The sequence below is a fragment of the Tenrec ecaudatus genome, chromosome 11, assembly GCF_050624435.1.
Source record: "Tenrec ecaudatus isolate mTenEca1 chromosome 11, mTenEca1.hap1, whole genome shotgun sequence".
Taxonomy (NCBI): domain Eukaryota; kingdom Metazoa; phylum Chordata; class Mammalia; order Afrosoricida; family Tenrecidae; genus Tenrec; species Tenrec ecaudatus.
In genome coordinates this window covers 83095764-83167852 of record NC_134540.1, presented here as the reverse complement: position 1 = coordinate 83167852, position 72089 = coordinate 83095764, and the positions used below count along the sequence as shown (strand labels likewise).

The following is a 72089-nucleotide window of genomic DNA, read 5'->3' as shown; positions in this document are numbered from 1 at the left end:
GAAAGGAAGTGGTGTTAAGAAACCCAGGGACAAGGGAACAACAAGCGATCCAAATCGGTGGTGAGAAGGGTGTGGGAGGCCTGGTTGGGTATGATCAAGGGTAATGCAATTAAGAGGAATTGCTGAAACCCTGGTGGGGACTGAGCATGATAGTGGGACAGGAGAGAAGTCAAAGGAAATAGAGGAAAGAGCTGGGAGGCAGAGGGCATTTATAAAGGTCTAGATAAAGACATGTACATATGGAAATATATTTATACATGAAGATGGGGAAATAGATCTATGTGCATATATTTATAAGGTTAGCATTAAGGTAGTAGAGGGACATTGGGCCTCCACTCAAGTACTCCTTCAATGCAAGAATACTTTCTTCTATTAAATTGGCATCACCTTCCCGACACAACCGCTGAAGACTCAAGTGGGTAAACAACTAAATGTGGTGAAGAAAGCTGATGGTGCCCAGCTATCAAAAGAGATAGCGTCTGGGGTCTTAAAGGCTTAAAGGTAAACAAGCGGCCATCCAGCCCAGAAGCAACAAAGCCCACACGGAAGAAGCACACCAGCCTGTGCGATCACACGATGTCAAGGGATCAGGTATCAGGCATCATCAGAACAAAAAATCTTACCATAGTGAATGAGCGGGGGAGTGTGGAGTGGAGACCCAGTTCCCATTTGTAAGCCACTGGACATCCTCTTACAGAAGGGTCTTGGGGAGGAGACGAGACAGTCAGGGCGTGACATAGCAACTGTCAAACATACAACTTTCCTTTAGTTCCTAAATGCTTCCTTTCCCCCCTCCCACTGTCATGATCTGAATCCTACCTTGCAAGCCTGACTAGACCAGAGGAGGTACACTGGTACAGATGGGAACTGGAAACCAAGGGAAGCCAGGGCGGGTGATCCCCTCAGGACCAGTGGAGTGAGTGACGATACAGGGAGGGCATAGGGAGGGTGGGTTGGAAAGGGGGAACCTATTTCAAGGATCTGCATGTGACCTCCTCCCTGGGGGACATACAACAGAAAAGTGGGGCAAGAGAGATGTGGGACAGAGCAAGATATGACAAAATAATAATTTATAAATTATCAAGGGTTCATGAGGGAGGGGGAAGTGGAGAAGAAGGGCAAAAATGAGGACCTGGTGCCAGGGGCTTGGGTGGAGATCAAATGTTATGATAATGATGAGGGCAATGAATGTACAGATGTGTTTTACACAATTGATGTATGTATGGATTGTGATGAGAAGTGTATGAGCCCCTAATAAAATAATTTTTAAAAAAAGAAACACGGTAGTAGGAATTGTGTAATATTTCTTGATGTGATTGAACTCTGGAACATTATACCTGTAAGAGCTGCCAATAAAATGATTAAAATGAGAAGAAAATAAAGTAACTACCATCCTAGAGTCCTTAACATTACTCATCAGTGTTGGCTATTTTTGAGCCTTTACGAAGTTGAATTAGGTGACATGGCTCAAGTTGAACTATATGAAACTCTATGAAAGATCTTCCAAAAAGCTTATAGCATCATTCGCAGTTGGTGTTCCAGGACAAGCAGTAAATCACCACGTGATGAAGTTCACTCCCAGGTGGAGGCTTAGCTAGAATAACTAACGAAAGTCCAGGTACAAACTGTTTGAATACCCTCAGGTTCAATGGGCGGACAGAAGGCCACTCATCACTGGCCCTGCCCATGCGCTACTTTTGACAATACAGTTATCGTCTCTGAGAACTAACTGGTTTTCTGATATTACTCTATCAGGCTCCAGTGGGCTACACATGGGGCCGCTGACCACACGGCCACCAGTTAGAAACCACCAGCTACTCTGTGGGAGAAAGAGGAGGCTTTCTACTCCCATAAAGAGCTATAGTCTCAGAAAAACACAGGGACAGTTCTACTCTGTCTTATAGGGTCACTATAAATCAGAATTACCTCCATGGAATTGAATTAAAAAAAAAGATTTGGGCAGGAATTGCCGAAGATGAATGGGACTTTCTGTCCCCCCAAATATTCACAGCTTTGGAAACCCAAATGGGGCTATTCTACTCTGTCCTGTAGGATTTCTCCAAGTGGGAATGCAACGGGAGGCAGTGGGTTTGGTAAGGAATCAGGTTCCCTCTGTCCTATGGGAATAAGGACACGGAGAGTGAAATCATTCCTGAGTACGGGAGGAAACTGTTGCAGCGAACACCCGAATACCTTTTCCATTAGACTTGAGCGATGATAGTTGACAGAGTGCTTTATAAGGTTCTAAAAAATTTACGTGTCTTGTGTCTATTTGGGACGCCTATGAGGTTTCATCATCGCTTCCTGTATTATGACCCAGTGAAGGAACCCAGGTGAGGAGGACAGGAGGGAGGGCTAGGAAATTCTACAGACAACTAAAAAGGATCCAAAGAAATCTTTTGAGAAATAAAAGAGAACAAAGTGATTTTGAGATTTCCATAGCAGTGTATTCAATATACACTCATTCACCATTTATTGATCCTTAGGCACTGTGCTAGGCAAGGAGAATATAATGAAGCAGAGTGTGTTTTTAGGAGCGCTGTGTGATTTTTGGAATCTTGATACCTGTGTAGTTTGCTACTTCCCTATTTATTTTCTTAGGACTCCTTATTGAAGCCCTAAGAGGGAAGAGTTTCATGTCCTTAAGCTCAGGGATAGCGGGTAGAGGAGTGTTGTGGCTACGCTGAACTTTATCTAGTCGCGGTGAATGAGAACAAAATCCAGTGCAAACAGGTGGTGTCAAAGGGAGGCAGAATCCTGGTCCCGAGAGAAGGTCTGAATAGTTTACGGAAGACCAGGATGCTCTCTCCATTCACGCTACCCTTCATCTAGCCACTAACGTTCTCTTTATAAAACATTCAGGTGACCTCACCCTGAACACAGGTGTCATCACGCCGTCAACCTTTCGTTCTTGCTATTGGTAAAAGTCAGGCAGTAAGATAGTGTATTTATTTATTTTTGGAATTTTAATATAGTTTCAATTAATAATGAATTCCTCTCCAGACCATTTTAAGTATTACTTATAAGGACATATCAGAGCTTTGTACAAGAAAGTTCAGAAACATTTCTCTGACTGGAATTTAGGAAGTGGAGAACGGAATTATTCTTTACAAATAAAGTACATGGCATGTTGCAAGTTATGAAAGAAGCAGGCACACTTCGCCCCAAGCATTACCTCCTCTGTGCGTAGGCCACTTTCTATCTAGAGAGGTAGTTATGGAGGGCTTGCTGTTTTCAATATGAACCGAAGGCATTTAGTATGGCATTTGGTTCCATGATAAAAACATATTTTCTCTTTAAACAGCCTGGTTCATTTCATAATATCTTTGTTTAGGACTAGGCAGCCCTCTGCACAAATACCGTACGAGGCATTTTCATACGTTTAACGACTCTCATGGTCACGCATTGCTAGGTGCGCAGAGTCAGTTCGGTCTCAGAGTGAGCCTCTGCACACAGACCGAAACATCACCAGGTCCTGCGCCATCCTCACATTGCTTGCTAGGTTTGAGCCCATTGCTGCAGCCACTGTGTCCATCTGTCTTTCGAAGCCCTTCCTCGTTTCTTGCTACTTTACTGAACAGAATGTCCGTCTGCAGGAACTGGTCTCTCCTGACAGGTCCAAAGTACATGACAGGTGTGTTTGTTCTTTTGGTACTCCATGATATTTTCAATATTCTTTGCCAGCACCACCATTCTTCTCTGGCCTTCCTTATTCCAAGTGCAACTTTTACAAGTATATGAGGCAGTTGAAAATAATACCATGCCTTGGGGCAGGAATACCTTAGTCTTCAACAAAGTAGAGCTTACTTTTCAACAGTTTAAAGAGATCTTGTCAGCAGATTTACCCAAAGCAGTGAGCATTTGATCTCTTGACTGCTGCTCCCGGAGCACTGGTGATGGATCCAAGGAACACAAAGCTCATGATAATCCCCACCTTTGACCTTGACCCAGTTGTGAGGAGTTTTGTGTTCTTGACGTTGATGTGTAATCCACACTAAAGGCTGCAGTAATTGATTTTCAGCAGCAAGAGCTTCGAGTCCTTCTCACTTTCAGCAAGCAAGTTTGTGTCATCTGCAATCGCAGGTTGTCGTCTCCTTCAGATCATCCGCTGTCTTTGATGAGCTGCTCTGTAGGCAGCTTGAATAAGTGTGGTGAGAGGACACATAACTTTCCTGATTTTAGATCCCACGGCAAGTTTGTTATGGTCCACACAGTCAAATGTCTTGGTGCAGCCAGTGAAACACCAGTAAGCATCTTTCTGATATTCGCTGGAGCCGGGTTTTGGGCTCATGCTTTCAGTGCCGCTTCCTGCAGCCCCACTGCTTTTTGCTCTTACGCTATCCCCTGAGATGGTGGACTGTCGACTAGTTCTTTTTGGTACGGGGACACTGTGCACTCTTTCCATCCACTTCTGTTTAAAAAATAGTTTTACTGGAAGGAAATTCACACCTCACACACTTCCACAGTTGTGTTAAAAAAGAGTTGTATATACACCACCATAATCTAGTGATGATGCATCTACTGCTCCCCATTCCCTGTCTTCATTATCTGCTCTTCAATCCCCCTCACCCTCCCACCTGTGCCCAATGAACCATGGCCTCTGTTCTTGTCTCTTTGCAGCCACTCCTATTAATCCTAACAGAAGCAATAAAAAACAAACCAATCAGAAAGATATAATATAAAGATAGAAATAAAAATAAAGAGTAAGAAAGAAAAGACCCCCTGCAATATTAAAAAGCCAGAGAAGATATTTCTGTCATGGAATAAGCGAGAAATATTTAAGCCCAGAGCAAATTCAGGTTGAGTCAAGAAGAAGGCCAACTGACCAAGTATCATATTAGACCTTAATGTGATCCACCATAATCAGGTTACAATAATCTCTGTCTGATAGCAAAGCTGCTCACATCCCTCAACTAAGGTTGGAGGGGATCTGTCAGAGGTTTAATCTGACTAGATTACTCTGTAGATGGAATTTGGCCTCCCACTATCCTTCTTAAAACCAAGCCCCTACCCCTATTGTTTATATCTCCACAGAAGTGGGGGAGAGAGACCAGGCTTCAACCCGGCGTGCCAAGACGTGAATACAGCATACCAGCATGTACCAGGGAACCAATAGAGAGGTCTGTGGGGCCGGCCCCAGTCCCAACTATGTGAACAACCACCAGAAGAATGCTCTTCAGAGGACAGCACTGAAGCTACAGCTTGGGGAGAGGGGTGCATTGGATTAGAGCACACGGGAGAAACGCAAAGGGATGGAGAGGGAGGGGAAGGCATCTGGCCCACCAAGCCCTGAGGACGATATTCCTGCTCCGAGCAGACAATGCACAGAGAGGACCATAGGACCGACCCCACCATGAGACACGACATCCCTCACTGACCCATAGCGCTACGGGGACAACACTGGAGACACAGCGTGGGAATTGTGCACAATCTGACCCCATCACACAGGGGCATAACAGGGCTTGCAACAGAGGAGCAAAGTGATGAAATCCTCGGAGAATACAAAAAATAGACTTTGGAGGTAGAGTGTGGCAACCCATCAGACTCTACTGGAAAACACGGTAAAGGCCAACAGACAGACCTTGAACTATTTATAGGCTTTTCCACTTTTGTCAGTGGCTTCCTTTTTGTTGTTGCTATTTTGTTTGTTTGCTGTTACTGTTTTGTTGGTTTTGACTTCCTTTGTTGTTTTGCTTGGCTCTGTCTGTTTTTTTGCACTTATTTATTGCACTTATTAATGTCTCTGCATGTCTATCTAGATAAGATAGGCTGGATAAGAAATACGGAGATGAAAAGAATGGGACCGATAGTTCCAGGGGGATAAGGGAGAAAGGGAGGTGGGAGTAAGGAAGTTGGGGTGGGGAACCAACCCAGGGACAAAGGAACAAGTGAACTAAAATCAGTGGAGAGAAAGGCTTAGGATGCCTAGTGGGGCTTAATCAAGGGCAATGCCACAGCGAGGAATTACTAAGGAATTACGAATGAAAGACGCACATGGTGGTGGGACAAGAGAAAAGTAAAAAGAAATAGAGGAAAGAACCAGTACATTTATAGAGGCCTAACTACAGGCATGTGCATATATGCAGTATACACTCGAGTTTTCCAGCACATTAAAATAATCATCTTCTTGGGGGCTCGTACAACTCTTCTCACAATCCATACATCCATTCATTGTGTCAAGCACATTTGTAATTTGTTGCCCTCCTCATTCTCAAAACATTTTCTTTCTACTTGAGCCCTTGGGATCAGCTCCTCATTTCCCCACCTCCCTCACCCATCCTTCCTCATGAACCCTTGATAATTTATAGATTATTTTTATTTTTTCATGTCTTGTACTGTCCAATATCTCCCTTCACCCACTTTTCTGTTTTCCATCCCCCCAGGGAGTGGGTTAGATCATTGTGATCGGTTTCCCTGTCCTTCCCTACCTTCCCCTTACTCTCCTGGTATTGCTACTCTCATTATTGGTCCCGAGGGGTTTATCTGTCCTGGATTCCCTGTGTTTCCAGTTCTTATCTGTACCAGTGTACATCTTCTGGTCTAGCCGGATTTGTAAGGTAGAATTGGAATCATGAAAGTAGGGGGAGGAAACATTAAAGAACTAGAGGAAAGTTGTATGTTTCATCGTTGCTATACTGCACCCTAACTGGCTCGTCTCCTCCCTTTGACCCTTCTGTAAGGGGATGTCCAATTGTGAGGTAGTTAGTTTATTGTGCCAGCGTGGACAGTAAACACATGTGGGATTAATTGAAGGGTGAAGAAATAAATGGCTAGGTGAGCCTCGCCTTTCTTGTCTCTCGCTCTTTGATCATCGGACCAGTGTGCGGCTGCCTTGCTTGTTCTGTGCCTCAGTTTGCAAGTTACACTACGTGTGGGACACCTAACCTGTGGACTATGTCGCTGTAATTTGAGGTTCCTTCAAGACCTGCTTTGCCACACAATTGGAATTTTCATCTCTTGAGCTGGGGACTGACTGTTGGTGACCTGATTGACTGTTGGTGACATGGCTGACTGTGGGTGACCTGCCTTGCTGTTTGCTGCCTGTGCCCAGATAGCTCGACTTTCTCTACAGAGGACTACCTGGCGACCCTCAAGATTTGAAGGACTGCCAGCCAGTGTCTCACAAGAGTGAGTTGCACTGAGCCATTTGAAGTGCTATATAGTGTAACTGTTTGTTCCTTGTGTTATATATCTATCTGTATAAATATACACACATATATATAATTATTAGCAATCTGGTTTTGTCTCTCTAGAGAATTCTGTCTAACAAGAATTGCCTACAAATGGCCTTTGGGTCTCCACTCTGCTTTGCCTACAGACGGGCTTTGAGTCTCTACTCCGCCCTCCCCCTTATTCACAATGATATGAATTTTTGTTCTTTGATGCCTGATACCTGGTCCTATGGACACCTCGTGATTACACAGGCTGGTGTGCTTCTTCCATGTGGACTTTGTTGCTTCTGAGCTAGATGGCCGCTTGTTTATCTTCTAGACTTTAAGACCCCAGATGATATAGCTTTTGATAGCTGAACACCATCAACTTTCCTCTCCACATTTGCTTATGCACCCATTCTGTCTTCTGCAATTGTGTCAGGAATGTGAGCATCATGAAATGCCAGCTTAATAGAACAAAGTGTTCTTGCATTGAGGGAGCACTTGATTAGAGGCCCAATGTCCATCTTTCAGCACATTTTAAATACAGTTTTTGTGGTAAAATTAGGTGCCATGGCTGATATGTGGGTTGGCATATACTCGAGTATATAGGTAAATATATTTATATATAACGAGAGGGGAATAGATGTATGTACTTATATCTATATGTTAAGAATTAAGGTAGCAGATGGACATTGGGCCTCGACTCAACTACTCCCTCAACAGAAGAACACTTTGTTCTAATAATCCGGCATTTAGGATTGGGGCTAAACTTAAGTGAGAACCCAGAATTCATTTGCTTGTCCACAGGTCATGAAGGACTCTGGTTTACTTTAGCAGTCATATTATCATTTTATGACAAAAGTCCTCTCAAACCAACCAACAAACAAAGAATAAAAAACACACCAGACCAAAATTCAAAGCAAATAAAAAAGAAAAACATTGTCAATCATCACCCTGGGGTATAAGGTGATTGCATCGATAAAATCAATATTTTATACAATGGCATAGCGTTTAAAATACTGTGGAGCTAAGGAGTTTATGTGAGCGTAGCCAGCTTTGACTGCCACCCATGAGTTGTTGCTTTGGACAGATGGAATTCTTAACTGATTGAGCTCTGTTTACATTGAGCATGGAGGTTGGTGCTAGGGAAAAGTTCCTATAACATTCCTTACTAGGGAAGTTCCTTGCCAATCATATTAATGCCCGGGGAGCATTGAGATAGTAAATTTATGGTGGTTTGGGGTCCCCTTTCATTGGACACCCACCAACCCACAGGTGACACCCAAGGTCCAACTACTGCCATCTCCACAGTCTTGGGGTGTCCATGCTTGGCTCCTCTCCCATCAGGGAGTTTCAGTCCTAAGTCCAAGGCGTGCAGGTGGTTTTGAGGTAGGGTCCTGCTCACTCAGTCGGGCTTCCACGTTGTGTCTTTCTCGTGTGGCCCTTGGAGGATGCCATATTCCCTGTAAGGCCAGTAGTTAAGTCATCAGTGCATAGTCCATGGTGTGGTTAACGGAGGGTTGGTTAGAGGCTTATTCAAAGTGCCTCCCCAGGACCACAGAACAGTGTTTACTCTCCTCTCAGGTTTCCTGCAATTATTGTTCAGCATCCCTTCCCCATGTGAGGTTGCTCCTCCCCATTTACCCACCATACTCACCAACAGAAAGGTTAGTGCCTCCTCCGAAAGGCAGGCGCTCTCCTCCCCCGGTCTGAATTTGATTTTCCAGTAAGGTTCTCCTCTTATTCCTGGGGGTGGGGGGGTGGTCTATCTTCTTTTGATGCATCCTGTATCATTCAATATTTTGCCTACAGAATCTTTCAATATTGTAACTCATGGCTTGAATTTTTTTTCTTGAGTTAATTCAGTTTAAGCTATGCTGACCATGTGTTCTTCCTCTTGGGTTTGCTATTTCTAAGGCGGTACACATTGCATTGTAGCTTTTATAAGCTACCCTTTGAAAATTTCTATTAAACTTTTTGACTTCATCATTTCTTCCATGCCTCTTAGCTACTCTATGAGTAAATGCAAGTTTCACACCGGGCATTGAACCCTGGACCTTCAAGATGCACAACACACTCTAAAGGCCACACCAGAAAGATCTGATGTGGAAATTCTACTAGGAAAACCGGACTATTCCTCTAACACATCTGTCACTTGAAGACTTATGACTGAAAGTTCATTGTGCTAGAAGATGCAGAAGACAGCTATAAAGAGTATTTAACTATTGTTAGGTGGCCAATCATGGACTTACTACATCAATGCCTTCTATGCTATATTTAGATGCATATGATTCCCGGCAAACCTGTGACTGACATTCTCAGTGAATATTATTGTAATCTTTCCCTGACAACCAACTTGCATTGTTTTTGTCAATAGCGTCCAGCCACGAAAAGTTTGATTCTGTACAAGTGAATAATTCATCCCTCCTTTGAGAAGGGTGTTTCTTGTTCCAACTTCCCCTCTTTCTCCTAGCTGGGTTCGAGGGTCTGTCCTTGGAATAGCCAAGAGAAAGAATTACTGTGGTGAGACCTAGAGGCAATGCTGGAGAATTTTTTAGGAGGCTCCTAGGAGGGAGACCCATGAGTAGTCCAGTCCAGAGCATTAACTTCTTCCCTAAGTACTCTTTTAAAGCATGCCTTGGGGGAACCTCAAGCTAAGAACCTCAACCTAAGAATTCTGTTTTCACTAGATGCTGTTGAAGGCAAGGGGTTCTGGGGAATGTTGTCCACAAAATGGCCCAGTTCCTGGCTTTCGAGGCAATATCTGAAAACTAGCTGAAAAATTTTGTTAAGAGAGAGAGGCCTGGCCCCGGGAGTTTCTTTGCGTTCTAGTGTCACTCAGTTATACGAGGGTCGCGCTGTGTCTCGGTTATCCGAGGGAAGCTTACGTCTCGGGTCTAGTTGTCTCTGCTTTTCTCCCCTGCCCTGTTTCAGGTACTACCCCTAGTAAAGGCTATAATCTTTGATCTTCATGAGGAAGTCCTTCAAGTCCTCGGTATGTTCACTAAGACATATTGTGTTATTGACGCCAGTGACAAGCTAATATGACTCCATTTTGCAATAATATTACACCCCACTCCCCTCCCCCCATCCATTATTTCCTCTAGAGTAACTGGCTCTTGGAAACTATGACTGAACTGAAGAAAAATAGTCTTATGTCTCTTGTAACCACTGCGTGATTAAAAAACCCAATGCATTCTCTGTAATAACTAGCTGCCTTGCTTGCCGACGCTAACATGGAACATCATGCCTGTCCCTAAGTGAGCGGGGCTAACCATGAAAGGACAGGGTACAAGCAGAGCCACAAAGAAACAAGACAGCTGGAAAGCAACACTACAAACAGGGAGGTGGGGGAGGAAGGGGGAAATGAGCAGCTGATACCAAGGGCTCAAGTAGAAAGAAAATGTTTTGAGAATGATGATGGCAACATATGTACAAAGGTGCTTGACACAATGGATGTATGTATGGATTGTGGTAAGAGCGGTAATAGGCCCCAATAAAATGATTTATTAAAAAGAAAACAACTACAAACAAAAGTCAGACCAAACCAAATTCACTGTCATTGAGTTGATGCTGACACATAGCACGCCTGTAGGGTAGGGTAGAACTGCCCCTGTGGGTTTCTGAGAATGTAACTCTTTACGGGGAATAGAAAATACTTCCTTTCTCCCTAGTAATGACTGGTCTTTCCTAACTGCTGACCTTTCAGATCTTAGCCCAACACATAACCATATGCCCCCAGGACCCCCTGCAAAACTAGAAAGAAGTCCTGAATTACAAAGAAGACGGTTGAAATCCTTACAACAACGCTCCCTTCTCCTTGCCCAAGAAACCCTATAAATTCTCTTTCCCGTTCTCCCTCCCGGACCCCGTGTATTAAACATTCTTGCTCCAACCACATCCTTTTGTCTCATAGGCAGCCCAGACCCACCAGATGCAATCACGAGGGAATTGCAATCCAGGCTAAAATGTGAGCGACATTTAGTAGTGATTTAAAGCATTGGAAAATTTCCTAAAGATGGGGAGCCTGGGCAAGTCTAGTAAGATGTGAGCGACATCTAGTGGCTATATTATGGAGCATTGCTAGATTGCCTAAGGCTGTTGTGAAACGCAGTAGTCTGACTACTACAACCAAACAACCCAACCGACTCACAGCAATAGACTTGATTCCCACACAGGGCCGCTCTACAGGACAGGTGGATCTGCCCCTGTGGGTTTCCAAGACTGTCACACTTTATGGGAGTGGAAAGTCTCATCTTTCTCCCACAGGTTTGAACTTTGTGCCTTTCGGTTAGCACCCAATACGCAAGTCACCTCTACCTTTCCAGGGCTCCGCACTGTTGAATTTCTAAAGACCGTCGTGAGATCAGAATTGCTAATTGTTGCCGAACAGAAAAAGGAGTTTTTTTTTCCCCACCTGACTCCGGGACCATGGAGGCTAAAGGGATATTTTCTTGACTCGACAATGAGAGGAAACTAGTTTATACTAGAATGTTCCATCCTAGACTGTGTGTTAGCAGATTTGAAGGGATTCAATTATGAGTCAATGAAAATGAAAAAGAAGGGGGTCGGGGTGGTGGAGGCAGCTTTAGGTAATCAAGCATGGCCACAATATGAAGCAGAAGATTTTGAGAAGTGGTTAGCCAATGGGCCTCTCAACTAGAGTGTTATTCTGTAATTGGATTTTTTAATGCAAAGAAGCCCACCAATGGGATGAAGTACGATATGTGCAAGCAGCTGTGTCATTATATAAAAAAAAAAAATTAGTCATTCCCAGGGCCCAGCTTTCTTCCAGAAAACTCCCACTGACTCGCCTAGGAAGGGATTGCCCAACCCAACTCTCAAGGATCCTCTGCTCCCCACCAATCCTGGAACCTGTCTGTACCCCCTGTCCCCCGCCCGCCTCCCCCTCCCCCTGCCTCCATCCTGCCCCCATAGAGAAGCCGAGGCATCGAGGATGCCCATGAACCGACTCACTGTGATACAACCAGCCCCAAACTGGTTATGGCCTGCCAACTCACACTTGACAAGGAACTATTTTTGGTGTAGAAGCCCCAGGTACGGGATGGGGGTGGGGATTCCTATTCTGGGAAGTACTGCTAGGATTTGGTGAGGAAGGCAGACCCCTGGGAATTTAGCACACATGCCCTTTTGCACTTCAGAGTCGTTCTGCTGGAAAACCCCCTCCCTTCATAGCCTAGGGATCTCTGTAGAATGGGGGGAAGACAGTCAGGCTTTACTTACAATATGCTCTCACCTCCAGGCTCAGAAGGAGAACTGCTTCCACCAACTAAATCTAAAAGAAGCTGGGACCTGCACCTGACAGGGGACCCTCAGCAGGCCAGAGGGTTAATGAAACTCTAGCTGTACTGATATTACATACTTATGGGATTAAAGAAGCACAAACCAGACTCAATGCCGTGGGATCCCTTCTGACTCTTGTGAACCTCTAGGGCACAGTTGAATGGGCCCTGGGGGTTTCCAAGACTGGGGTTAAAGAAAGGAGCCCAGAAACCCAAGATCTTACTAAAGATTGAGGGAATGAAGCAGGGAAGAAGAAAAGCCCTCTTCCTTCCTTGAGAAAGCCATGGCAGGGTACCGCCGGTGCCCCGACATCAAACAACAAACAAACACACTGTCATCTCGTCGGTTCTGACTCACAGCCCCGCTACAGCACAGGGTAGAACTGTCCCTGTGTGATTCTTTTCTTTCTTTCTTTTGTTACATTTTATTAGGGGCTCATACAACTCTTATCACAACCCATACATATACATACATCAATTGTATAAAGCGCATCTGTACATTCTTTGCCCTAATCATTTTCAAAGCATTTGCTCTCCACTTAAGCCCTTTGCATCAAGTCCTCTTTCCCCCCTCCCCACTCCCCCCTCCCTCATGAGCCCTTGATAATTTATAAATTATTATCTTGTAATATCTTGCCCTATCCGGCGACTCCCTTTGGTCCCTTTTCTGTTGTCTGTCCCCCAGGGAGGAGGTCACATGTAGATCCTTGTAATCAGTTTCCCCTTTCCAACCCACTCACCCTCTACCCTCCCAGTATTGCCCCTCACACCCCTGGTTCTGAAGGTATCATCCACCCTGGATTCCCTGTGCCTCCAGCTCCTATCTGCACCAGTGTACAACCTCTGCTCTATCCAGGCTTGCAAGGTAGAATTCGGATCATCGTAGTTGGGGGGAGGAAGCATCAGGATCTGGAGGAAAGTTGTATTCTTCTTCATTGGTGCTAAGTCGCACCCTGACTGACTAATCTCCTCCCCTAGACCCCTCTGTGAGGGGATCTCCCCTGTGTGTTTCTGAGACTGTCACTGTTGACAGGTGTAGAAAGCCTTCTCTTTCTCTCGTGGAGGGCTGGTGGTTCTGAACTGCGGATTTTGTGGCTGGCAGCCCAATATGTAACCATTATGCCACCATAGACCGTGAAGAGCCCAGCAACTTAAAAAAAAACATTTTATAGATATAAAATTCACTACTATAGTTAAGCTGCTTTTAAAATGAGTTGTATAAAAATCATCAGTCAGTTTTAGTGCTCCCCCCCACTTACCACATTCATTGTTTGCTCCCCAATTCCCCTCACCTTCCCCACCCCTGTCCCCTTAAGCCATTGCATCAGTTATTATCTCTACGCATCCCCTCCTGTTTCATAAACTGGAAAACCTAACAGACACAATAAAAAACAAAATGGAACAGAGAGACAATAAACAGTATAAAGATAAAAATAAAGAGAAAGATAAGACCAATAGCAATATTTTTAAAATCCAGAGAGAAAAAAAAATCCAGAGAGGAAATTTCTGTTGTGGAACAACTCTGGAATATTTAAACCCAGTGAAAAATTCAGGTTGGGTCAAGAGGTAGGACACCTGACCAAGTATCACATTATACTGTAGTTCCACCTATCATAATCAAAGGTACAATAATCTCTGATAGCAAGGCTGTTCTGGTGAATCTACATGACATTGATTTTTCAAAGTGCTCTCGACTTAGGAGAAAATTCACCAAAGCTGGAAGGAAGTTTAGGTATGCCTGTGGCACAATTGCTTGAAATCACTTTTAAGGTATTCACAAATCCCGAGCAGGTGGCAGAAAAGGAAGAAAAGCAAGAGATGGAACAAAAAGAGGATTGTTAGCTGCGGCAGAAGGCCTGCTGCTGCAGGTGGGCCAGCTGGGTACCACGGCGAGACGGAAGCAAAGAGAAACCAGGGAATGGAACCACACAAGGCCACAAGCAATGTGCCATTGCGAAGATAAGGATCATTGGATATGGGAATGCTCTCAATGGAAAACAAACAAGCAAACATACAAAACCATGGAAAGATACTCAATTGTAGGGTTATCAAGGCAACAAGTCAGACAGTCATATGAACTGACAGGGCCCATGGTTTCTAGGCTAACTTATGCAAAACCCCCATGATGAGCCCCAAGGTACCTAAGAAGCGTTCTTTTAATTTAGGGTCTCAGCATGGCAGTTCCACACAGTCCCCATGACCAGGGTCTCTGGGATAACAGGAAGCAAGTATTCCTCCACCTTTTAGTGGTACTGTCCCTCGGGGCGATTGCCAGATAGGGGTGTTGTCAGTTACGGCCTGGACATTTTTAAATAATCATTTTATTAGGGGCTCATACAACTCTTATCACAATCCATACATATATCACTTGTGTAAAGCACATTTGTACATTCATTGCCCTCATCATTCTCAAAACAGTTGCTCTCCACTTAAGCCCCTCAAACCAGCTCCTCATTTTCACCCCCTGGCCCGCTCCCCCCTCCCTCATGAACCCTTGATAATTTATAAATTATTATTTTGTCATATCTTACACTGTCCGACATCTCCCTTCACCCACTTTTCTGTTGTCTGTCCCCCATGTAGATCCTTGTAATCGGTTCCCCCTTTCCACTCTACCCTCCCTCAACCCTCCAGGTATCACCACTCTCACCACTGGTCCTGAAGGGATCATTTGCCCTGGATTCCCTATGTTTTCAGTTCCTATCTGTACCAGTGTACATCCTCTGGTCTAGCTGGATTTTTAAGGTAGAATTGGGATTATGATAGTGGGGGTGGGGGGGAGGAAGCATTTAAGAACTACAAGAAAGTTATATGTTTCATCGTTGATTCCCCGACTGGCTTATCTCCTCCCCATAACCCTTCAGTAAAGGGGTGTTCAGTTTTCTACAGATGGGCTTTGGGTCTCCACTCTGTACTTACCTTCATTTACAGTGATATGATTTTTTTGTTGTTTGATGCCTGATACTGATCCCTTCCCCACCTTGTAATCACACACGCTGGTGTACTTTTTCCATGTGGACTTTGCTGCTTCTCAGCTACATGGTCACTTGTTTACCTTCAAGTTTTTAAGACCCAAGACTCTATATCTTTTGATAGTCAGGCTCCATCAGCGTTCTTCAACACATTTGCTTGTGCCCCCACTTTGTCTTCAGTGATCATGTCAGGAAGGTGAGCATCATGGAATGCCAGTTTAGTGGAACAAAGTGTTCTTGCATTGAGGGAGTACTTGAGTGGAGGCCCAATGTCCTTCTGCTACCTTAATACTAAACCTATAAATAGATGCACATAGATCTAGTTCCCCATCATCATATATAAATATATTTACATATGTACATGCCTGTATTTAGACCTCTATAAATGCCCTTTGCCTGTTAGTTCTCTCATTTATTTCCTTTGACTTTCCTCTTGTCCCACTGTCACGCTCAGCCTTCATTTGAGTTTCAGCAATTCCTCTTGGTTACATTGCCCTTCATCAAGCCCTACCAGGCCTCCTACAACCTCCTCACCACTGATTTGGACCACTTGTTGTTCCCTTGTTCCTGGGTTTGTTAACACCACTTCCTTTCCTCACCTCCCCCTCTCCCATATTCCCCCTTAACCATTGGTCCAAGTGTTTTCTCTTCCAGATTGTTTATCCAGCCTATCTTATCTCGATAAACCTGCAGAAATAACAATATGCACAAAAATAAGACAGAGCAAAACAAAGCAACAAAAGGAAACAAAACAAGAACAAAAGAAAAAAACAATGACAAAAACAGAAAAGCCTGTAAATCAGTGGTTCTCAACCTTCCTAATGCTGTGACCTTTTAATCCAGCCCCTCGTGCTGTGGTGACCCCCAACCACAATATTATTTTCGTTACTACTTCATAACTGTAATTTTGCTCCTGTTATGAATTTGGTGACGCCTGTGAAAGGGTTGGTCGACCCCCAAAGGGATTGCAACCCACACGTTGAGAACCACTGCTGTAAATAGTTCAAGGTCTGTTTGTTGACCTTTAGGAGTGTTTTCTGGTTGAGCCTGGCCATCATCATTTCCAAAATATTTTCTTTCTACTTTAGAACCAAGAAATCTTTATGCACACTATGTATACTATTTATTTGTGTATTCTATGTCTTATTTTATAAAGGATACATTTTAATAAATGAAGATTTTGTATTTTGGGCTACCTGGGAAAAATTGATTGCTGTTTTAAATAATCTCTGAACTTCTGCACTTTTGCTTATTTCCAATCTTATTCATACACACTGATTTTCTTTTTGAATTTATGCATAACTATCTATCCCAGCTAATATCTTTGCCAAAATGTTCCCTTTCTTCTTTGATCTTGTATTACCCAGTGCTTTTTTCATATCTCTGACTACTCTGACACTTCTTCTTCTTCCAGCTACACAACTTAAAAAAAAAATCGTAATCCATTGTTCTTCTTTCTGCTCTTTTCCCCTTGACAACTGGCTTCTTATAGTGCCTTTAAATTCAACTCTATTTGGCCAACTCACAATTCCTAGCCCTGACTCTTTTAATCTTGCTGTAGTTAAAACATTTCTTTTCCAACTGTCTGCTAAGATGTCTGCCAAACATCACGGGTCCACATTTGCTGTCTGAGCAACCCACAGTCCTTGTCAGATCACAGCAGTCCCATCTCCCACATCCCTTCTGGCTCTTGGACTCTCAGCAGTTCCCCTTATTTCCCACCCATTTATCATTTAACACACATTTGTTGATCACAACTATAGCTCCACTCTGTCTTGTAGTGCCCCCGTGAGTCACAATCAACTCTAGGGCAGTGGGTCTCATTTTGGATTTTCTATCATCACAGTACAATTCAGCATAAAGAAAACAAAAATCCTCCCAACTGGACCAGAATGTAGTATCATGATAAACGGAGAAAAGATTAAGGTTGTCAGGGATTTTGTGTTGCTTGGATCCACAGTCAGTGCCCGTGGAAGCAGCCGTCAAGAGAACAAGCAACACATTGTATTGGACAAATCTGCTCCACGGACTTTTTTTTTTTTAGCGTGATGAAAAGCACACTGTCATCAAACAAGAGAACAGCTGTGAGGACCGGGCAGGATGAGTGCTGTGTTGTTCTAGGGTCTCTACGTGTCAGAACTGATTCCACAACAGCAACAATAACACCATAACACAATAACATCACAGCAACAATAACACCACAACACAACAATAACATCACAACACAACAATAACATCACAACAGCAACAATAACACCATAACAGCAACAATATCGAATACAACAATAACACCACTCCACAACAATATCACAGCAACAATAACATCACAGCAACAATAACACCACAACACAACAATAACACCACACACAACAATAACACCACAACACAACAATAACACCACAACACAACAATAACATCACAACAGCAACAATAACACCATAACAGCAACAATATCGAATACAACAATAACACCACTCCACAACAATAACATCACAGCAACAATAACATCACAGCAACAATAACATCACAACAGCAACAATAACACCACAACACAACAATAACACCACAACACAACAGAACCTCACAGCAACAATAACCTCACAGCAACAATAACATCACAACACAATAACACCTCAACACAACAATAACATCACAACACAACAATAACACCACAACACAACAATAACACCACAACACAACAATAACATCACAACAGCAACAATAATACCATAACAGCAACAATATCGAATACAACAATAACACCACTCCACAACAATAACATCACAGCAACAATAACATCACAGCAACAATAACATCACAACAGCAACAATAACACCACAACACAGCAATAACACCACAACACAACAGAACCTCACAGCAACAATAACCTCACAGCAACAATAACATCACAACACAATAACATCACAACACAACAATAGCACCACAACACAACAATAACCTCACAACAATAACCTCATAGCAACAATAACACCACAACACAACAATAACCTCACAGCAACAATAACATCACAACAACAATAACATCACAGCAACAATAACATCACAACACAACAATAACATCACAACACAGCAATAACATCACAACAATAACCTCATAGCAACAATAACACCACAGCAACAATAACACCACAATACAACAATAACCTCACAGCAACAATAACACCACAACACAACAATAACATCACAGAATTTGCAGGTTGTAACTCCTGCTCATATCTGCTTAAGACACCTTCATTACTGATTAATTGAAATGTTTCAAATGTTGCAGAATCTACTAATAGGTCTCCTTACCTTTCATTTCTTCTCTTCCAGTCTTTGTACATACAACATGTAGGCTAAGCTCAGTTCTGACCAAGTTATTTCCGAGCTGTAGAAGAATACATAAATCTGTCTTGAAAAATCCCTAGTCAGGCAGTTATAAATGTGTGTTAGATAAATAGGGACTTTGCATTGGAGTCAGGCATAAACAGCCACGTTAGTTAGAGAAGAAATGCAGCGATGTGCATGAAGGCATGTTCTGCATCTAATAAGAAATGAATGGAAAGCAGTGTTTGCTTACCCTTGAAACCAGGGTATGTATGAAAGCTAATCACCGGACAGTCAGACTCCCTTGGGAGTTCTGAGGTCTAATCGCTGGTTTCTTTGGGAAACGCTCCTGTTGAAAGGAAAGTAGCCCCAGGACAGGCAGTGACGTTGAGACTGTGCTCCCATTGTCCTTACCCGGCAAGAGTCACGAATCACTTATGGAGGGACTTGGCCTGTGACTCTGACCAGACCACCAACAATGACACTTGCTCTTGCTTTTTGTATCGTAAATCTGAATCGTCAGTGAGAGACTGCCCTGTTCCTGTCTTCCTTCTAACCAACTCAAGAGACCCTAGCAGTCTGTGAATTAGTTTACTGATTTGTTATGCAATTAGGCAAGCAAATCTGACATTGTGGAAGGACACCGTTTTGAGTAAGTCAGATTTTATGTGGTGTGCTCAAAACAAGGAGGGGACAAGTGTGCAGAACTAGAGGCAATATCACTCACTGATCATGAGTTCAAAGGCTATAAAAAAACTTGATTTTTTTCCCCAAAGAGATGTATTTAATTAAAAAATTTTTTTTAACAAAGCAACCTTATCACCTTTACACTTACTACGTTGGTCAAATCTGCGATCCCATCCCTTCTTGGAAACATTTTCAATGCATCTGTTTGGGTGGCTGACAGCACCCTCCTCATTTTGTTCTTCACTCCTGCTATGTCATCAAATCAAGGTCCTTTCATGTTCCTCTGCACTCAAGGAAACAAAAAAAGAAGTCACTGGAGCGAGGTCGGGTGTGTAAGATGCGTGGGGCAAGAAGAGGCATGATGTTTTTTGCCCCAAATTGGCACATTGAGATGGCTGCGTGAGCAGGTGCATTGTTGTGGTAGCAAAACCAGTCCCCCGTCTGCCACAAATCGGGCCTTTCTTGTCACGCACTGTTAAGCAATCTTTTCAGAATCTCTACATAGAAAGCTTGACTAGCAGTCTGACCTGGTGGAATGAACTCTAAATGTCCTATTAGTGAATATTTTCATCTGTTCAGGAAGTTGATGGACAACCAGAATGAAGTTTGTCATACATCAACCTTTTTTTGAAAGAAGAAAACCACTCATACACTTGAGTTTTTCCCATAGTGCTCTCCTTGTAAGCTGTGTTTAACATCACAACAGTTTCTGTGGCATTTTTCCTGAGCAGGAAACAAAATTTCACAGCTGCATGCTGTTCTCTTAAATTGGCCATCACAAAAAAAAAAAAAAATAAGGTTCAAGTGAAACTGCTTTTATGAAAAAAAAAATCCACAGTGACTAGAGAGAACCTTTCCAGGCAGTGCCATCGGGAGCACGAACTCAGTGAGTTGCTTGATGCTGACCTAGCAGGAAAAATGCATACTATCAAAGCTCTGCCCAGAGGAGCTTTCTTCTGTTTTTTTTTTTTGTGGGGGGGGGGGGTGTACCCCCTTGTATAACCTTCATTGTTGTCCCCTAAGCACCTTACTTGCCTCATTCTGGTCCTGAGCATGGTTGAGATGTGATGACCACTCATACACCGTCTTCAGTGGTGTCCACAGGCATGTATTTGCTAGCACACACCCAGAAGGCTGGTGAGCACTGTGGGAGAACAGCCCAACAGAGACTTCAGAAAAATCAGCCACTGGGAACTTGTGGTGCAGTTCTAGTTGGACACACATGGAGTCACCATGAGTTGGCACTGACTTGACAGCAACTGGTTTTGGTTGTACGAGCTGTCTTTATGTTTCTGAAATACAGATTTATGTGGTTTGGTGGCTTTTTTTCTATTGGAAATATTGAGCAGTTTTGGACAATAAGGCAGAGATAATTCACTTGGCAACCAGGGACACTTCTATATGGCAGTTTCTCATCACCAGAAAGATCAAAAACTCCCATTGCCTCCTTGAAGCTTTCATTAGGGCTCTGACCCTGGTTTATTAGGGAGAAAAGTAACTATGTCATACTTTGCTATTAACACCAAGAAGACAACATCTCTTTTCCCAGTGATCTGCATCCAAGCAAGGAAGACAAAGGTCTCTTCCTTTGAATGGCTCCATCCGGACTCGGCACACATATTGCTCTTCCTTTCCCTGGGTGAGCCAATCAGCAACCATCTGGGGAGACTGCGGCATTTGCCTCAGTGATGCCGGTACTTAGACCCAGTCCATTGGTGAGATTAGCAGACTCTTTCCAGAATATCCATAGTAATTGCTGGACAACCCCCCTTTTAACTTTATGAGTCTTACTTGTTTAATTGATTTGTTTTAATAGCTAACATTTATGTATGTATGTATGCATTAAAGTATATCTGCAAATTTATATGTACTCTTCCAAACTCTCAATGATACCTAAAAATGAGATTTATAAAGATACTGCTAATAAAAAGCTATGATAATGAGAGCTGGAAAACAACAATTAAAAAGAGATATATTTTTGACTTATAATAGAGCTGTCAGAGACTTACAATGTACTCATTTTATTTAAAAATCATTTTATTGGGGGCTCTAGCAGCTCTTATCACAACCCATCCATCCATTGTGTCAAGCATATTTGTACATTCGTTGTCCTCATCATTCTCAAAACATTTTCTTTCTACTTGAGCCCTTGATATCAACTCTTCGTTTCCCCCCTTCCCCACTCCCCTCCCTCATGAACCCTTGAAAATTTGTAAAATTTTTCCTCCCATGTCTTACACTGACTGCTGTCTCTCTTCACCCATGTTTCTGTTGTCTATTTCTCTAGGAAGGATCATATGTAGATCATTGTTATCGGTTCTCCCTTTCTCCCCCCACCTTCCCCTTCACCTCCAGGTATCTCTATTTTCATTATTGGTCATGAGGGGTTTATCTGTCCTGAATTCCCTGTGTTGAGAGCTCTTATCTGTAGCAGTGGTAGCATTGTCCATGTTCTGGTCCAAGTTCTAGCCAGATTTGTAAGGTAGAATTGAGGTCATGACAATGGAGGGGAGGAAGCATTAAAGAGCTAGAGGAAAGTTGCATGTTTCATCGGTGCTATATGACACTCTTCATTGTGACCCTTCTGTAAGGGGATGTCTTATTATCTACAGATGGACTTCTCCACTCCACATTCCCCCTCATTCACATTGATATGATTTTTTGTTATAGGTCTTTGATGCCTGATACCTGATCCCATTGACACCTCATGATCACACAGGCCGGTGTGCTTCTTATATGTGGACTTTGTTGCTTCTCAGCTACATGGCCACTTGTTTGTCTTCAAGCTTTTAAGACCTCAGATGCTATATCTGTTGATACCCGGGCACCATCAGCTTTCTTCACCACATTTGCTTATGCATTGCTTTCTCTTCAGCAATCATATCGGGGAGGTAAGCATCACAAATGCCAGGTTATTAGAAAGAAATGTTCTTGCCTTGAGGGAGGACTTGAGTAGAGGCCCAATGTCTGTCTGCTACCTTGATACTTAACATATAAATATATGCACATAGATCTATTTCTCTATCATTATATAAAATATATTTGCATATGTACCTGCTTGTATTTAGAACTCTATACATGCCCCTTGACTCCTAGTTCTTTCCTCTATGTCCTTTTACTTTCCACTATCACGTTTGGCTTTCATTTGGGTTTTAGTAATTCCTCTCGGTTACATTGACCTTGATTAAGCCCTACCAGACATCCTATGCCCTTCTTGCCATGAATTTTACATCACTTGTTGTTCCCTTGTCCCTGGATTTGTTAACAACAACACCCCCCCCCTACTTCCCCCTCTCCCATGTCCCCCTGTTTTCTCTTCTGGATTATCTCACCTATCTTATCTTGATAGGCATGCAGAGACAATAATAAGTGCAAACCAAGACAAATCAAACAAAACAACAAAAGAAGACAAAAACAAAGAAGCAAAACAAAACAACAACAAGAAAACCAATGACAAAAAAAAAAAAGAAAAGCCTATAAATAGTTCCAGGTCTGATTGTTGACCTTTGGGAGTGTTTTCTAGTCAAGTCTGATGGGCTGCCATGCTCTGGCCCCAAAGTCTATTTTTGGTATTCCCTGGGGACTTCATTGCTTTGCTCCCCTTGCTGCTCTGTTACACGCCCTTAGTGTTTCACCCCCGTGTGATGGGGTCAGATTGGGCACAATTCCCGCACTGTCTCCAGTGTTGTCTCCCATAACACTATGGGTCAGTGAGGGACGCCATGGCTGTGTCTTGTGGTGCCTGTACTCATTTGCAACATTTTCTGCTTCCAATATGTCTTTCATGTTGCACTAGGTTGCAAGCACACCCTGGAACACAATCAGTGTGTAACTGGGACCTTCCTATGAAAGCCACACACAGTTGTCTTCTGCTATGTGAGGACACTTACACTCTTCAAACCTGAGAACAGCTGCACAGGGCCAGTGACGTCACGGTTTTTCAGAGTCACCCATCAGGGTTTTAAGATTTCTCTGTGTATTAAGCAATGTTTAATATGCTATTTAGAAATACATGCAGGCATCATAGATCATTGAATAACTGAGTCAATACTGATAATATAGTTTGTGAATGAAATACTGATAATATAGGGGCATACTACAAAATAATGGTTCAAGGTGCTCCTATTTTCAGTAAGAAAAAGATGGAAGAGGAGGAGGAGAAAGAGGAAGAAAAAGAGGAGTCGCAGGAGGAGTTGGAGTCTTTGTCTGTATTTGTGTGGAAAAACTAGCCACCAAAGACTGTCTGCCACTGTTCACTGTGGTCATCCCTGGTCATGGGGACATGTGATGGTCGGGCAAGCACACATCGTGTGAGCCAAGCACTCTCTGTCTCCTACAGCTCCTTTGATTCATTTTAGTGGGGATACTATATTTCCAATCCCAGATGGAATCTTGGACAGTTTCCAAGATTTTCCTGCTCATTTTTAGTTAATAAACAGCACCGCTATTAATTTACATGAGAACAGTGGTGACTCTGTAATGAAATTGTATATCATCCAAGATTTTAATCTTAAATTGATGTTTCAATTTTCATTGAGAGCTGAGACGTCTCTAAGCTTCCCAGGCTAAGGTCTCAATTTAGCTATCAGGATGGAATTGGCCTCTATTCTCTCTGTGAGTCCCACCCCCTGCCTCACTTGCCAGCTTCAAGTTTGGACTCCATCACTATCACTGTCAAAGTAGGTTGGAGAGGAGAGGGGTGAGGTTCTAACAAGGCCCGTGTGAGCTCTGACCTGGCTGATATCTGAAAAATACACGCTGTGTCTTGTGTGACACTTTGAAATCTTCTTTTGGAGATTCACAAAAATTTTGGCACCTCTCACTGGCCATTCTTGTGCATTTGGTACTCTGTGGTGAGTCCCAGCGGTCCCTGTGGCTACTCTAGCACAGCCCACCTCTGTTCATGGGAAACCTTTGGGTCTCTTTTACCTTGATTATCCCTGGAGATGCTGTGAAATCCAACCCCAGAAATTCTTTATGGCTCTCTAAAATTCCAAAGGAGATTCACACCTTGGAGTCCACAGGTCGCCCAAGGTACAGAGACCCACCAATGACATCATGTGTCTTGGAGTCCATGCACTTCAGGCTGCAGATGAAGTGGTTTGCGATGGGGCCCACAGCATGCTAATGGATCCAAGGCGGTCTTTGCCAAGCAGTCCAAACACTTTGAAAGCTCCAAAGCAGCCTCCTTTCAAACACTCCCTCTTTCCATCCTCAAGCCACTTTTTATATTCTTGATCTGAATGAGAGAGCTAACAAAGATTCTTGAAATGGGTTTCTTTTAATACCAGGTATGGTAATTCCATCTCATGCTTATTTTGGTATTTATATTTATTATATTGTTGTTGCTGCTGTTGCTATACTGATACTTAAAAAAGCAAGTGTCCCACTTTTTCATTTTATAAACCACATAAGTAACTTGTACATAAAAATGTACACAAATCAGGAGTGTACAGCTTCATGAATTTTCACAAAGTGAACACATCTACAAATGAGCACATAGATCAAGGGAGAGGATATTGGCTAGCTCCCCAGGCTAGCTCTTGTGTCTCTTCTGTAGTTGCTAGCTCACTTCAGAAGAAACTACTATGCTGACTCTTTACATTATTGATTAGTTTGGGATATTTTTAGACTTTTATTAACATAATGAGATGGAGGGAGTAAAGCTTCCGGGAAATTCATTTTCTAGTGGAGCCTAACTCCATAAATGGAGAAACAGCTGGAAACATCTATTGGTAATAGGAACTTAGGATGTACAAAATATGAACCTAGAAAAATTGGAAGTTGTCCAACATGGAATGGAGTACATAAAGAGCTATTTCCTCAGTGCTGGTAGGCTAAAATGGACTCCATCAGCCCTTTTGAGTCAGACAATCATATCGTTTACTATGTCTCAGATGACAACCTCAAAAGGCATGATGGCACATTCATCTCAAAACAAAATACTGTCTGTCATATCTATAAACCTACAAGGAAACACAGTTAAAAAGCTATTATTCAGATTTATGTGCCAATCACTAAAGCTAGTGATGAAGATATTGAAGGATTTTTCTAACTTTGTTCTTTCTCATGCTCATTTTAAAATGTTCTATATTAAAAATATTATTAATTATTCTATAATATATCGTATCATTCCATAGTTCAATCACGTCAAGCAGAATTGTACAATTGCTACCACAGTCATTTTCCAAACCTTCTTTTTCTATCTGGTCTCCTTGGCATCATCTCCCTTTTAGGCCCCCCACCCTACTGGATCCCACTACCCCTGAAACTCTACTTGCTGTCCCTATAAGTTCATCAGTCCTGGGTTTTATACACTGAGAACTGGAAAAAGATATAACAACTCCGATGACATAACACCTCTGAGAGCACCCCAGTACGAACATACGAAAACCAAACTAAACAATACAAAGCAAAAATACAGAAAATTTTGGAAACTAGATTCTGTCTCTCCTGTATCACAGGGGGGATCTACTGCACAGCTTTAACTGTTCATGCCAGATTTCTGCCTTTGATCTTCTATACTCATCTCTCCCACACACTCTGTTTAGTGACCGCTTTCTTCCCATCCCTCAATTTTAGATAGGGGGAGTTTGCCAGAGGCATATTTCCTAGATAGTTCCACAAATGAATCTTGGACTTCCACTGTCCTCCATCACCTTCTACACACCGGATTCTCACAATTTAGCCTCTGATACTAATCCCTCCTTCGACTTCAGATTATATGGATTCCAATCCTTTGTCTACCAACTTTTCCTGTCTGAAGTGGATCAAATGTACAATTAAGGTGCATTGATAATTATTGGTGATTGGAATGACACAGTTGGGAGTAAAGAGAAAGGAATAGTAGTTGAAAAAATCTGCCCTTGGTGATAGAAATTACGCAGGATATTGCATTATACAACTTTAAAAGACCAATTATTTCTTGGATTGCAAATGCCTATTTTCAACAACATAAGCAAGTGTACTCATAAACTTCATCAGCTGAAATTCACAGAAATAAAACTAAGTATAATTTTATAAGCAAGCTTTTATAAGCAAGGGTTAATTGATGCTTCAAGCTGCAAGGAAATATCTCATTTTAAAAAGACATCTCTTATTACCAAAGGTTACCTGAGAGGGATGAACAATCTCACCCACATTTCAAAATTTTAACATATTTTAAAATATTGTAGACAGTTTCCTTTAGGGACGTATCCTCAAATAGAAAGAAATGTTTTGGCAATGATGATGACAACATATGTTCAAATGTGCTCGATACAATTGATGTATGGATTGTTATAAGAGCTATAAGAGTCTCCAATACAATTACGTATTAAAATTTTTAAAAATGAAAAAAAAAACCCAGAGTTATCTTTGTCCTTTGTCTCTCTGTTTTTATGATTACTTTTATTTGGTAGCACCACATGATGGAGGGGTCTGGGTCCAGGTTTAGCTGAGCAGAGCTGAAAGAAGAACTCCCTTCATGGCCGCTGGAATACTCTGACCTTGAGATTAACTGGCAGCCAGAGATCAACTCACCAGTAACCCTACCCAATGAAATGCGTGGCCACATTCTTGGCAAAGCTGTAGTACTTACGTTGCTATAGCTTTCTTCTCCCACAACTAGTTTTCTGTTATTACCCTATCAGACTTCTGATTAGGAGCTTATTTTTTGGGGGGGGAAAAAACCCCTCACCCCTAAGTAAGGAATCAGGATTGAATTTCTATGCTTTGTAAAGAAAAGCACGCGCTGTGGAATCATTATCAAGTACGGGAGGACGTGACTACAATGAGGACTCCTATTCGAATTAAGCCACAGTGAGCGGACAGAATGCTCTATCGGATTTTTGTAAAATGTCCGGGGTCTCCTGGGGGTGCAGTCTAATGAAATATATAAAGACCTGGGGAATATGTACCAGGTAGAGCCTCCATGGGGAGGCGCACTAGTTTAAAACTCTTTACTTCCTACATTGTGCTATAAAGACGTGACTCAGAAATTGAGAACTGGAGTGAGTGAGGGCTAGGGATTCTATTAAGAGATATAGAAGCATTTAAAATATTCTGCCAGAAAAAAGAGTGATCACAAGGATACATTGGGTTCTTCACAGTAGAATCGACGGCTGCCATTCAACCGTTCAGCGTGTGCTGATCATTCGGCACTCCGTCGGCACTGAGAACACAACAAGGCACCGTGTTGATAGGAGCGCTGCATAATTTCTGGAATCTTGGTGACGGTGTATTTGGGTACTCGCTGCTTATTTTCTTGGAAGGATCAGCTACAAAAACTGTAAAGACTCAGGTCCTAAATCTTCGGGGGTGGAAGACTGAGCAGCGGGCGGCTGCGCAATAACTCTCCTGGTGCGCAGGGAGGAACGAAGACGGGTCAAGTGGTGGTGTCGATCCAAGAAAGAGGAGATGAGAGGCAGCGCCTCAGGGGCCCCAGACGAGGAAGAGCGGGTTACAGAGCAACAGTGTATGCCTTTTGGTTTTCTTCTAGAATTCGCTTACTCCGGGCAGCCTCTCCTGCCACAGCCAGCCGCTGGAGACTCTCGTGCCTTCGTGATGTTGTTCCTGGTTCATGATGTGAATGGTCTCACTGCTTGTCAGACTCCTCCTCTGGTCATGCTTCCTGAGCCTGACCTGATTCTTTTCTTCACTCTCCTAGCACAGACCCCCCCTCAGCACCTGAGTAGTTGTTTCTTCTACGAGACTGTAGGTTGTTTGCGGGCAGGGACTTTGATAAGTTCTGGTGGGCCAGCCCCTGGCCTTGCTGGTGGTGTAGTTCTAGATGTTGACCCCTGACCAGAGGCACCAGGTTTTAGACCCCCAAAGACTTGATCAGAGGGATGTGCAGTAGCTCAGAAACCTGAAAGAGGAAGTAGCAGGAAGGAAGCAAGGCAGCACTGGGACTTGGAAGGGTGGCGCATAAGTTCTGCCTCTTGTCAAGGCAATTCTCACAAGATGACTGAACCCCAAGTACCTTTATTGTCTACTCACAATTAAAATGTCAAAATTGAGCATCTGACTGGCTTAGTTTGCATCATATGTATATTCTTTGACCAGTAGAGGGTGGTGTTCTTTAATTGATAAACCCATGAAAGTATAGACATTTAGAGAGAGTCAGGAGCCCTGGTGAGTAGTGCATTAAGTTTTTGTGCTCCACAAGATCAGCAGTTCAAAACTACCAGTTGCTCCGAGGAGCGCGCTGAGGCATTCTAAAGCTTCTGTAAAGAGTTCCACTCTTGGAAACTCAATTCTGTGCAGTTGTATAAGGCCATTATGAGTTGGAATCAACTGAAGGGCAGAGAATTTTCGTAGTTTCCCAAAGCAAAATCAGAATGGTGATAGCAGAAGGGTAAATTTGTGTTAAAGGGTAAAAATGAAAAATCAGGGGAAAAAAAGACACGTACAATAAAGAAGTAAGAAGAATGTATAATAGGTAAGATGGCAGAAAATGTTGCCAACACCATAAAGAAATACAAATAAAGTGCTTTGAGGAGTCTGAGGGAGGAAATACACACAAATGGTGGTGGCCTATCAAGAAAAGTGGGACAAAGGAGATGAATGATATTTGGATCATCCCATCAAAGACATGGTGGTAGCGGATTCCAGAGAGCGGAAGCAGCTTGAGTAAAGACAGGGAAAGTGGAACATCTGTGGCTTATTTTGGGGACTGGTAACTCATTTCGATTGACTAGAATCCCGAGTCCTTTCAAGCAGTTTGCAAGGTCAAAGCCATTTTCATCATCATAATACACTATTTGCCTTTTTTATACTAATTGTCTCAGAAATGTACATTCAGGTTCTCCAGGGGCTCTATTTTGCATGCAAAATAAAAACTTGCATTGAGCAATATTAAAATGGACCAGGATGACTTTATTCTAAAAGCATTATTCTAAAGGATGGTTAAAAAAGCGCATTGTAAAAAAAAAGTGCATTGTAATGAAAGGAGACCATCATAACAGGGGAAAAAAAACCCACCAGAATTGTTAAGGCATTAAAAAATGAGATTTTCCCCAAAAACATTTTGAAGCCCCTTTATATCCCACCTGAGTTTAGAGACCATCTATAGAATGGAATTGATGGACTACACACTAGTGACTGACAACCAGAAGAGTTATGCAATGCTAATAAAGCATCTAAACAGACAGCCAAGAACTAGATGGTGCCCAGCTACCTCGACTTCAACACTGATGTTCAAGTTTAAAAAATTGCAAGTTGAATGATGGATCAGATACAAGATCTAGGCCCAGGAACAAGCAAGCAGAATGTTCTACAGTATCCACTTAAGTGTTGGAAGCAAGGCACAAACCTAGAAAACTTCTTTTCAATTGATTGGCTGCTTACAACAAATTTCACGATGGGACTGATTACATGATGTTAGATCTCATGAAGGGCAATTATTGCAAATGACACACATGCAACTAAAAAGGTATCAACTCCATTTGCATCTTATATGTTATAAGTGACAAAACAAAAATATTTGATGTTTACAAATAAAGAAGTTAACTAATTAGTCATTCTGCAACTGATCAAGTGGCTACAGCTGGTATTCAGAAGCATCTTCTTCCACCACCCATTCCAGATCCCCATTGCTCTCAGCAAGCACCTCAGCTGATCATGGTTCTTTGCTTCAGGGCAGGGCAACCCAGATCTTAATTTCTGAAGGCTCTAGGCCAGCAGAACTCAATCTGTGGGTCATGACCCCTTTGGGGGTTGAACAACCCATTCACAGGGGTTGCCTGACTCATAACTGTAGCAAAATGACAGTTATGAAGTAGCAATGAAAATAATTTTATGGTTGGGGCTCACCACAACATGAGGAACTATATTAAAGGGTCATGGCATTAGGAAGGTTGAGAACCACTGGTCTAGGCCATTAGTAGTATTTAGGCTGGAATTAGGTTGCTATAGTTTACCATTGACTTTAATCACAAGACATGATGTTAATACTAAGAGAAATCCTAAGGAGTTGCCTAAATTCCATACATATTCTTCATCTCCATCACTTAATATTCCCCTTGGTAGTCAGCATCAAGCACACCACCCAGTACAATAATTCCCCTTTTTGCCTGTTGAGCCAGAGGCATGAGGAGCCTAAAATGGCCAGGAGACAGTCTTACATTCCAGTATTTCTCCCTTTGGAACTGTGACCTCCAGACTTGAAAAGCATAGGATTTCAGGGACAGAAGACACACACTTTGTGAGTGAATCACTAGGAGTAATAGTGAGTGGTGCTACTTCCATTTCCATCTCTTGGTTGCTGGACCCATGAATCCTGGGTCCATATATTCAATGCTGGTTTAGAGCATATACTTACTTCTGTGGAACATTGCCCCATACCTGCAAGATACTGCAATTTAGATGTCACCATCATTGTGTCTTTAGAAGGCAATTCCATTGTTCTATCAAGCGAGCTGCTTCAGGGTGATAGGAGCACGGACAGATCTGTGAATTCCATGAGCATGGGCCCATGGCTACACTTCATTTGTTGCATGAGGAGTTCCTTAATCAAAGGTGGTGTTGAGTGGGAGACCTGCAGCTGGTGGGTGGGCCATTCTTAAAATCCACAGATGGTAATATTGGTTGCTTATAATTGCTCAGCCTGGTTAACAAGTCAAAAGCTGAAAGGAAAAGCAGTCATTTTCAGAGGGTGGCAGGGCTTTGCTCCAGAGTCCTAAGGGTCTTCACTAGAAGGGGCACGCCAGACTCCAAACTGCGCCTCTATCTGTCACAGTCGCTTCAAGCACCAGTGGAAGTGCTAGACCACACCACATGGCCCGAGGGGGCAGAGTGGCTGGCATGGCAAACTGAAACTGTTGCAAAACTTCTCTTCCCTGAGCCCCACTTAAAATCAGCAGCTTTTTGAGTCCCTTGAGAAATAGACTGGGGTACCACACTCACAGAAGAGACATGCTGCCCTCAGAATCCAAAGAGGTCCTCCAGGCATTGCGGGAGAGACCAGATGCAATCACTTATTCTTTAGTAGGAATATCTCAACATATCCCTTATGATTAGATACCTAGAAATTTCACTGCTATCAAAGGTACCTAGATTTTACTCGGGCTAATGTCCCATTCTGTAGCATGCAAATGTTTTACCAGTAAGTCTAGATTCACTGATGCTTCTTCCTTCCTAGGTCCAGTCAGCATAATCCCTCTAATTAGAGTGACATCTCCTCCTCGTCTGTCCGCTTGTTGTCCTCTGGTGGCTTGTGTGCTGCTGGCATGCTGGAAGCGTTGTCACTGTTATTTAAAATTCCATCAGGGTCACCTCAAATGAACAGGTTTGAGCAGAGCTTCCAGATTAAGAACAGACTACGAAAAAGGAATAGGCGCTCTACTTCAGAAAGATTAGTCACCCAAAACCTCACGGGTAGCATCAAAACATTGTTAGTTATTGAACACCTAATGCATAGAAGCAGAGGACCCACTCTACTGCTGGGTTTTGCCAGTGAGGAGATCCCTCCTCCTGCTTCTTGGGGGGCTCCTATTATGTGTATATTATATGCAGCAGGTGACATTTCAGGGACTCCTGTTCACAGTTACTCACAAATGAATCATATTAGAATCTCCCCTCACCTTCTTGCCAGACCCCTGCAGGAAAAGGGCTTTTGGTTGGAGTTAGAGACTGTGGCTAGAAGAGTCATATTAAATAATTCACTGCCCCTACAAGGACCCAAATACCTTACATGAGAAGGAGGTATTTTCTTTAGCAAATAGCCCTGATAACAGTTGATATCTCTTTGCAGAATGAGGTCCTTAGTTTATTGTGCCAACCTGGCCGATAAACACATGTGGGGTTAATTGAAGGACAGAGAGATAAATGGCTTGGTGAGCCTCGCCTTTCTAGTTCTCAGGTCTCTTGCTTTGTGATGGTCGGATCAGGGTGCAGCTGCCTTAGCCAGATCCCTGTTTCAGCTGGAAAAGCTCACTTCTGCAAGACATCCCCAAGGAGAAGCCACATGGACCTACCCCGATGCAGCCCTGGGTGCTGAAGCAGTCATGTGGTGACCCCTGCCAGCGCTGAGATGCTTACACGCTCACTGATTTGGCTTTCCTGTGTGTTTTGTGAAATGGAGGAGGACTTTGTGGATTGGTGTCAGACATATGGGCTAATGTTGGACTTGTGGGTTTGGGCAGCACTGGGTTGGGATGTGTTTTTGATGTGCACTTAACCTTTATATAAAACTCTCTCTTCTACATGAGTTTCTGTGGATTTGTTTCTCCAAAGTACCCAGACTAACACAGAAGAATGAAACAGAACACATCTCACACCATATAAAAAAATGAATTCAAGGTATATCAAAGATCTAAATGTAAAACCTAGAACTATTAAGATTATTAATGAAAAAATAGGAACATAGTTAGGCTCCCTAATACATGGCATAAACATAATACAAAACATAAAACATAAAACACACACACACACACAACATAAGACAAACTAGATGACTGGGACTTCCTAAAAGTTAGACACTATGTGCATAAAAAGATTTCACCAAAAGCTGAAATAAAGAACCAACAGATGACAATGACATATGGACAATTGAATTAATATCTAAAATGCCTAGAAAAAAACCCTTGTACATCTCAACAAGGAAAAGACAAATATCCATTTAGAAAATGGAGTAGAGTTACTATTAGTTGGGCATTTGTTAGAGAAGATATGAACAGAAATTTCACCAAAAAAGACATTTGCTGCGAATATATCCACGAATGAGGTGGGGCAGACAAGGGGAAAAGTTATGAAAATTTCCTATGTATTAAAAACACCTTGAGGGGATGAGTGACTGGGCCTGGGGGGATTAGGAGTATCATTTCAGGGACACTAGATTAACTGACATCGTTTACAAGGACAATGCTCTACAACTTACTTGGAAAATAGCAACAGGGGTCTAGAGAGCTCATGGACAATCATTTGAAGTGCAGCGATCTGTCTTTCCTGCTCTGGAAGGAAGAAGAGAGATGAAAATAAAAAGGCACATGGAGGCAGTACACAGGGCAGCCTCCCCAGCTCTGAGGCGAAATGAACCAGATGGGTTCCAGGGACCCCTGCCCACTGCTGTGAAAAGCATCACTCTAGTTGTCTACACGTTTTGAACACACGTCCTTCTTGTATTGAACCTTCCTCTGTATCTCATTTGTTACTGGTTTCCCCTAAATTGAAAAGAGAAACAAAAGTTTATATGGACTAAAGTGGACCTCAGCTAGATGTTTCCAAGTTTCAATAACATTATATCCCATGTTATTTTTTGAAGGTGTCAAACAGGGACCATGATAAAAGACATAAAGTTTTTTCAAGAGAGTAGGGAAGTAGATCTACTTCCCTAGAGGGGCATGCAGTGGGGTCTGATAAGTTAGAATGGGGAATTTGTATGGTTCCTAAAAGCAAAAAATAAGATTCAGAAATTGTGGAGGAAAGCTGGAGCTGGGAACAACTATCCAGATGGAGATTTCCACCCAGAGTTCCTTTGTTCACCGATCCTTCCATGACATGCACAGGGATCGTAGAATTGCCTTTCTAAGCATATTTCCAGGGAGGCATTTCCGCCCAAACGTCATACTGGTTAGGGACATGTTGAGATTTATTATTAGTAAAAAATAATGTATGGATCATTTTTTCCCTTAGGGAGTCCTGGTGGAATGCCATCTCAGCTGTAGACTGCTAACTTTCAGGTCATCTGTTCAAAATCATTAGCTCCACTGAAGGAAAATGAGGCTGTCTCATTTGGTAAAGTTTATAGTCGCTGTACCCTATCTCAGATTGGCACGAGTCAGAATCCAGTGGATCATAAAGTTCGGTTTTTTTTTTTTTAGGTCTGTTGTAAGTGTTAAGAGGAATTGAAGGAGTGACAATGTATTTGACGTTCTGAGCTATTTTACATGAAACTTGTATAAATCATTCCATTGCTCAAAAGCACACAGGTTGGTCGTGGATGTCACCTAAAAAGGGCCAGAAAATTCTGAGCGTCTTCTCTTATTGACCTTACTGTTAGTGATTAAGGGGCCCTGGTGGTGTAGTGCTTACAAGTTAGGCTGCTAACCACAAGGTCATCAGTTCGAAACTACCAGCCACTCGAGGGAGAACGGCAAGGCTTTCTATATCCATCTCCATCTATAGCGATAGAGTTACATGGAAACTCACAGGGCCACTTTGACTCTGCCCTGTAGGGTCACTATTAGTTGGAATTGACTTGACGGCAATGAGAGAAAGAAAGAGTTAATGATTTAAAGCTCGGGCTTACTAGCTCGTTAGTCAACAGAAAAGTTCTGAGACTGGCCCAAGACTTAACAAACTTTCTTACTCTATTTGCTTGCTCTTGGTCAGTAATGGTCTCTTATGATTACTCTGAAACTCTAGTTAATGTAAAACATCTGAATGTGACTCTTGAAAGTTTAAATTCCAAAGCTAAAGGTATAAATTCTCTATGTATTATGACTTCAAAGAGGACACCACAAAGATAGTCCATTTGTCACAGGTGTGGTCTCTTTGTTGGTGTATTTTCTAAAGACAAACACCTCTTTCTTCCTCTGACTTGGAGTGGGTAAATTGGCCGCACCACATCAGAGTAGCATACCTGCGCTTTAGGTGACATCGAGTGGGAGGTGTTTATAATGTTCCTGGTTCAAATGCTGTGCGGGGAAAGAGCACTAGCCCCGCGCCCCCAATTCCTCATTTCAACCAATGTTGGTCATGATCTGTCTGTAAATTGTGAAGAAGAGAACGAAATTGTTAATTATAAATAAAGAGCAACGAACCTTGCAGTGTATGCAGGCAGATAGGTAAGTTTTGCCTTTTTGTAAACTCCAAAGCTGATCTTCTAATTCGGATTTTTCATTCGAATCTTAGAATTCCCCTCTCCTCACCACTTCTACGCCCCTTTGATGTGAACAGTGTTAAAGCACGTCGTCTCTGAATATTGATAACTTTAGCTTACATGGTTGTGTTAAATTTAAGTGTGTCTATGTAGATCATGATTAGCACACATTTCTCTTCAATGTAGATAATTTAAGATGTTAGACTGTCTAGAATACATGGGTGGTTAATTGATCACCATCTTTACTCTTTAGAACTAGGACCCAAGATACTTGAAAATTGTTGGGATCAAATCATTAATGCCTTTTTTTCCCATAATACTTCCTGGATTGAATATAAGGACATAGTAGAGCTTTCTAAGAGAGAAATCTGGAAACATTTTTCATGTCTGTAATTCGTGAAGACTAGACTGAAATTGTTTTTACAAATAAAGAAATTTGCAATTTATCTGAAGTTGGGCAAGTTTGTCTACCTTGAACTCTCAAAGCATGACCACCTATGTACCCAGTTTATAGTGGTTCTAGAACGGGAGTGGCGTGCTTGTTACCTTAATTTTTAGGTAGCTCCTGGAATTTGAACTGGAGGCATTTCATGTGTATGTTCCTTGATAAAGTGTATTTGCTATTCAAACAGGCTGGTGTGTTTGAAAATCTTTCCTCTGTACTAATCAGCACTTTGTATGCATGTTTTCCTAGATAATTTTTCTTGTGTTTAATGATTTGCACATTCTCTTTGGAGAGTGGCAAGTTAGAAGAATACAAGCAGGGCTGAATTCAGGGCTGGGAGGAGTAGACACTTTCCTGTATTGGGTGACTTAGTGCCTCAGGAAAACATCACTCCTACAAAATATATCTTCCTGATATGCTGGCAGATACCTGGAGTTCTTCTGTCCATTCTTTAAACTCAGTGCTATGATCCTTCCATACTTTTTTTTCCTATAAACGATGGTAGGGACTTACCAGGTTTTAATAAAAAGAAGTACTATAACAGATGTGTGCCTAACTTGGCAATCCAGGCAAGGAAACCTCTTTTTAAGAATCTTACAAAGTGATTTTCCCCAGAGTTGTGTAATTCATATTTTTCTAAAGTTAATGAGGTGTTATGGGTTTTATTTGCCCTCCTTCACTTTGAGCTAAGTTTCAAGACTGTTTTTGTTCACTAAGACGAAATCTGAAATAAAATTTGTCTCTCCTTTTTAACTTTTATTGTCCACAGATATATGTTGAGTTTTTTGTTGTTTCCTTTTCTTATTATCAAGATAAACAAGAGACTTGGACTTTTCTCTTTGCTTGTAAGATCACCTCCAGCTTTAGACCACCTCACTCAGGCGCAACACACTGGCTTTCACTCTTCATTTCATTCTCTGAACTCAGAACCTGACCTTCCAGGGCATTTACCTCTTTGGGTAAAAAGGGCTTTCACGTTCTCCTGAGGCTGGCTACTCACACTCTTCCCTTCCCTTTGCTTTTGCTTTTGTGTTGAGCTTCTCTGGTTTTATTTGTCTTTCTTCATGAGCTTTGCCTCTGGGAAGTCAGACTACTTTAGGCTATTGATGGAGTTAAATCAAGTGAGAATTTTGCCATAGTATGGTGAGTACATGTTAGGTGCGGTGATAGTTGACTTTAGGTCAGCTTGAGCGGGTTAAGAATGCTCCCAAGAGATGACCTAACACAGTGTAGTTACCTTCCTGATGGGAGCGTCTTGGAAACAGCCAAGCAGCTTTGGGAAGAGGTAGGCTCTCACTTCCTTCATCTCATCACAGTCTTGATACAACTGAGGGGAGTTTGGTGCAGGGCGTAGCTTACTCTTAGTAAGCTTGGCAGTGTGAGGGGGCTACGTCATGTCCACTGCTACATTTGAATTCTGCATCTGGTTTGTGGATCTTTAGTTACACAGCCTGCTGATCCCCGGAGCCGTCAGCACACTGGTGACCTAGGATTCCTTCTGCTGGCCTCCAATTCATTCAGCTCTGCACCCAGCAGCTAATGATGGTCCTGCTCTATCCTTTTTCCTATCAGTCATTCCCTACAGGTACAGGACTCAGGAGAAGCCCCCATGACTTGAAATGGATGCACTTCTCTACAAAACGCATATCACTGTGAATTCTACAATTGTGTGAGCCATTACTTGATACAAATCTCATTCTTTTGGGGGATACCTGTAAATGCCACTCCTTTTGCTTCTGCAGAGGCCCCAGTCTAACACAGGTGCTTATGTGAGTGATTCCTTAACCTAATTTTAAACTTTCCACCCTGAAGTTGATTGCACTGTGATGAGGTCTTTACTATAGTGGCATGCCATCTAAAGATAGCGTGAAAAAGCACAGGGTTGAAGGAATAGTGTATTTAAAAAAATTTATTAGGTATTCATACAACTCTTTTTTTTTTTTTTTCACAAGAGAAAAGCTTGTAGTTAGTTCAGGGATCATTTGCTGGCCCTTAGGAGCATTTTCCAGTCCAGTCTGTTGGGGCACCACGCCCTGGCCCCATAGTCCACTTTCAGCATTCCCTGGGGACTCATACAACTCTTATCACAATCCATACATACATCAATTGTATAAAGCACATCTGTACATTCTTTGCCCTCATCATTTTCAAAGCATTTGCTCTCCACTTAAGCCCTTTGCATCAGGTCCTCTCCCCCCCCCTCCCCACTCCCCCCCCCCCATGAGCCCTTGATAATTTATAAATTATTATTTTGTCATATCTTGCCCTGGCCAGCGTCTCCCTTCAGGAAGAGAGTATCTTTATCACAAGACTGAAAGGGCTAGAATCTAGTAAGGAAGTCCAGGAATGATTACCGCATTGTTCTCAGCTTAAGGTGCTTCCTGACAACGTCTTCTTGTAGTCCTTGTCAGATTCTTCATTCTAGGCAACAGGAATGTGGTTCTTCCAGGCACCTGGCCTCTCTGAAACAAGGGAGCTGTTTAGTGATTGCAGAGGTGTCTGACAGAGAGCTGCTTGCCCTATGAGAACCCTCGCAGCAGGGGGGAGGAACGGGGTGTTTGCTTTGTGACCGCCATAGAGAGGGGCTGCTTCTGAGGATAAGCAACAGAAAGCATGAAGCCTTACTGGAAAATCGAAGGAGAGCTCAGAGTCCAAAGTCGTATCATTTTAGAACATAAAATCTCAACTACCTCTCCTCATAAAGGGGAGATAGAATGATTCATGAAGTTTTAAGGTAAAGTTGTATAGTGGGCCATTAAGTTTTGCTTTATTATATCAAAGGAAGTGTGAAAGAGTATTTTGTTCAAAATTTCCTTGGATATTTCTTTCTCTAGAAACTTAATTGCCTTCTGAATTTCCCTCTTTGGGTCCCATGGGTAGAATAGCTTAACAACATAAATAATTAGATCTTCCATTAAGCATGGCATTCTAACTTAGATAAGCACTGTTTGGGGAGGAATTAATTAAAGCATCAGTGTAAATAAATTGAACAAATACTTCTCAAGTGACTATTATGTGCAAAGCACTGTTCCAAATCCAGCAGAAACACAAAAATGAGGGCAATTTCTGCCTTGGAAGAGCTGACATCACAGAGAGAATACACAGCTAACTATAATACCTGATCAAGCAAGGACATGATCCCCAACACAACAGTATCATGTAATCTGAGAAGGAATTATATCAGGCTGGAGGAGGTAGGAAAGGGTGCATGGGGAGGGAAAATGTCAGTTGTGAAGCACAGTATGAATATCTCTGATTTTTTGGATTATAAGTATTGGGAAAATGAGTGGAAAGAGGGCCAATTAGTTAAACTCAATAAGGTAAGAGGAATGAATCAAAGATACCTCCAGGTGACCCAGCTATGTGAGCCCTAGTCTCTGGGTTCTTTCTAAAATACTCATACTAGTCTCTGGATCAAAGAGATGCTGAAAGAGAAGCTGCTATAGCTGTTGATCAGACTTTAGAGGTCAACTTACTTGTGGATAGGAGATAGTTTGTAACATTAAGACACTTACCTATGGCACCTTGAAAGTGAATGTGTGATGCCACTCTACTCACAATGACTTGTGAAAAAGAAGTTAGTCCATTCTTCCAATAGTGTGGTTCTGTCTTTGGTTATATGGGTTAGACTCTGTTTATCCTGGCTTACTAGTGTGGTAAGTGTGAAAACAGCGAGGCACCTTGAATGTAATATCTATTAAATTATTGAATAAATTCATGAGAAAAAGACTATAGTTTTTTAAGTTGAAGAAATCAAGAGGAAAGTAAAAGGAAACAGAGGAAAGCACTAGGAGGCAAAGGGCATTTATAGAGGTCTAAATACAGGCATGTATATATGTAAATATATTTATATATCACAATGGGGAAATAGATCTATGTACATATATTTTATAGGTTTAGTATTAAGGTAGCAGATGGACATTGGGCTTCTGCTTAAGTACTCCCTCAATGCAAGAACATTTTGTTCTATTAAATTGATATTCCATGATGCTCACCTTCCCAATATGATCGTTGAAGACAAAGTGGGTACATAAGCAAATGTGTTGAAGAAAGCTGATGGTGTTTGGCTATCAAAAGATATAACATCTGGGGCCTTAAAGGCTTGAAGATAAACAAACAGTCATCTATCTGAGATGCACCAAAGCCCAAATGGAAGAAGCATACCAGCCTGTGTGATCATGAGTTTTCAGTGGGATCAGGTATCAGGCATCAAAGAACAAAAAATCATATCATTGTGAATGAGGGGGAGTGCAGAATGAAGACCCAAGGCCCATCTTTAGGCAACTGGACATCCCATTACAGAAGGGTCATGGGGAGGAGACAAGCCAGTCAGGGTGAAGTATAGCACAGATGAAACATACAATTTTCCTTTAGTTCTTTAATGCTTTCTCCCCCACCACTATCATGATCTCAATTCAACCTTAAAAATCCTGCTAGACCAGAGCATGTACACTGGTACAGATCAGAGCCAGAAGCACAGGGAATCCAGGACAGATAAACCCCCCAGGACCAATAATGAGAGCAGTAATACTAGGAGGGGAAGGGAAAGGTGGGCAGAGATCTACATATAACCTCCTCCCTGGGGGATGGACAACGGAAAAGTGGGTGAAGGGAGACATCGGTCAGTGTAAGACATGAAAAAATAATAATTTATAAATTATCAAGGGTTCGTGATAGAAGTAGGGTGGGGGAGGAAGGGGCAAAAAAAGCGAGGAGCTGATACCAAGGGCTCAAGTAGAAAGAAAATGTTTTGGAAACGATGGCAACAAATGTACAAACGTGTTTGACACAATGGATGTGTGTACGGATTGTAATAAGAGTTGTATGAGCCTCCAATAAAATGATTTCTTTTATTATTAATCATTTTATTGGAGGGACTCTTACACATCTTATGACAATCCATCATTGAATTGTATTAAGCACACTTGTACATATGTTGCCATCGACATTTCCAAAACATTTTCTTTCTACTTGAACCCTTGGTATCAGCTCCTCTTTTTTCCTCTCCCTCCCCCATCCGCTCATCCTTGTGAATCCTTGATCAATGATATATTATTGCTGTCATTTCATGTCTTACACTGTTGGTTGTCTCCCTCCCCTCATGATATTGCTATTCCCACTACTGTTCCTGAAGGTTTTATCTGTCCTGAATTCCATGATCTAGTCAGATTTGTAAGGTAGAACTGGGTCATGGTAGTGGGGATGAGGAAGCATTCAGAAACTAGAGGAATGATGTGTGTTTCATAGGTGCTTTACTGCACGTTGGCTGAATTATCCCTTCCTTGTAACCCTTCCGTGAGGGGGATGTCCAATGGTCTACAGATGGATTTTGGGTCTCTACTTCAAACCACCCCCTTTCCCACCGATATAATTGTTTTAGATCTTTTGACCTGATTCCTGATCCCGTGGATACCTCCTGATCACACAGGCAGGTGTGCTTCTTCCATGTGGGCTTACTTGCTTGGAAGATGGCTAGATGGCTACTTGTTTAACTTCAAGCCTTTAAGACCCCAGATACTGTATATTTTGATAGCTGGGAACTATCCACTCTCTTCACCACATTTGCTTATGCACCCATTTTATCTTCAGTGATCGTGTCAAGAACGTGAGTATCAGAGTGCCAGGTTATTGGGACAAAGTATTGTTGTGTTTAGGGGGCCTTGTGTAGACAACAGAAAAGTGGGTAAAGGGTGACATCAGTCAGTGTAAGACATGAAAAAATAATCATTTATAAATTATCAAGGGTTCATGAGGGAGGGAAGAGTAACAAAAATGTGGAGCTGATATCAAGGGCTCAAATAGAAAGAAAATGTTTTGGAAACGATGGCAACAAATGTAAAAATATGCTTGACACAATGGATGTATGTATGGATTGTGATGAGAGTTGTATGAGCCCCCAATAAAATGATTTAAAAAAGAAAAGAAATGTGGCTCATAAATGCCAGGATCCAATAGGTCAATTTGAACATAAAATTCATAATTCAGGAGAAAGCATTTTCTCATAGCAAAGTAAATGTAATCAGGAGATTAGAAACCAGAGTGAAAGGCTACAACTGAGGTTGGAAAGTAAGTCGGAGAGGAAGAAGACTCTCACTAACGCTCTTTGACGGCCAATCCGGCATGTCAGGACTGTACGGGAGGAGTCGTACCAGAGCATATAGGAAGTTTTGGTGGAGACCAGCTGAATCTTACCTCCTGCATGTCCTCATAGACAAGGTAGACTCTATGATGCTTATATTTCATCATCCCTTTACATGATCACACCAGGAGACCCATGTCATTGGGGGAAGGGGAGAGGGGACAGTCATTATCAAGTTGATACATAAAAATTAATATCTCAAAAATACCTAAATAAAGGTATTCAAAATGAAGGATGAAGGTCATATAATAAATATAACCAGAAGACAAAGATCATAGGAATAATTCTTATTTTTAGGAAACAAGAGTTTTAATATTAAGGGTAAATGATATAATGTAGCTCTATATTCCTTGGTTTATATTTACACCCTTGGTCTTGTTCTTTATGTGTGATATCTGTGACTAGGGATTCGTACTCTTTATTTTCTTTGTAGTACTGCATGACACAATCCATATTGTTTCTTAACTGGAAGCTTATCAGATATCCAGGCACTTTTACTCTCTGTGACCATAAACGGGAGGAAGAGAGGTGCACTGGTTATTTTTTGCTGCTCTTGGCAAATCCACTCTCCACCTTGTCTTACTTGCTTGGTTCCCATGAAGTTTGATATATATGGACCGAGTCCCTTAAATATTCCTTTGCGTGAAGGCTTATCATTAGGCTCTGCCTGTGAGAGGCATTGGAAGAAATTTAGAAGCAGAAGAAAAGTAAGAGCACTGCATAACCCCCTTCTTGTTTGCTCACAATGATTAACTGCTTCACCTCAATCAACAGGTCAGCTCTGACTAAGGAGTTCTTTCCTGTTTCCGGGTGGCAATGCCCTCCTGCTTTGGTTAGCCTCAGAGCATGGCACAACCCTATTGAGTTCCTTAAACCCTGTCACAGTTTTATAAGTATTACCTATTAAACTCTACTGAAATGACCCAGCTTAAATGTACCATATATTTCTACCAGGAACTTAATTAATTGAATTAATCTTTCAATAAAAAACTGGCCTCTTTGATTTCAGTAGATGAAAAAGTAAGGAAATATGTTTATCTCATATACTTTTTCTATTTTTGAATGTCTCAACAAATTTCTCCCAGGTACCAGGGTCAGGTACCACTATAGACAGTCTTGAGAAATGGTAGTAGGACCCTAGGCAATCCACTTTAAAACATTTCATTCATTATTTTACTCATCATTAGCTCCAATTTTCCCCAACCTCCCCTACCATACCCCACAAAGAGTCTTTAAGCCAGCTACTGTCTCTAGAGATTTACCTATCCCGGATTTCATAGACAGAAAAACAGTAAAAACAAAACAAGACCAACAACAATAACAAAGTAAAACAGAGGAAACCCTCAATTGAAAAAAAAAAAGCTGAAAGTGTTACAATGTAGAACAAATTTAAAATGGGATGAGAGGGAGATAAAAAATAAAGCATTAAGTTTGAACCTAACTGCGTTTGCAATCATCCGCTTTCCAATGCTTTCTTTTTTTTTAAATTTTAATTTTATTTTTATTTTTTTTTCACTTTCCAATGCTTCCTGCATGACAGCAAAGTTATCCACCTCACTGGTCTATGGTCAGAAGGGAGCCATCAGAGGCTTCTCCATGTGTGTTTCTCTTTCACTTTTTTTTTTTGGGGGGGGGTGTCTAAACTGAAAGAGCTTTAATGGACCAAATGGTAACATTTTTACCTAACTACTTCTGTCACAATGGACTTTTTCACCTCTCTCAACTATGCATGGTCAGAGGGGAGTCCCCAGAGGCTTAGTCCACGTGTGGACCCTGCAAATGGATTTTGGGCGTTCACTGATATCCACAGCCTTCTCCAAACAGATGTTCACAATTTAAGCTCTGATACCATTCCTTCCTTTGGATTTGCATTTTATTATGTATAGTCCTTGGATCACAAGGGTGGGTGTGCTTCTCCTATGTGGCCTTAGTTGATGCCTCATTTAGATGGCTGCTTGTTTGAAGACAATTCTTTGAGATCCCAAGTGCTGTTCCTTCTGATAGCAGGGCACCATCTAGCTTATTCAGCACACTTTGATGCAGTATCCATATCTTCAGTGATCTCTTTATGAGGGACAGCTTCAAGCAGGGTCATTTCATAGGAACTACTTGTTCGTAGATTGGGGCTAGACTTAAATGTGAGCCCCCAAGTAGATTCAGACATCTATGGTTTGTTTATATATGTCTCTGGTTCACTTTAGAGGCATTATTGTCATTTTACGTTAGAGAACATTATCAATCATCCCTCTGGGGCATAAGGTAATTCTATTGACAGTGCCATTAATTTAGCCAGTGATGCAGCATTTAAAACATTGCTGAGAAAAAGAAATGAAATGAGTACAGGTCAGCTAAGAACTGCAACACACAAATTCTTGACTTGTACACATTAAACTCTTAACTGGACACTAGTTACATAAACAATGGTGCTGGTGATAGGGCAGAGCATTCCATAGTATTCATCAACAACCAATACTCAACATATCTACTAAATGAATACATACCATAATAAAGTAAGGGGGGCATTAAAATAGTAAGTATTTGGTAGTTCCAGGCCACTATTAATTGGGCACCCTTCAAGGCAAGAGATCCCAGCCAAAGTGTAACTTTTACCAGGGATATGCTGGGGGGAGAGCAGTCATCTGCTTCTGCTCGCACTCAGAGTTTCAGCCTTAACTCCAATGGTGCACGTGAGTTTGAGACAAATCCCAGTTCACATATATACAAACATATACATATGGATGTATATACAAACATATATCAGATATGTATGGGTGAATATATATATCTATATATATTCATACAGTGAGAGAGAGAGAAAGAGAGATTGATGAGTTTGCTTCTCTAAAGAACCTAAGCTAAGGCAAGGCTAGAAGAAGATTCTTAGGGTCTCAGTTGGCCTAGGAAACTCCAGGAGACAGAGTAGGGCAGTAATGACGCACACATTGATGAGGATCGTTGTGAATGATGGGCTTGCCTCATCACAGAGGTCTGTGCTCGGAGTCTCTGGAGCATGTCTTTGCTGTCAGTGCACCCCAAGTTTGTATGTGCATCATTCACATTCCTCTCTGGTGTGCTTCAGGGGACAACAAAGACATGTTAGCCTCTTTAAAGGTTATTGATTTAATTTAATGTTACTTGGTTGCATGAAGTTGCCCTTTACCACCCAGGAGAATGGAGGCTTTTCCACAGACTGACCGTGTCTAGGATCCGTTTAAGGCAGTTAGCTCATCATCCCCATGCTTTTACCCCACCATCGCCAAACAGTTCAATGTCAGTGAGCATTTAAATGGTCACTCAGTGTTTAAGGATGGGATTTCCTCTCTGACAGAACCACCCCAGGATTTAATTCCTATATACATAATGTTGGTATTTTGACGATGAATTTTTAAATGATCCTTCAGTTTTGAGGCAATGGATGTATAAAGTTTAATCATATTGTAAAATATCTATTCTGTATTAGAACTAGCTAGTTGAAAGCTTATACTTCTCAAAGCTCATGTTGTCATGTACACAAACTCAGTTTCTCTATGTGCAATTGGTGAGTCTTTTTGTGTTTCTCTGAATAAGAGCAATGATTTATTCCCCCTATCTCCCCCGCCGATGCCAATACAATTTCAGCTAATCACTCAAGGTAGGTACTTTACATTTTAACAATCTGGAATCAGCAGCAGCCTTATAGGAAGGCATTGACTCTTTAGTATGAACTTGTAAAAACTGTTGTTTTCTTTTGGAACTAGAGCTAGAATAGTTACTATTTACTCCACAAACCATCATGATGTGTACATTATTGTTGCTGTTGTGAGGATAGAGAATTTTATTTACTTTATGCCAGCTTCCATTGTGAGGACACAGTTGTCAGTGTGAGTTTCATCGATGTTGTGATGCTTGTCCTTGAAACGTCCTTCGTGTATTCCAGGTTTGTAATAGAAAGTTTACTGTATGATAATATATAACGATTAAAGCAATGCTTGATCAAAAAAGAAAGTTTACTGTAAAAAAAATCAAAACCAAAAAAATATATTGCTGTTACAGAATAAATTTATGGGAATGTGTACTGGGATTAAGATTTGAGGTTATTAGCAACCACGTTAGTATAATTTGGCTTCAAATCTGTAATGTGAAGTATTAATGTAATTCATATATTAAAACCTAAGTGGTTGACAGCAATAACAACAACAACAAAAGCCGTTGTGCTGCCCCTGAGTCATGTGTAGATCATTATTTTAAAGTCATGTGTCTCTTATGTTACTCTTCTGGGTCAACAGGAAGATTGTTTTTGTTACCTATCTTTGTCATAATGTAAAAACCAAAAACCCAATGGTCAAATTGATTGTGTATCATAGCAACCCAGGTGTGTAGATTCAACTGCATCCCATTGAGCTTTCCAGACTAACCTTTGGGAAGGGGATTTCCAGGCTTCTAGGGAGCCTGTGGGTGTGGTTGAATGGTACTCATTTCAGTCAGTAGTTGAGTGCTTTGACTTTTTGCCACTTTGGGACTCTGGCAGTAATGTAATTGTCCCCCCCAAACTTAATTTTTTTTCTACTACAGAGGTTGCATTCCAGTGTATACTCTAGTTAGTGACTTAAGTAATGCATTATAGAAATGAAAACTATTGAACAAACAAAAAATAAACAAAAGAAACCAACACACTGCCGACAGGTCAATTCTGAGACTGTCATTGTTCTCAGGCATAGAAAACCTCGTCTTTCTTCTTCAGAGCTGCTGGGAGTTTCCAACTACTGACCTTGAGGTCAGCAGCCCAACACACACTCAGTGTGCCCCAATCAAGCAGGCTGCAATCTATGAAAGATTAATGCTTTGATTTTTTTACTTTGAACCTGAGGATTTGTACCATATGAGGTTCTCTCCCTTCAAGATACTAGGTAGCCTAGCCACATTTCTGCTGCTAATCACGCTGAAGCATGTGACCCGGACACGTTTCTGAGAAATGTCTCTTGATTGCAATCAATATAGGGTTAGAGGAATCTGACCTTGTGACTTTTGAAGTGGGGTTTATATCTGAACCACTCTTCCCAGATCACAGGGACTACCTCTCTTGCTAAGAGGATAAAGGTCACTGATTGTGCTTAATCTTCATATCCTCTGATTCTTTGAAGATTCCTCACAGTGATAGTTTTGAAGGGACATTATATTTAAGCTGAAAATACCCCATCCAGTTGTTTGTATGCAAAGGTGTGGTAGGCATACAAATGCTTCAGAAATTTCATGTTATTAATAAGAACACAACCTAATATTTATGTAATTATATGCAGGGTATCAGTATTGCATAGACTAGGATGTTAAAATATATTTTGCCAAAATAATGGAAATAAAAATAACCTTTCAGTACTCAAGTTTTATATTTTGTTTAGTTTATTAAACTATCTTATTTTTCATGTTGAGAAAGAATAGTTGTAAAATAGGCATTGGGTATGATTTTAAAAATAAAGTTATTACCTATTACTAATATAATCACAGAATTCATATTATAATATATGAGGGAGCTTCAAAAATTTTGTGGAAAAATTGAATGAAAGATCATGGAATTTTCCCATTAACTTTCTGAAATTCCCTCATACACTCATAAGGTCTGTTCAAGCATTCTTTTGATTGGGATTGAAAGATTGAAGATAGCTTCTCCATTCTTGTCTTCCTTTATTTAGATGTTGTTCATAATTCTGTGCAGAAGTTTATTGAGATTCCTTCCATCTTTTCCTTATAGATTTTATCAAACCTCTCATTCTGAGCCACAGTGAAGTGATTTTTCCAATCTCCCACAGTTCCTAAAGAGACCAGAGAGGGTGTCATTTTCTAATGGAAAAAGTTGGTAGTCCATAATAAATTACTATCTTGGGCCATACATGACTTTATCAACTTCTTCTTAAAGTGGATATTAATCAAGCTGCAGCTCTCTGCGCTGATAAGAAACATTAAGGTGCTCTTTGCAAGATTGGGCTCCTGTATCAGATGACTAACTGACCCACGGGATAACCTGGTCCCAGGCAGGTGTCCTCACATGATGGACTGCTACACAGAAATGAGAAGGAATGAATTATTGACACATAGCCAAATGGCAGTTTGACATGGTGTCGGGCAAAAGACACCTGACACAAGAGTGCGTACAATGAAATTCTATTTCTAAAAAGTCCAAAAACAGGGAAATCCAATCTATAGTAACAGAAATCAGAACAGTGATTTTCTCTGGTGTTAGAGATTAACTGGAAAGAAATATGCACATTTTGAGCTATTAGAACATTTATTATCTTGAGTAGGTGCTGGTCATATGTATATCAAAATGTATACAACTGTACATTAGGATTTGTGCATGTTATATGTAAATTATATTTCAATATGAGAAATGGAGAATATGAACGAGACTATTTTCTCCAAGCAGTAATTATTAAAATAATAATAAGGGGTGTGTGGGATATCTTTTTTCTTTCCAATGCTTCCTTTGGAAACTATTCAACAGAAAATAAAACTGTCACATTTTATTAAAGTAAACAAGATGTTTACTTTAGCTTTGTATATAAGGAGAAAAATATTGAAAATGACAGTAACCATAGAGTCTATCACTAGGAGCATGTTTGGCTCAATGATGATGCATTCATATTGTATTATAATACGGGACCACGACCAACCGTGGATTAGAGGGGCCTCTATACAGTGCCCTGAAGGGATGCTTGATGTCCTGTTAAGCTAAAGGGTGTTGTATAACCACATAAAGGACAGTGCGTCTTAGAGAGCCAGCTTTCATCAACAATAGATCTTTTTGTGTGTGTTTGCATAAATCTGAGGAAAGGAAGGTATAGCTATGTGAAAGAAAACCGAAATGTAGTTACACGTGGGTCAGAAGGACCACTCCTGAGACCCTTACTATTGAGGATCTGGGGTTGGAAAAAGAAAGGGAAGAACTCTTTCTTGTTCGGACGTTCTTATACCGTGTGCTTCGTTGGATAGTATGTGATGCTATGGTTGTAGAGTTGAAAATACAGTGGAGCAAATACAGTGATGAGTGAAAACAAACAAAGGAAAAAAAACTCAGAGCAGCCTGTGGATCCAGGTTCCATTGTGCAAAAGAAAAGTCTGTGTTTCTAGAACAAAGAGGGAGAACATTTTTGGGGACTAGGTGATTACTTCTGGGGCACAGTGTTTGGCGAAGATACAAAATTACCTGCATATTGATTTCATTATTTTACAATGAGCATGGATTGCCTTTTCAATTAAAAATTAGGTTGTAGGGTGATTAGGATTCTTCTGTGAGGAACTGGAACTAAGAAATATTAAGGTGATGAGAAAGTTCTCAGCAGTAGCTGTCATTAAAATCATTGGGTAGAGTGGATTTGGATAATGGTCAAGCACGTGCTATGAGCAGATACTAAATTAGAAGAGGCTATGAAATAGAGACAAGGTATGTTGGGTGGAGAATCAGGATTTTGGACAGCTGAGAAAGATCAACAGCAGATGAGTCACAGAAACGGTGACGAAGTGGAACAAAGTATCATAAACCCCTGAGATAGAGGTCTTGGGTTTCTTAGATTCAGGTGTGTTTATGAGATCTGTACCACAAGTGGCTCCTATTCATAGCTCTGATGGGGATTTCCTTTCCCTTTCACCGTGTACGAATCTTCATAAGAAGACCCTCTTCTTGGAGCTAGCTCAAGTGACTCTTGGTTCCTGGCAACCAAATACCCAGGACCAACACCTCAAGGAGCTCCCTTCTGCATCATGATCATTAGCAGTAGATATTATGAAGAATATTAAAAAAGCATTGTCTTGGAAATAATAAAAACCTAGCATCTTCTTACAAAGAGGTAGGATGTTTATTACTAGAAAAGCGAACTATTTGACAAATAGATTCCACCAACCTTTTCTCATGAAGGGCGAAATGGACTGATCCATGACCGATTTGGGAACCGTAGAACGATTCACCATGGGGTTTTCTTTCATTTTTTCGAACGACGTCTCCTCGACGATCTTATCTAGCAGGGGTTCATCCAGGTTCTTTCCCATGAACTGCATCACCTTCCGAATTTCTTGCTTTGGATTCTGTGATAACATGGAATTGGAATGGAGGGCATATCAGAAGGACATAAGTAAAATTTTCAGGATATTTTCTCCAAACTATATCCCTGAAAACAACAACAACAACAACAACTCCTTTCTTTGTATCTAGTCTGCAGTGATTCTGCTGAGGGCCCGTTACTCACCCTCTTGATGTCCTCATAGAAGAGGAAGAGAGTCTGGTATCTATCTTTTATCTTCCACCATTCTTTCACGTGGTCAAACCAGGAACCCCAACCCACTGTACCGGATACAAAGGGAAAGAACAGTTTACATCAGCACTTTATAAACATTTCCAACAATGAAGATTGTTTTTTTCTTGAAGTGCACTGGAGAGTTACAAAAACAAATTTTTGAGTAAGACAAATGTCTAGAGGGCTGATCTCTTTGATTTGGGCAGTCATGCAGACTGGGTCATTTGTCTCAATTATTATTTTTTTCTTTTTTTAAATCGTTTTATTAGGGGCTCATACAACTCTTATCACAATCCATATATACATCAATTGTGTAAAGCACACCTGTACATTCATTGCCCTCATCATTCTCAAAATATTTGCTCTCCGCTTAAGCATCAGGTCCTCATTTTTCCCCTCCATCCCCACTCCCCCCTCCCTCATGAGCCTTTGATATTTTATAAATTATTAATTTATAAATTATTATTTTGTCATATCCTTCCCTGTCCGATGTCTCCATTCACCCGCTTTTCTGTTGTCCGTCCCCCAGGGAGGAGGTCACATGTATATCCTTGTAATCTGTTCCCCCTTTTTCCAACCCACTCTCCCTCTACCCTCCCAGAATTGCTACTCACACCACTGGTACTGAAGGGATCATCTGCCCTGGATTCCCTGTGTTTCCAGTTCCTATCTGTACCTGTACATCCACTGGTTCTAGCCAGACTTGCAAGGTAGAATTTGAATCATGATAGTTGGGGTGGGGGGCGGGGGAGGAAGCATTTAGGAACTAGAGGAATTTTTCATCGTTGCTACATCGCACCTTGTCTGGCTCATCTCCTCCCCTAGACCCCTCTGCAAGGGAATCTCCAGTGACCGACAAATGGGCTTTGGGTCTCCACTTTGCACTCCCCTCCTCATTCACTATGGTAAGATTTTTTTTTGTTCTGATGATGCCTTATACCTGGTCCCTTTGGCACCTCGTGATCTCACAGGCTGGTGTGCTTCTTCCATGTGGGCTTTGTTGCTTCTGAGCTAGATGGCCGCTTGTTTACCTTCAAGCCTTTAAGACCCCAGACACTATCTCTTTTGATAGCTGGGCACCATCAGCTTTCTTTGATTGTCCCAATTATTGCCTAAATGTGGCCTCATGCTTATTGTACACAATCACACATGGCCAAATACTGGGCAAGGGAGCATCCTTTGAAATGTGCCTCAACTCTAGATTTGGTAACCAGAGGAAGGGTTTTCAGCTCAGGTCTAAGTTGTTTTCTAAGGGTTCTGTGGTTGTACTATGAAAGCAGCCAACTTGCTATCGCAGTCATGGTTGGTCACCAGACCAGTCTCCATCATGCCAGTTCTGACTCATGGGCACCCCACGTGTGCCAGGCAAGAAACTGTGTCAAATGGAGTTTTCAATAACTGAAGTTTTGGAAGTGAATTGCAGTACATCTTGGAGATTCAAAACTTCAACCTTTTGCTTAGCAATAGAGCACGTTATCCATTCACACCTTGCCGAGCCATCCTCGTTTGTGGCGAGACAGCTCTAATGCGGCACACGACACTGTAGGGAACCAGAATGCTAAGTGTAATTCCCCAGACTCAGCCCAAGCTAGAGTAGGAAGAGAACCCAAAGGTGTGAAGAATTTCCTTTACCTTTTCCACTGATGAAGGTTTCAAAGTACTCTTCCCAGGTACCAGGATCAGGAAGGGTTTGACTCATCCTATAGAAATGGTAGTAGGAAACCATGCAGTCTTTGGCATTTCGAGCTACATAAATGAACTTTGAGGTAAGAGGAGAGGTTGGTGACACATTGCATGCAAAATGGGCTTTTACAAAATTTACATAGCTCAATCCACCCTACACATCGAGCTCAGCGCGTCTTCGATGGTGAAGTGAAATCTCTCTCTGCTTGGTGGCCTGATGAGTTTGTTCTTTATTTGGAGCCAGGTCACAGTCATGCCTGACTCCTTATCAGGAACACAGTCTTGCTCTAGAACTTATGATGTGTTGTCTCACTAAGAAACTTCTGCATGCCAGCTTATGACACCCCTCCCCCCCTTTTTTTAAACCACCCTCAACTTGCATTCCTGGAAGAGCAACATGTCTTCACAGTTAACAGTTTGGACCATAGCACAAGACCATAGCTTGTTTTCCCCTAGTCTATTTATCTCTATTATTTCCATCCCCAATCAGGACCCAATATCCTTCCATCCTCAGAGCCTTTTACTTACACTTACAAAAAAGACTTACATATCCTGCCTCCTACTTACTCAATTAATATTCTACCTCATGCTATCAATCCCAATATAACTTCACTGACTTCCAACTTGGGCATAGTTTTTATACTTTGAGCAGCAATCTGAAAGGTCAGCAGTTTGGAACCACCAGCTGCTCCTTGGGAGACAGCCTGGGCTTTTTACTCCTGTAAAGAGTTACTGTCTCAGAATCCCACAGGGGAAGCTCTGCCCTGACCTTTAAGGGTGGCACTGAGTTGGCATCGGCTCTCTGGCAGTGAGTTTGACTTGATGTTTTTTTGGCTTTCAAACTCAGATTCATGGCAAGCCATTTCCGTGCCATGCTGTTTTTCATTCTAAAATTGTGGTTGTGAACTCGGTGTGATTTTATAAAGCTGGAGATGGTGATAATGTAGATATATATATTTGTTTGTCATGAGTGGGGGAGTTGGTACTGGCATCTACTGAATAGAGTCCAGGTATTAGAGATGCTGCTGAAATATCTCATATGCACAGGGCAGCTCAGACCCAAACTATTCAGCCCTCCATGTAAATATTTGGACGTTGGGAAATTCTACTGTAAAGGTGTTTTTTTTTTTGCTCCTGTTTCCCAAATCTGAATACCTATTTTGTTTAGTCTCCAGTTTTCCAATGCATCAGTGAGGAAAGTTTTTTTAAAACATTGATTAGGTCCACTTAACTCTTTAAGCTTTTAAATCTATTCATTGTTACTTTATAATAAAAATTTTCTTCTTCTCTCCCTATTATATTTCTTACTGCTAGTCAAAAGTCTTTCTCCATCCCATCTTGCTCTGCAAGTTCACTAATTTTCTCTTCAGCTGTCTTTGTTCTGAAATGTAACATATTCTTGAGGGTTTTTTCATGATTTATATAATTCTCAGTTATGAAAGCTTTACCAATTTTATTTTAAAATTATATTTTACTTTATTTTTTATTTGATCTTTTATTTCTTCACACAATTTAAACATTCTTGGATGTTTTATTCTTGACATCTGTCGATGTATTTTTGGAAGTGATTGAAGTCTAATTATGCCCCTTGTTCTTTTTGCAGACCCGTTCCCATAGTGCCTTGTACCTCTGTGTGCTTTGTAATTTCGGCTGGCAAGCTCAGTTGTGAGTCGTGTGATGCCAGGTTGACACGATACACTTCCAGAGAGGATGCGGTTTGGATTTGTCCTAGTCATCTTAGGAACAAGTTTCTCCTCCAGAGGGTGCAGTCCTTTAGTAGGCCTGCATTTCCTTTCTTTTTTCTTAAATCATTTTATGAGGGGCGCGTACAGCTCTTATCACAATCCATACATCCGACCATTGTGTCGAGCACACTTGTTCATATGTTGCCATCATCATTTTCGATGCATTTTCTTTCCACTTGAGCCCTTCGTATCAGCTCATCTCCCTCCTCCCTTATAAAATTTTTTTTCATATCTTACACTGACTGATGTCTCTTGTCATCCACTCTTTGGTTGTCCATTCCTCTGGGAGGGGTTTATATGTAGATCATTGTGATTGGTTCCCCTTTTCTCTTCCCACTTTTCCCTTACCCTCCTGGTATTGCTACTCTCATTATTGGTCCTGAGGGGTTTATCTGTCCTGAATTCCCTGTTTCCAGTTCTTATCTGTACCTGTGAACATGTTCTGGTCTAGCCAGATTTGTAAGGTAGAGTTGGGATCATGACAGTGGTGGGGGTGAGGGGAGGGGAGGAAACATTAAAGAACTAGAGGAAAGTTGTATGTTTCATTGGTGCTATGCTGCATACTGACGGGCTCCTCTCTTCCTTGGGGCCCTTCTGTAAAGGGATTTCCTATTGTCTACAGAGGGGCTTTGCCTCCACTTTGCACTCGCCCTAATTCACATTTTTTGTTTTAGGTCTTTGAAGACTGCTACCTGATCCCATCGACAACTCATGATCACACAGGCTGGTGTGCTTCTTCCATATGGGCTTCATTGCTTCTCAACTAGATGGCCGCTTGTTTGTCTTCAAGCCTTTCAGACTCCAGATGCTATATCTTTTGATAGCTGGGCACCATCAGATTTCTTCACCATATTTGCTTATGCACCCATTTTGTCTTCAGCGATCATGTTGGGAAGGTGTGCATTGCGTTGAGGGAGTTTTTGAGTAGAGGAGTAGGCTTGGATTTTTATGAGTGTTTTTCATATTCTGTTTCAGGTCTTCATTTTTCCTATTTCTTATGCTCCAAAACTACCATTTCAACGTATTTGTATCAGGTTTAGCTCCCTCTTCATTCTTTGAATTTAGAGATTCCTCTTGCTTTTTAAAGAGAGTATCAGTAGAATATTTAAAATGAAACCCTAGAGCTTTCTCTTAGATTGAGATCTTTCTCTATTTTATATGGCTATTGTTGCTGGGTCCTTGTTTGCTTTTTGCCCGTGTTTTATATGTTTATCTGTGTAGATAAACAAGGATGGGTGGAAGAGAGTAACTGGATTAATATTTCCTAGGGTCATAGGAGGGGAGGGTGGGGGAAATGAGGAGGCAAGATCGTGGGTACAAGAAGGAAGAAGAGTTGCCAGGGTTGATTGTGGCCATGACTGCATGGTCCTCTTGCTATGACTACACTATTGGATTGTCTGATATGTTAGTTATAAAACCAAACTCACTGTTTTCCAGTCAATTCTGACTCATGGCAACTCTCTAGGACATGGTAACTCTCCGCCATTGTGGTTTTTGAGACTGTAACTCTTTACGGGAGTAGAAACCCTCATCTTCCTCCTGATGTTAATTATAGCTCAATAAAAACTTATAAATAAAAAAACACACTGCACTACTAAACTCACGTTGAAAGATATTAAAAGTAAAGATAAATAAAATAAACTATTATATTTTCTTTTTTTTTCACTGCTCAGCTTCCTTTAATGACACCCCCGTCCCTCCCCCCCCCCCCAATCCATTGCCCCACAGGACAGGAGCAGGCGGCGGGCCACTGGCAGGCCATTCACTTGACGATCTTTCCCTGGTTGAGGGCTTTGCCTACGTGCTGGAAGGCTCCCTCTCAGCAGAAGTTCTCTTGGACCAGCGTCTTTGTCTCTTCAATGCCAGGATCCAGTTTCCGCCCTGTGTAAGACTCATAGTCCACCTGCCAATCTGGACTCAGGGGAAAGACAAGCTCTTAGCCTGTGAAGACCCAAACCCCCGAAATGGTGCTGCTGTTGTTGGTTCCGAAGAGGATAACGCTGGCAAAGGCATTCTTTCTCAGCTTGTCCAATTGCTGGAACATTCCAGGGATGAGGTTGCAGCTCACGAGTGTCTGGCCCCGGCATACCACAGGGACCAGCCTTCCTTGGCAAAGTGCTCCCAGAAATGCGACAGCGCCACTGAGACGGTGTCCTCGTTGGAGTACTTGCACTTAAACTTGTCCAGCACGAAGGGACTCCTGGGCAAGTGAGCAAAGGGGTCCTTGGCCTTGGGCCTAGCGGCCAGAGCTTGTTCGCATTAGTCCATCTCCTCTTCAGGGGCAGGAGCCGCGGCCTTCTTCTCTTTCTGCTCCGCCTGGGCCTTCTGCTTCTCCTCCCGGGGCGCCTTCTCCTTCCGAGGGGTGTCCTTCTTAGGCTGGATCTTGGCAAACGTTTTAGCGTCAAATTGCGCCATCTTCTCCCAGACCTTCCCCTCCCCCAAGACAGCCCGGCACTGCGGCTGGTGAACGCAGGTGAGGAACCAGCGGTTGGTATTGGGACAGGCCTGGAAGCAAGAGGCTCTAGGACCTGTTCATAGAGCCACAAGAGGGTGCAGACAGCTGTGATGTCAGCCAGCGTCACTCGGTCACCCCCCAGGAAAGCCCTGGTTTTCAAGTGAGCATCCAGCAGGCCCAGGATTTGCCACACCTCCTCCTTGGAGTTCTTGGTGGCCTGCTGGTTGTGATGTGTGATGCCCAAGGTGGGGAACACCCAGGTACTGGCTGGGGGGACTATGTCGCTGTCCGCGAAGCTCACCCACTGCATCACCTGGGCTGCTGCCTCTGGGGCGCTTCCCCGTAGCTCCTCATTGCTCACGTAGTAGGCAATGGCATTGCCCTCAAACACACAGGATCCATCCTCACCTTCAAACGCTGGCACCTTGCCAGCAAGGAATTTGCGGAGAAGTTCGGGGGTGCGGTTGGTTTGGCTGAAGTGGAAGTGGGGTGGTGTGGAGAGCATGCAGATCTGAACCCCACTGTACTGAGCGGCCATGAGGGCCTTGCCAGCCCAACAGTTTTCTGGATATGTACACAGGGTCCCAGCCGCCATGGTGATTCCACAGAGAAAGGGGTATATTTTCTTAATATTTCTTAGTTGTTTCACATCAAGAAGGTACTGGGGTATCTGAACCCCCAAATCCAAACTCACTGCCTTCAAGGAAATCCTGGCATTGAACCAGATTGGACTCAGATCACTTGATGTGAATCCTCTCAACTTTCCACTTCTTCACTAGAAATACAACTTTCTGACTTTCCCCCCCTTTAGTTCCACCTCTAAATAGACAATGTTATCCTTAAAACATTTTTAACTAAGCACAATATTTCAGTTTATATCCTTGACTCTATTCACTTCCACAGTCATTCCACTATTTGTTCATTCAACAAACATATTTTTTCCGCTTAAAAAAAAAACGTTTTATTAGGGGGCGCATACAACTCTTATCACTATCCATCCATACAGCACTTGTGTAAAGCACATCTGTATATTCATTGCCCACATCATTTTCAAAGCATTTGCTCTCCACTTAAGCCCTTGGCATCAGGTCCTCTTTTTTCCCCCCTTCCTCCCTGCTCCCCCCTCCCTCATGAACCCTTGATAATTTTTTAAAAACATTTTATTAGGGGCTCATACAATTCTTATCACAATCCATACATATACATACATCAATTGTATAAAGCACATCTGTACATTCTTTGCCCTAATCATTTTTTTCCTTTTCTTTTTTTACATTTTATTAGAGGCTCATACAACTTTTATCACAATCCATTCATATACATACATCAATTGTGTAAAGCACATCCGCACATTCCCTGCCCCAATCATTCTCAAAGCATTTGCTCTCCACTTAAGCCCTTTGCATCAGGTCCTCTTTTTTTGCCCCCTCCCTCCCCGCTCCCCCCTCCTTCATGTGCCCTTGGTAATTTATAGATTGTTATTTTGTCATATCTTGCCCTATCCGGAGTCTCCCTTCCCCACCTTCTCTGCCGTCCATCTCCCAGGGAGGAGGTCACATGTGGATCCTTGTAATCAGTTCCCTCTTTCCAACCCACTCTCCCTGTACCCTCCCAATATCACCACTCTCACCCCTGGTCCTGAAGGGATCATCCGCCCTGGATTCCCTGTGCCTCCAGCTCCTATCTGCACCAGTGTACATCCTCTGGTCTAGCCAGACTTGCAAGGTAGAATTCAGATCATGATAGTGTGGGGGTGAGGAAGCATGTAGGAACTAGAGGAAAGCTGTATTCTTCATCAGTGCTATATCGCACCCTGACTGACTCATCTCCTCCCCAAGATCCCTCTGCAAGGGGATCTTCAGTGGCCGACAAATGGGCTTTGGGTCTCCACTCTGCACTTCCCCCTTCATTCACTATGATAAGATTTTTTTTTGTTCTGACGATGCCTTATACCTGATCCCTTCAACACCTTGTGATCGCACAGGCTGGTGTGCTTTTTCCATGTGGGTATTGTTGCTTCTGAGCTAGATTGCCGCTTGTGTACCTTTAAGCCTTTAAGACCCCATACGCTATACCTTTTGATAGCTGGGCACCATCAGCTTCCTTCACCACATTTGCTTATGCACCCGTTCAACAAACATGTTTTCAATGCCCTCTATATGCCACGAACTTCCAAGTCACTAGAAACTAGAAAAACTGAAATACAAACCTTGTTTTGAAGAGCACACAGTCCACTAGAGGTGGAGGCTGAAAGCCCTCTCCAAGAACACAGCTCCATCAGTTTTCCTTTCACAAACTCGGAAATGTTTCCATCTCACTGCCTCTTTCCTCTCTGCTCTAAAAGGAGACTTCTCACAACCTCAACCTCCCAGCATCATTCCTTCTCCCGCCCCCCCGCCCCACCTTTTTGAAGAGCCAGGCACTAACTGCCTCCTTCATGTCTCTGTTTCTCTCTTAACGATCCAGATGTCTTCATATCTTACATAAAATTCAAGAGGTGAATATACTCCTGATTCAGTTTGTTGTTAGTAGACTTACTTTCCCTTTCTGTTGCTGTAATAAATGGTTTTTGTGTTACCTTGCAGTTGTTTTTCCAGAAAGATGGAGGCAATAGGTGAACAGGAAGGTGAGTCTTTAATATCCTTGGAGGAGGCATTGCATTGGCTTTTTCCACACCTGTCAAATATGCCAGGAGAAAACATCTCATAGTACAAGTACAGCCGGGGGAATTGATGTTCTAGGCTTTGAACAGACTATCCCACCAGTTACTTAGTTTGGGGTTTGCCTCATGGTATTCTTTAGGGAGTTCACAAAGGGATCATTGATACCACGGTCAGTTTCACAGAATTGTGGGACTTCAGTGTCTGAAGGGAGCTTAGAATTCATGTACTTGTAAGTCTGTCACTTTCATAATGAAGCGACAAAAACCGACATGGGAAAAGTGACATTTAATTTGAGGCAAAGCCATTTAGAAATGAGGGCTCTCCTGACAACCAGTCAGTTCAAATTCTGGTGTGTCCTGTTGCCACATAAGGCTGGTGAATATTTCACTCATTTCATCTTAATAAATACATATCTTTTTTGACATTTGATTATTTCTACTCTCATTTAAAACTTACTGCACATTGTTCTTTGAAAATTTTGTGTTAAACCAAGATTAGAGGGAAAAGCAACAAAGATCTAGAAGACAGGTTTTTAAAAATATCTCTAAGTAGGTTACACTGCGTTATCTGAGGTTTACGCAAATAATGACCGTGAGCAGATGAGAGTTAGTGCTGGGAATTAACCCAACTCCAGAGATCTGGAGTGCATCCATGCTCCGAGGTGACACTTACACTTAGACCCTGGTGCCTAGTTGATGCGTACAAGTACCTCTGTATAATGGGAAAGGGAGGTTAAAGTAATTTCAAAAAGTTACTTTTAGACAAAATAACAATCTATGAATTATCAAGGGCTCAGAAGGGAGGGGGAAGCAGGGAGGGAGGGGAAGAAAAGAGGACCTGATGCAGAGGGCTTAAGTGGAGAGCAAATGCTTTGAGAGTGATTAGGGAAAAGAATGTATGGATGTGCTTTATACAATTGATGTATGTATATGAATGGATTGTGATAAGAGTTGTATGAACCCCTAATAAAATGTTTTAAAAAAGTTACTTTTACTGTGAACCAATCATTAATGCTTTGGAGTGACCTCCCGCCTCCCACACTGACCTTCCCACCTGCTCGGGTGTGGCGTAAGGTTCTGGAAGGTGACAGAGTCCCATGGCCTAAGGAATCTATTCACATTCTTGAGCATTGGATCTAGGTGTTGGGTGGGAGAGGCCCTCTGTTGTCAGTGGAAGAAGGTGACAAATGGAGTCATTGTCATTTTCATCTGTGCAAGGAGCTTATCCCTGGAAGTTGAGCCAAATGACATCAATGTGAGGGCCTAAATCACTTCATCAGTTGGCTGCTTAACCAATATTTATGTCTTTGGCTATGTGGGAGAACAAAGTTAAATGTGATTGTCGTTAGGTGCCATTGAGTCGACTTCAACCCTTAGCGACCCTGGGCACAACAGCACGAAACACTGCACCATCCTGTGCCATCCTCACAATTGTTCCTATGCCTGAGCCCAGTGATGTAGCCACTGTGGCAATCTATCTCATCAAGGGCTTTCCTCTTTTTCACCACCCCTCCACTTTACCAAACACGGTGTGATGTCCTGCTCCAGGTACTGGTCTTCCTAACCATACGTCCAAAGCACATAAGACAAAGTCTTGCCATCCTTGCTTCTAAGGAGTACTCTGGTCTTACATCTTCTAATAGAGATTGGTTGGCTCTTTTAGCAGTCCATGATATTTTCAATATTCTTCTCCAGCCCCACAGTGCAAATACATCTATTCTTCTATGGTCTTCTTATTCAATATCCAACTTTCACATGCATATGGTACAATGGAAAACACCATAGCAGGTAACGTTCTTGCTCTACAATACTCTAAAGAAGTCTTCTGCAGCAGAGTTTCCTAATGCAACTTCATCTTTTGACTGCTGCTTCCATGAGCATTGATTAGGGATCCAAGTAAGACAAAATTCTTCACAGCTTCAACCTTTGGTACATTTGTCATAATGTTACCTATTGGTCCAGTTGTGAGGGTTTTATCTTTCCTTACACTGAGTATGATGCATACTGAAGGCTTCCATCCTTGATCTTCATCAGCAAGTGCTTCAATTCTTCCTCACTTTCAGCAAACAAGTTTTTATCATCTGCATACCACAGGTTTTAATAAGCCTCCCTCCAATCCTGATGTCACACTTGTCTTCACATAATCTAGCTTCTCTGATGAGTTGCTCAACAGATAGATTGAACAAGTATAAGAAGATACAACCCTGATGCACACTTCCCCCGATTTTAAACCATGCAGTATTCCCTTGTTCTGTTCCCACACCTGCCTCTTGGTCCATGTACATGTTCTGAATGAGCACAATGAAGTGTTCTGGAATTCCCCTTCTTCTCAAGGTCATCCACAGGTTTTTTTTTATGGTCCACATAGTTGAACTCCTTTGCCCAGTCAGTGAAAACACACGTAAACATCTTTCTGTTATCTCTGCTTCGAGCCAGGATCCAGTTGACATCGGCAATGATATCCCTTGTTCCATATCCTCTTCTGAATCTGGTCTGAACTTCTGGCAGTTCCCAGTTAATATGGTGTTGCAACTGTTGTTGGATGATCTTAGGCAAACTTTTACTTGTTTGAGGTATCCATGATATAGCTCTGTATTGTGAGCATTCTGTTGGGTCATCTTTCATTGGGAAGGCACAGATATAGACATCTTTCAGTCAGCTGGCCTGCCTTCCAAATTTCCTGGCAGAGATGAGTGAGTGCTTCCAGTGCTCCTTCAGCTTTCTGAAACGTTTCAATGGGTATTCTTGTGAATTCCTGGACCTTGTTTTTGGCGAATGCATTCAGTGCAGTCTGAACTTCTTTCAGTATCGTTGGTTCTTGCTTATAGTCTGTCTTCTGAAATGGTGGACTGTTGACTAATTCTTTCTGTGTATTCTTTCTGTCTTCTCCCAATGCTTCCTGCATCGTTCAATATTTTGCCGATAGAACCTGTCAGAATTTGCAATTTGAGTCGAATCTTTTCTTGAATTCTTTGTTTCAGGTATGCTGAGGGTGCTCTGGTGATTTTCTATGTTTAGGTCCTTGCATGCTTACGTCATTATTATATTTGGCTTTGTCTTCTCGAGCTGCCTTTTGTAATGTTCTATTCAGTTAAATAGAAAACCAACATTTTCCCCCCAGGAGCTTGTGCGATGGACATATACTCGATAATAACAATACATCGTTATCATTTCAGAACTCACTTTCTCAAGGAATTGATCTTAGATCACATCTTCCCAAACTCCACTCACCGCCTTGACAATATCACGAGATGCTAACGCTAATGCACACAGTATTGTTAGCTAATATTGACAGCCCCAGATTAAGTGGTGAGCTCATATACAGAGTGATTGGACTATTGTGATCCATAAGGATTTTGCAGACTGATTTTCCCCCCTCAAAACCAATTTATTGGGAGCGAATACAGCTATCATTCTATAGTTCAATCATGCCAAGCAGCATTGTACAGTTACTACCACACCTGTTTCAAACATTATTTTCTTTCTTTCACTCCTTAATATTAGCTCCCCTTTACTTCCCCCCCTTAATCTACCCCCCAGGAAACTTTATTCTAATTTCTGTCTCTATAGGTTCATCAATCCTGGGTTTCATATACTGAAAACCAGAAAAATATATAACAAAAATTCAAGAGGATTACTTCCAATGATAAGATGCATCTGAGATAAACTTCAATATGAAACCCACTCCCCAAACACAGAAAATGTTGAAAATCAGATCAGGCCCAACACGTATCGGGGGTCAGCAAATGACCAGGTTTTAACTGTTCAAGTCAGGTTTATCATTTTCATCTACAGTCATCTCTCCAATGCACTGCTTGGTAACTGGTTTCTTCCCATCTATTACGCATAGAAGAAAATCACAAGAGACTTAGTTCCTGTGTAGATCTCACAAATGTATCTTGGGCTTCCACTGTCACCCATAATCTTCTGCAAACCGGATTCTCACACTTCATGCTCTGATAGCGTGCCCTCCTTTGGCTTTGGAGTATATGATTTACAGTTCTTCAGTCACTGATGTTGGTGTGTTTCTTTCATGTGGACTTTGATTTTTTTTTCAAGTAAATCATTAAGGCTTTCCTTCTAGCTCACCATAGTCTGAAAATATCTCTTAAGACTCTTTGGCACTAATGCAACACACTGGCCTCCACTGATTGATGTGATTATGTAATTTGAATTTGTTTTTTTTTCCATGTGATGACCCATTTATTGAAGGCAAATAGAATCATGGAAGTTTTATTTGTAGCATGAGGCCCAGAATTTAAATGTTTGTCATGCTGAGCAGGTAATTTCTAGACTTTACTTATATACAGTTTACACACACAGAGATAGTTTTCTTTTTTGAGCATATTCTCTTATAGTTACAGATGGAATATATTTATGGGAATGATTCCAACTAGTTATAGATATAAGAGTGGAAGGAAGACTAGGTGGGAGACAGAAGAGGTAGGTCACAATTGTACAACACAGTGGCCAGTGGTATTTTATATGTAAATTTTATTTTCATAAATTATACATAGAAAATTTTGCTATTTTAACCATTTTAGAGAGTGCAATTCAGTTGGCATTAATCACATTCATAATGTGGTACAACCAGAACAATGATCCCTATCCAATTTTTTTTAATCATCCCAAACAGAAACCTTGTGTCCCTTAAATAATAATCCTTCCCCCCCCCCGCCTCAACCCTCGTAACCACTCATCAACTTTCTGCCTTTATGAATTTTCCTGTTCCATATAAGGGGCTCAAACCATTTTGTCCTTCTGTGTCTGTCTTATTTGTACACTATTTTCAAGGTTTGTTCATATATTAGCAACTACAGGCATTGCATTTCTTATAGTGGGTAAATAATGCTACATCGTATGGATAGACAACATTTGGTCGTTCCCTTATTCAACTGATGGACACTTGACTTGTTTCTACCTCGTTGTTATTATAAGTAATGTTGCTATGAATATTAGTGCACAAGTATGTATTTAAACACCTGTTTTCCTATCTTTAGGATATATATTTATAAATGGAATTGGTGAATTATAGGAGAATTTGATGTTTAATTTTTTTTGAAGAACTGCCCCACTGTTATTGACAGTGGCTGCACCTTTGTATGATCTGACCAGTAATGCATAAGAGTTCTAATTTTCCTACATCTTCAACACTTATAATTTTATTTCCTTTCTTTTTCTCACAGTCATCCTAGGGGGTCTAAGTTGGTATCTTATTATGGTTTTGAGGTGCATTTCCCTGGACCTAGTGATATTGACCATCTTTTCATGTGCATATTGTCTATTTGCATATTTAAAAAGAAATTCTATTCAAGTCTTTTGCTAATTTTTAAACTGTGCCAGTAGATTTTTTTGCCTATTTAACACTTTATATTAGTTATCTCATCCTAGATCCCCTCTTACTTGACGAACACACATCAGCATGTTTCAGAAACTAGCCTCCCTTCAATGATGCTCCTTTCCTCTGTGGTATAAGGATTGGCTAATTTAAAACCACTTCACAGCTGAGTCACTACCCAGAACTCATCTGATTGCGTTATCAAGACCACAAAACCTGTAGTTATTTATAATATGTTACTTCTTTTGATACAGGGCACCGTAGTTCATCAAGAATAATTTTGGCCTGTATTTGACTTGCTTTACTAGGATATTAGGTATCATCATTTCATTTTCTTAAAATTCTAAGGCTGTTGATGTGAATTTGAGAGAAGCTATTCTGTTTCTTTCGTTCTCTTAATTAAAAGATCAGTTTAATGGTGGCTTTTACAGCTCTATAACAATCCACACATCAATTGTATCAAGCATATTTATACATATGCTGCCATCATTATTTTCTAGACATTTACTTTCTACTGAGCTCTTGGTATCATTTCCTCTTTCCCACCCCCAACCGACCCTCGTGATCCCTTGATAAATGATAAATTATTATTTTCATATCTTACACCAACCGCTGTCTTCCTTCCCCCACAGTTTCTGTTGCTCTTCCCCCTGGAAGGGTGTGTGTGCCATTATGTGTCCATCTATTGAGATCGGTTCTCCCTTCCTCTCTCCCTCCCTCTCCCCACCTTGCCCCTACTCTTCTGGTATCACTACTCCCTATTCTGTGTCTTATGTTAACTTCATGCTACCTGAATAACACATTAGATGTCTTACTTAGGTATTTTTCTCTCACTTTGATCTCCCAAGTTCTCAGAAATAAGACAGTGGTGTCAAGGATAGAAGGTAGAAAAATCCAGGCTTATAAGAGTCAGGAGCACATGAAACCTTGGGGGAAAGGAATTTATGGAGAAGCAGTTTATTCACACCATCTAGTAGAGAATATCTGCTATGTGTTAGACATCGTTTATAGCTATTTACATACATTAACTGATTTAATGTTCACAACAACCCTGTGAAGAATAATTCTAACCACATTTTGCAGATGAAGAAATAGAAAGGTTAAGTAACTTGCTAAAGCCATGGAGTTCGTGGTATGGTCATGATTTCAACCGTGGTAGCCTGGAAGGACCACCACTTGTCTGTCAATTTGTCATCCTGTGGTGGCCTGCTTTTTACTCTTATACTGGAAACTACATCATCAGTGTTTCTAATATTATCAGGGTCACTTAGAGTGAACAGAAGAAATAGGCTACCCACTTCTGAGGAATTAGCCACTGAAAGCCTGGTGAGTAGTAGTGGAACATTGTCTGATATAGGGCTAAGAGATAAGCCTCTTAGGTTGGAAAGCACTTAAAAAAAGGACTGAGGCTGAGCTGCCTTCTCAAAGTAGCGATGCCCGTGATGATAAAATTAGGGTCCCAAATAAAGATTTAGAGGTCTTCCCTTGTCGATGGGGCATAACTTTAAGTGAAAAGAAACAGCTTCAAATTTCCATGAACAATCAAAACATGTAATGGATAAAATCTAAGAAAATTGGAAGTCGTTTAAAAGGAAATAGAATGCATAAAGATCGATCTCCTAGGCCTCTCACCTAGTGAGATGCAATGACCTGGTATTGGCCATTGTTGTCAGATAATCATATGCATTGCCATGCTGAGAATGACAAACTCAAGGGGAATGACAGTGCATTCATCGTCAAGCACTTCAAGATCTCTCTTGAAGGATAGTGCTGCTTGTGATAGGATAATATCTATAAGTCTACAAGAAGTCCAGTTAACACAGCAGTTACTCAAATTTACACTGTAGCACTAAAGCTAGCGATGAAGAAATTGAAAAATTCTACCAAATTCTTTAGTCCGAAATGGATCAAACATATAATCAAGATGAATAACCATTATTAGAGATTGGAATGAAAAAGTTGGAATAAAGGGGGAGGATCAGTTTTTAAAAATATGACATTGGTGATGGAGATTGAAAGGTGGAATTTTTCAGAGTCAATGACTTTTTCAGTGCACTCACACTTTTTTACTTACATAAATGTCACATGTACACATGGACATGGCTAGAGGAAACACACAGGAATCAAATTGACTACATGGGTGGGAAGAGATGATAGAGAAACTCAGTAGCAGCACTCAGAATGAGATGAGGGGATGACAGGGGAAGATACCATCAATTACTCATATGTGAGTTCAGATTGAAGTTGAAGAAATGGAAAACAAAGCTACAAAAGCCAAAATATCATCTTGAGTCAATCCGTTGTGGCTTTTGAGAACATCTCCAGCACGGAGTTGATGCACTGAACAGTAACAATAGAAGATCTAAGGAGCTGGGGGGTGACACCACCAACATCCTACATGATGAAAACAAAAACCCAGTAAAAGGACGAGAAAGAAAAAAAAATCCAAATAGATGCCAGAAGAGACTCTGAAACTTGCTCTTGAATGAACAGTAACTAAAGCAAATGTCTCAGGACACTTGTTAGAGATTCATCAGACCTCTGTCAGCCAATTGCTCTGACCTTTAATGTTAGAGTTGTACCAACAATATTTTCATCGCTCCAGCTACTTGTTTCTATATTTCATTACACTTGTTTGTGCAATACTGAAACATAGCAAAGTGAGCCTTGCTTCAACGTGGTCTTTGCCAAATGCTTGCTGTAACTTCCATTCACCTGGAACGTCTTATTTTGCCTTCCTGCTTGTCCTTTTGAGGAGAAAAATCATCCAGGTTTTGCGTTCCCTCAAGAATGTCACGCTACTGAGCAATACATACTTTCTCAACTCTCAGGCACTTCCCTGGTTAAAAACAACAAGCCCACCACCTTCGAGTAGCTTTTGACTCATGGGGACCCTATCAGGGTAGAGTGGAACTGTTCCTTTGGGTTCCTGAGACTTTAAATCTTTACAGGATTAAATTCTGTCATCTTTGCCCCATGGAGCTGCTGGTTCTTTGGTAGTATTAGGCTGTTAATGGATGGAATAAGGTAAAAAGAGGGGTATGAATTGCTCAGACACTATTTTGTTCTTTCTTTTTGTGTTCTACAGTGCATCTGACCTGAGGGAGTCTTCCAGAAGAAAACAAGGCAGAATCTAGCGCTAACTTATATCCTGGTTGTGTGATTCATTTTTACTCCAAAATCTTAGATAATATTTTGAGAGAACAGAGGAAGGAACATGTGGCAATAGACGGGAGAGAGCAGAATCAAGAAAAAGGAGGAGAAAAAGGAGGGCAGAAAAACAGAAAGAAACAAGATGAAGAAAGAGCAAAGCAGAGACGAAAGGGACATAGAAAGAATGAGAGAAGCTTGAGAAAGAGGGGAAAGAAGTGGGCATGATTGTAACTCTCTTATTTTTTTCTAAATCATTTTATTGGGGCTCATACAATTCTTATCACAATCCATACATCCATCCATTGTGTCAAAAACATATGTACATTTGTTGCCATCATCATTCTCAAAATATTTGCCTTCTACTTGAGCCCTTAATATCTGCTGCTCATTTCCCCCCTCCCTCCCCACTCCCAACTCTCTCTTAAAAAAAAAATCATTTTATTGGGACTCATACTACTTTTATCACAATCCATACATACATCCATTGTGTCAAGCACATTTGTATAATTGTTGCCATCACCATTCTCAAAACATTATCTTTCTACTTGAGCCCTTGGTATGAACTCCTTATTTTTCCACCTCCCTCCTCCACCCTCCCTCCCTCATGAATCCTTGATAATTTATAAATTATTATTTTTTCATGTCTTACACTGACTGATGTCTCCTTTCACCCAATTTTCTGTTGTCCATCCTCCTGGGAGGGGGTTATATGTAGATCATTGTGATTGGTTCCCCCTTTCTACCTCACCTTCCCCTTACCTTCCTGGTATCGTTACTCTCATTATTGGTCCTGGGGGGTTTATCTGTCCAGGATTCCCATGTTTCCAGCTCTGATCTGTACCAAGTGTATATTCTCTGGTCTAGCTGGATTTGTAAGGTAGCATTGGGATCATGATAGTGGGGGTGTGGTGTGGTGGAAGCATGAAAGAACTAGAGAAAAGCTGTATGTTTCATCGGTGCTATACTGCACCCTGACTGGCTCATCTCCTTCCCACAACCCTTCTGTAAGTGGCGGGGGGTAGGGGGCGGGGGGGGGGGAGATCCAGTTGCCTACAGATGGGCTTTGGGTCTCCACTCCATACTCCCTTCATTCATAATATGATTTTTTGATCTTTGATGCCTGATACCTGATCCCATTGACAGCTCATGATCACACAGGCTGGTGTGCTTCTTCCATGTGGGCTTTCTTGCTTCTCAGCTAGATGGCCACTTGTTTATGTTCAAGCCTTTAAGACCCCAGATGCTATATCTTTTGATAGCCAGGGACCATCAGCTTTCTTCACATTTACTTATGTACCCGCTTTGTCTTTAGCGATTTGTTGGGAAGGTGCGCATCATGGAATGCCAGTATCCATCTGCTATCTAAATACTAAACCTATAAATATATGCACATACATATATGTACATATATGCTTATATATGTACATGCCTGTATTTAGACCGCTACTAATGCCCTTTGCCTCCTAGTTCTTTCCTCTATAGGATACAGACTGTAACTCTTACCAGAAGGTTTCTGTGGACCTGTCCATTCAAGGAAAGGATGGCGCTGCTGAAGGATCACTTGCTGGCATTTCTCCAAGTCTCCATTCTTTGCGATCATATCAACAATTTCCTGAATCCATGTTGTCCCTGTGGTTCAGATGGAAAGAAATAGCAGAAACTTGCTAAATCATCTGCCTCGAAGATTCTTGATTCAACAGAGAAAAAGTGGAGACTGCATGTACTTAAGTCACCTCCCCTGAAGTCAGATTCTTGTGAGTCATGAAAGATGGACAGCTGTGTTGGAAAAATTCAGCCTTTGGAGATAAATGTTGGGTCTCCACAGGGTCTGAGATTCCTCCTACTCCTTTTTAATGCCTTGGAGACAGCTGTGAAGAGAAGCAGTAGAGGCAATGCCCCACATCACGCCCACCCAGGGCGGGTCACGCCTTAACCCAGGCTGTCTGAGCACTGTGAAGCCATTGCATTTGTCCCCGGTTAAACTCAGGCATGCCAGGTATATTAAGAGCAAATACTCTCATAGAACAATAAGCAAGAGCACGTTCACTTGAATAAGTGGAAACACGTTACCAAGGGGAAATTTAAGTTATAGGAAAAGCTGTCGCTGACTCAATGGGTCAAAAGTATTTGCTGACCCTTCCTCCAGTCACCTGATTTAGGGTAGGTACAGATAAGAAGGTCATCTGGCTTGGCTTCAAAATTTTGGATCGGGCTCCAGTTGTCCACAGCGGCTGCCGACAGGAGAATCCCTGCCATCTCTTTCAGCTGCTTCGGTTTACTCAAGTCTGTGGCCATGCTCCCACTGGCCTCCTAGCACTGCGAGTCACCGAGGGCTGTGAACACAGAATGTTTAAAGGCACGAAATGAGGACAGTTGGAAGAATGGGCCACTATTACTACTGACTATTGGTCACTGGGATTCTAGAAGGCATTTATTACTATTACTCATTATGATTGCTAATGATAAGAGCTTAGTATTGTCATTAGTACTTTGATGTAAACACTTCAATCTCCCATGTCTTGGACTGAGGGGTGTGTGTGTGTGTATTTAAAATCATTTTATTGGTGCTTATAACTACTCTTATCACAATCCATCCATCCATCCATTGTGTCAAGCACATTTGTACATCTGTTGTCCTCATCATTCTCAAAACATTTTCTTTCCACTTGAGCTCTTGGTATCAGCTCCTCATTTTCCCCTCCCTCCCCCATTCTCCCTCCCTCCTTCCCTCCCTCCCGAACTCTTGATAATTTATAAATTATTTTTTTTCATGTCTTACACTCTCCAACATCTCCCTTCACCCACTCATTTTAACACCTCCAAAATAGAGTGATCTAACCATTGCAGGAATTCAATGCTTTCTTACCAAGAGAAATATTTGCTTTTGGAAGACATAGAGTATTGCAAGAGAATTTTATTTAAAAACTCCCAAGAGGAAGCAAACCATACCAGCCAGCACTGCAGCCTTGGTATTTCTTGTCCCCTGCATGATTACTAAGCATTTTATGAGTCCCTCCCCTCCACCAAGATTCTTAGGAACCTCCATGGGGCAGCCGAGGTTCTGCGAAATGTAATCCCTAGGTGTTTTTGTGGACTCTGCACATGCTTCGCCCGAATCTCTACCTTTACTCCCTTGCCCTGAATCATAACTGTAGAGCTGAAATGATCCTTAATGAGTATGTAACAGTAAATGATTGTTGGAAAGCGAATCAAAGAATCTGTCCCAGGCTCTTTGTAGATTAAGTACCAGAACTGGGTGTCCCCTTTCAGCAAGTCCTTTTTTCATGCTGACTTCTCACAACGTGAGATGGAGACTCACTATATATTCAGAAAACAAAAGATAAATGATCACTTAAAGTATTTTCTAATATAAGAAGCATCTTTATTTATAAGTCTATCTAAAATGATTCTGTTGTTGTTAGCTCTCATTGAACTGGCCCTCAAAGCATGACAACACAGCAGAATGGAATGTTACCCAGTGCTGCACCATGAGTGAAGATGGATGGAATTATCGAGATCCATTGAGTTTTCCTTGGTTAATATATGGAAAATAACCACTAGTTTGTCCTGACTTTGTTAGATTTTCTTTCCTCACTGTACCACTTCCTTTAAAGTAATTGTCTCAGGTCCCATTGGCTGTCCTAAGAAAATCCCACAAAGAAGGTGGCTTTTAAGAAGGGACATTTCTTTTCATATATATGCATATATAAATATGATAAAATACTTATAAATGTTAACAGACACATTAATAAAATACACAAATTATGCAATATAGATGCTACTATATTATAAGTATTTAAAAAATCAAACTCATTGTCATTGAGTCAATGCTGACTCATAGTGACTTCCATGTAGGTTTCTGACACTGTGACTACAGGAGTAGAAAGCCCGATCTTTCTCCTGAGGAGCTGCTGTTGATTTTGAACTGCCAGCCATGAGGATCACAGCCCAACTCATAACTGCTACACCACCAGGGGTCCTATTATAAATATAAAGTATTAATAAATATATATATATATATCATGTATATTTATGGCTAGTTTGGAAAACAGTTAAATGGTTCCTCAAAAAGTTGTACATGGAGTTACAATATGGATGAGAAGTTCCTTCTTAGGAATATACCCAAGATACAAAAAACATACATTTATACAAAGTCTTGAACATGAATGGCAGTAGCATCATTATTTATAATCTCTAAAAAGTGGAAGCATCCAAAAGTCAATCAACTGAGGAATGCAAAAAAAAATGTGCCTTCTTTCTTTTTTGGCCTTATTTCTATACTGCAATAGTTTCTCCTGTAAAGTGGAATGAAGCACTAAGGCATGTTTTAGTGTATCACACTATGGATGAGCCCTTTACACAGCATGCAAGTAAAAGAAGATAGACACATAAGGCCATCTATTTCATTATTTTGCTTATGTGAAATATTCATACTAGACAAATCGAAAGAGATAGAAAATAGAGTAGTGGTTTTCAGAGACTGGGAATTAGAGAAGATGGGAATGGAGAGTGATTTTTAATGGCCTGGATAATTATTATTATTTTTTAAAACAGGGACTGATAAAAATACTTTAGAACTCTGTAGAGGTGGTGATTGTACAAATTGCGAATGTAGAGCGTTTGTGTAAAGTGTTTTTTGAGTCACTCTTTGAGATAGAAGAGAAACCGATCAACTAGATCAATGAAGGAAGCAAGGGAGCAGAGATGGGAGAAGACAAATGTGTTTGGTATTAGGATCTCCAAGTACTGGAGAAACCCTGAGCAGAGAATGCCTTCCCCCAAGGACTAGCACCCTGAATGTAGGTCTCTATCCTCCTAGACCGAGAGCTAAATATCTTCATGTCAGTGGGTTGGCTTTATGGGTTTAAAGGGCACATAATGCCATGAGCAATAGGCATGGTGGAGCAGTAGAGGCAATAGGGTTAACGGCAGTGAAGAATCTCCAAAATCTCACAGCTTCTCA

At 41.6% G+C, this 72089-nt stretch overlaps 1 protein-coding gene and 1 pseudogene across 1 annotated transcript; both read right to left on the bottom strand.

The window, feature by feature from the left end:
- Positions 1–47502: 47502 nt before the first annotated feature.
- On the bottom strand, positions 47503–69421 carry SULT1C2 (sulfotransferase family 1C member 2). Its single transcript, XM_075562582.1, has 7 exons — positions 69277–69421; positions 68630–68755; positions 58552–58649; positions 51723–51849; positions 50043–50137; positions 49701–49881; positions 47503–47615 (listed from the first exon to the last, which is right to left on the bottom strand). Exons 1-7 carry the CDS (start codon positions 69419–69421, stop codon positions 47503–47505), a joined length of 885 nt encoding a protein of 294 aa, XP_075418697.1.
- LOC142460794 (elongation factor 1-gamma pseudogene) lies at positions 55281–56568 on the bottom strand (annotated as a pseudogene).
- Positions 69422–72089: the final 2668 nt, after the last annotated feature.

What these genes read in the sequence shown, in the direction of transcription:
- SULT1C2 (XM_075562582.1), bottom strand. Translation starts at nt 69,421, where the DNA reads ATGGCCACAGACTTGAGTAAACCGAAGCAGCTGAAAGAGATGGCAGGG. An exon ending in AGGTCCACAGAAACCTTCTG is followed by an intron (nt 58,650 to 68,629) that starts GTAAGAGTTACA and finishes CATATTTGACAG; the next exon opens with GTGTGGAAAAAGCCAATGCA. An exon ending in TCTGGAAAAACAACTGCAAG is followed by an intron (nt 51,850 to 58,551) that starts GTAACACAAAAA and finishes CTTACCTCAAAG; the next exon opens with TTCATTTATGTAGCTCGAAA.